The sequence below is a fragment of the Miniopterus schreibersii genome (assembly GCF_964146895.1).
Source record: "Miniopterus schreibersii genome assembly, chromosome: 2".
Lineage (NCBI taxonomy): Eukaryota > Metazoa > Chordata > Mammalia > Chiroptera > Miniopteridae > Miniopterus > Miniopterus schreibersii.
The window spans coordinates 143,508,670-143,571,068 of NC_138102.1; the positions used below are offsets into that span (position 1 = coordinate 143,508,670).

General features: G+C 44.9%; 4 protein-coding genes across 6 annotated transcripts in view; all 4 read left to right on the forward strand.

The window, feature by feature from the left end:
* The window catches only part of TUBA1A (tubulin alpha 1a), a 4,304-nt gene extending 1,189 nt beyond the window's left edge, over positions 1–3,115 (forward strand). The window contains exons 2-4 of the mRNA XM_081129947.1: positions 1,080–1,302; positions 1,445–1,593; positions 1,926–3,115. Of these exons, the coding sequence (XP_080986073.1) occupies positions 1,080–1,302; positions 1,445–1,593; positions 1,926–2,906 (1,353 nt within the window). The 3' untranslated portion in view covers positions 2,907–3,115. The remainder of the gene's footprint in view (positions 1–1,079; positions 1,303–1,444; positions 1,594–1,925) is intronic.
* A 24,318-nt stretch (positions 3,116–27,433) lies between these two features.
* LOC308553751 (tubulin alpha-1B chain) lies at positions 27,434–31,115 on the forward strand. Of its 2 annotated transcripts, none has more exons than XM_081129948.1 (4): positions 27,434–27,675; positions 29,069–29,291; positions 29,434–29,582; positions 29,950–31,115. In XM_081129948.1, the coding sequence occupies exons 1-4, from the start codon at positions 27,673–27,675 to the stop codon at positions 30,928–30,930; spliced, it is 1,356 nt and encodes a 451-aa protein (XP_080986074.1). In that variant the 5' UTR covers positions 27,434–27,672; the 3' UTR covers positions 30,931–31,115. The 2 variants fall into 2 exon arrangements, with proteins under 2 accessions (XP_080986074.1, XP_080986075.1); XM_081129949.1 differs by having other exon boundaries at positions 27,581–27,804.
* Positions 31,116–41,471: 10,356 nt separating this feature from the next.
* Positions 41,472–54,353, forward strand: LMBR1L (limb development membrane protein 1 like). Of its 2 annotated transcripts, XM_081127386.1 has the most exons (17): positions 41,472–41,878; positions 44,385–44,469; positions 45,749–45,782; positions 46,801–46,940; positions 47,119–47,222; positions 47,807–47,933; positions 48,460–48,528; positions 48,669–48,733; positions 49,072–49,144; positions 49,220–49,303; positions 49,400–49,476; positions 50,222–50,299; positions 50,441–50,514; positions 50,750–50,840; positions 50,942–51,008; positions 53,414–53,575; positions 53,768–54,353. In XM_081127386.1, exons 1-17 carry the CDS (start codon positions 41,807–41,809, stop codon positions 53,833–53,835), a joined length of 1,470 nt encoding a protein of 489 aa, XP_080983512.1. In that variant the 5' UTR covers positions 41,472–41,806; the 3' UTR covers positions 53,836–54,353. The 2 variants fall into 2 exon arrangements, with proteins under 2 accessions (XP_080983512.1, XP_080983511.1); XM_081127385.1 differs by having other exon boundaries at positions 41,715–41,878; positions 49,072–49,303.
* A 1,863-nt stretch (positions 54,354–56,216) lies between these two features.
* Positions 56,217–60,557, forward strand: DHH (desert hedgehog signaling molecule). The gene is made up of 3 exons (XM_081128478.1): positions 56,217–56,633; positions 59,322–59,583; positions 59,866–60,557. The coding sequence occupies exons 1-3, from the start codon at positions 56,331–56,333 to the stop codon at positions 60,489–60,491; spliced, it is 1,191 nt and encodes a 396-aa protein (XP_080984604.1). The 5' UTR covers positions 56,217–56,330; the 3' UTR covers positions 60,492–60,557.
* Positions 60,558–62,399: the final 1,842 nt, after the last annotated feature.

The window sequence follows — 62,399 nt, forward strand, 5'->3', positions numbered from 1 at the left end:
AGGGAAACACCCTTCCCTGCCCACCCCCCATATGCCAGTGAAGAGACAATAGACAGACAATGGAAGTTGTAGCCATAAAGACAATAAAGAAAAAAATATCTATTGAATGTGATGAGTGTGAACATTCTCTGGTGGGTAGAAAAATCTCAATGAAAATAGGTACTATTTTGTTATTTTAAATATATATATATATATTTCATTGTCCTTTCACTGGGCTTTTATCCTTTGTTTGGTAGCTTCTCCTGTGATATTTGTTTCTAATTTAGGAACTGTTGTTTTAAGCATACTCATAATTATTCAGTTTTTTACAGTGGAGAAGATTCTGGAGACACTTTTTAAAAAAGTAATAAAATTGCTACAAAGAAGAATTATACTGTGTCCAGCTGCCTTTTGTTCTAAAGCATCTTCATCAACTCATTGCAATTTAGGCATATGGTCCTAGCCTGGCTCAGAGGATGAAAACTGGCAGAATGGCACAATGAGATCATGTAGGCAGTTTCTGGAAATAGAGCTTGCTCTGTTAAATAATGTAGCAGACAGTACAGGCTAGCACCAGGCACAGCAAATGCAGCAATGCAGGAGTCAGCCCTTGTTGAGCTTCCAACCCCCTAGTACAGATGGATTCTGCAGATAGACTGCAGAGGGTGTGGCTTCTAGCCTCAGCTGCAGTACAGATGTCCATGTTGAAATACCAAGTCATTTAGAAGAAATTCTTATCTTTATTGAGAAGGGAAGGAGGTAGTAATATTCATTCCAATTAATTAATGATTTAATTTAACTTCATGTTATAAAATCTGTGCTTGGAATATTTTTTAAATATGGAAAATCTATTCAAGCATGCCTCTGGAACAATGGGCTGGCACCATGTGCTCAACAGTGCAACATTATTATTATTCAGGCCACACCCATCTGCAGCATTTGTAGCAGGTGCTTTTTCTTAATCATTTCTATCCTGTTAGGGATATGACCTCAGATAAATTTGAAGACTATCTGTATATTTCTTATTTTTAGAAATCTACTGAAAATTCAAAATGCTAACACAACCTAATTTTACATTTTTTCTCGTTTCCTTCTAACAGCGTGAGTGCATCTCCATCCATGTTGGCCAGGCTGGTGTCCAGATCGGCAATGCCTGCTGGGAGCTCTACTGCCTGGAGCATGGCATCCAGCCCGATGGCCAGATGCCAAGTGACAAGACCATTGGGGGGGGGGATGATTCCTTCAACACCTTCTTCAGTGAGACAGGCGCTGGCAAGCATGTGCCCAGGGCAGTGTTTGTAGACCTGGAACCCACAGTCATTGGTGAGTTGACCTCAGTAATCTGAGTAAGATCCCAGGGGTCTGGGACAGGAGGTGTGTCCTGGGGGCTCTGTTGAGGCCCTGGGGCTGAGCAGGCTTGTGCAGGTTGTTAGTGATGGGTGGCTGCTTTGGTTGCCTTTTGCAGATGAAGTTCGCACTGGTACCTACCGCCAGCTCTTCCACCCTGAGCAGCTGATCACAGGCAAGGAAGATGCTGCCAATAACTATGCCCGTGGACACTACACCATTGGCAAGGAGATCATTGACCTTGTCCTGGACCGAATTCGAAAACTGGTACGTTTGTTCTCAAGAATAAATTAATGAGCCTAAGGAAGACATTTAAAATATGCTTTTTTTTTTTCAAACATGGAATTAAAATGTAATAAAGAGTGAGATGAATTATTCCTTTATAGTTTGTTAAAATTTCAAAACATGAGCTATTTGAAATCATTTCATAAATTTTAATTAAGAAATGTTGAGTTATTCCAGGAAGGCCTACATTTTTTAAAGTGTTTCCTGTCAAAATAAGATCTATATCCTTGGATTGTATGAAAAGTGAAAATATATTTACCAATTGTATCACAAAAAGCAATGACTGTGTTTTCTCTATTCTTCTTTTCTAACAGGCCGACCAATGCACAGGTCTTCAGGGCTTCTTGGTTTTCCACAGCTTTGGTGGGGGAACTGGCTCTGGGTTCACCTCCCTGCTGATGGAACGTCTCTCTGTCGATTATGGCAAGAAGTCCAAGCTGGAGTTCTCCATTTACCCGGCCCCCCAGGTTTCCACAGCTGTAGTTGAGCCCTACAACTCCATCCTCACCACCCACACCACCCTGGAGCACTCTGATTGTGCCTTCATGGTTGACAATGAGGCCATCTATGACATCTGTCGTAGAAACCTCGATATTGAGCGTCCAACCTACACTAACCTGAATAGATTGATAGGTCAAATTGTGTCCTCCATCACTGCTTCCCTCAGGTTTGATGGAGCCCTGAATGTTGATCTGACTGAATTCCAGACCAACCTGGTGCCCTATCCCCGCATCCACTTCCCTCTGGCCACATATGCCCCTGTCATCTCTGCTGAGAAAGCCTACCATGAACAGCTTTCTGTAGCAGAGATCACCAATGCATGCTTTGAGCCAGCCAACCAGATGGTGAAGTGTGACCCTCGCCATGGTAAATACATGGCTTGCTGCCTGTTGTACCGTGGTGATGTGGTCCCCAAAGATGTCAATGCTGCCATTGCCACCATCAAGACCAAGCGTACCATTCAGTTTGTAGACTGGTGCCCCACTGGCTTCAAAGTTGGCATTAATTACCAGCCTCCCACTGTGGTACCTGGTGGGGACCTGGCCAAGGTACAGCGAGCTGTGTGCATGCTGAGCAACACCACAGCTATTGCTGAGGCCTGGGCTCGCCTGGACCACAAGTTTGACCTGATGTATGCCAAGCGTGCCTTTGTCCACTGGTATGTGGGTGAGGGCATGGAGGAAGGAGAGTTTTCTGAAGCTCGTGAGGACATGGCTGCCCTTGAGAAAGATTATGAGGAGGTTGGTGTGGATTCTGTTGAAGGAGAGGGTGAGGAAGAAGGAGAGGAATACTAAAGTTAAAATGTCACAACGGTGCTGCTTTTACAGGGAAGCTTATTCTGTTTAAAACATTGAAAAGTTGTGGTCTGATCAGTTAATTTGTATGTAGCAGTGTATACTCTCACATACAATTACTGGCCTATGCTTTAAAACAATGCTCTGTTACAGACCAACCTGTCCATTTCTCTGATGGGTTTGAATAAAGTATTCCCTGTCTTAAATGAGTTCAGAGTTGTGTTTTCTATTTGGGTGTCTAAAAATGTTTGTATTTAGTACATTGAGTAGAAAGGATAACTGTTGACTGGTATATACATGTATTATGAAGTGACTTTATGTTAAATTATCTTAGTATATTATAAAACATCATAAAATGTATATCTAAATATAATTAAATAACATCCATGCTATTCTTAAGTTTTGACTCCATTCTAATAGTTATTTAAAATGCTAGTACTTTTTACAATTGATATTTGCTAATACACAGCCAAAGGTCTGATTGGCTGCTGAGTCTCATACAACTAACATAAAATGGTGTTATGAGGCCAAATGTAATGTCCAAATGTATCATCAGGTCTTACAAGCTATTTTCATACCCCCTCATCTTGGCATGTGTCTAGTGCCATCATGCTTCCTCTGCCAGGGTTTTCAAAAGGAGTTTGCTCTCCAGGCAGTTTTCCCCTAGTCCTTTACCTTTTTCCCAAACTTATTTTCAGCTGAATGTGACAGTGGAGAATCTTGATAAATTTATAATCTAATGTGTTAATTATATATCTGAATTTTAACTCTCCAAAGATATTCTTACTTTAATACGGGTCAGTCACTTCAAGAACAAAACTCTAATAGTGTAATTATAGGCATCAGCACCAAGATGGTAAGAGAAACAGTTTTAGACAAACAATTTCTTCAACAATAGAGTTCACCTACTAGTCCAACTGACCAAAAGGGGCTAAGGATCCACTAATAACAAATTGTCTTGTGCTATCATGTTACCTTTTTCTGGTAAAATATATAGTGGTAATGAATTTTTTATTTTTTTTTTATTTTTATATCAATAGCTTATTTATCTTTCCTTTGACACTGCCAACTAAGGGGTGTAATATTATTGTAGTTACTGGAATCTGAGTTTAATGTAAGTTAATGGAAATACAGTCAATGACAGCACCACATAACATATCAGTCAATGACAGACTGCATATAAGACTGTGGTCCCATACATAATGAAGCTGAAAAATTCCTATCACCCAGTGATGTAGCCATTGTAACATTTTAGTGCACCACATTACTCATGTTTGTAGTGATACTGGTGTAAACCTACTGTGCTGCCAACTGTAAAAAGTATAGCACTCACAATAGTGGAGTCCAGAATTCTTGATAATAAGCAACCATGTTACTAGTTTATGTATTTACTATACATTTTTTTTCATCCTGACCTGAGGATTTTTTTAATTGATTTGAGAGAGGAACATCAATTGGTTAAATACTTTCCCCTATGCACCCCAACTGGGGATTAAACCCCCCACCTAGGTCTGTGCCCCGATAGGGAATCAAACGGGCAAACCTTTGGTGTATGGGATGATGCTCCAACCAACTGAGCCGCCTGGCCAGGGCTATTTACTAAACTTTTTCATTTATTTATTTATTTTTAAAATATATCTTTATTGACTTCAGAGAGAGGAAAGGAGAGGGAAAGAGAGACACAGAAACATCAATGATGAGAGAGTCACTGATCGGCTGCAGCCCACAACCAGGGCATGTGCCCTGACCGGGAATCGAACCCCGATCACCTGGATCCTAGGTCGACGCTCAACTGCTGAGCCACGCCCGGCCGGGCTATTTACTATACTTTTTTAAATCATTATTTTAGAGTATAATCTTTCTACTTAAAAAAAGTTTGTTGTAAAACAGTATATCATGTTATGCCAGCAGCAGCTTCACACATGTGTTTACTGCATCTCTTGACTAATTTTCTCTTGTGCTTAATTTAATCTCATGTTTTTTTGTATACTAATATGGCCTGTAGTCTAGAAGCAATAGGCTATATCATATAGTCTAGATGTGTAGTAGGCTGTTTGAACATCAACACAATTGCCTAACGAACAGAACAGATCCCCTTTGAATGACTAAATGCAAAATAAGAAATAAGCTGAGATCAACTGAAAGCCAGTCCAATACTGCTCAGCAGTTTTTTTATTTTTTGTTTTTAATTTTATTTTTTAAAAAATATATCTTTATTGATTTCAGAGAGAGGAAATGAGAGGGACAGAGAGAGACAGAAACCTCAATGATGAGAGAGTCATTGATCGGCTGCAGCCCGCAACCTGGGCATGTGCCCTGACCAGGAATCTAACCCCAATCTCCGGGATCCTAGGTTGATGCTCAACCGCTGAGCCACACCCAGCCGGGCTTATTTTTGTTTTTTAATCCTCACCCAAGGATATCTTTTTATTGATTTGAGAGAGAGAGAGAGAAAGAAAGAAACATCGATATGAGAGAAAAACATTGATCGGTTGCCTCCCATATGTGCCCCAACTGGGAATCAAAACCGAAACCTAGGTATGTGCCCTGATGGAGAACAGACCAAATGAATTACGTGCCAGAGCTCATGGGTTTCAATCATGCTGTTAGCCAGGGCTACAGTCTAATATGCAAATAATAGCAGCTCCAGAAGAAAAAAGAGAACAGAAGAAGAAAAGGCAATATTTTGAAAACGAATATAGCCCTAGCCAGTTTGCTCAGTGGTTACAGCATCAGCCCACGGATTGAAGGGTCCTGGGTTTGATTTCAGCTAAAGGCACGTACCTCAGCTGCAGGCTCGATTCCCGGCCCCTTCAGGAGGCAACCATGTTTCTCTCTCTCTCTCTCTCTCTCTCTCTCTCTCTCTCTCCCCCCCCCCCTCCACTCTCTCTGAAAACTAATGGAAAAAATGTCCTCAGGTGAGGATTAAAAAGTAAAATAAAATAAAATAAAATAAAATAAAATAAATAATATAGATTGCTGGATACAAAAATACAGAAAAATCAACTGCATTTTTATATATGAAAAATAATTAGAAATTTTAACTTAAAAATTCATAATAGTATCAAAAAACATATATAAAGTGCCTCGGGATAAAACTGTGTAAGACATAGGGATAAAAATGGGCAAGATGTATTTTAATAAAACTTTATTGGAAAAGCACTCCTAAATAAATGGAATTATTATACTTAGTCCATGGGTTGGAAGAGTAACTGTATAAAAATTCAGTTCTCCTCAAATTGATCTGTAGAGTCAATGCAATTCCAATCGAAATCACAAAAGACTGTGTGTGTGCATGTGCACATGCCATCTAAGCATGCACTTGACAAGAGCATATATCATAGATGACACCATACCAGAAGATTTCTTTAAAAATACAGAATGAACAAAGTCCCTGTGGACCGCTTTATATAACACAGGGAATAGTGGCATCATGGGACAAAGTGCTTGGCGTGTCAGCTGTTCTAGAGCAAGACTCATCCTTCTAAGGCTTCAGTAGGTATCACTTACATAGGCACTTTGTTTACTTAGATATTATGCTACAAATTGACTTTCTCTGTCCTGATAAGAAAGCTGAAAGATAAGAATATTTACTACTCAGGAAGCTAAATATGGATCCTTTTTATCTGGCCAATCAGGCTAAGATGAAGGACTTAAGTAAGATTAAATTTGATTATGTCCGTTTTCTATGCTAAGTTTCAGATTCTCTGTTACTCTTTACAGCTCATGTAAAGAGATAAGGACTCTTTTTTGTCAAACTGTTATGCTACAGAGTCTGTCTTTACCATTCTGGAATGTAGCCCCTTAACTGCAAGACTTGGGCTAACTGCAAAATACTTATACTGTAATATGATTTAGAGAATTAAAAAGAATCATAAATACATCTATTAATGAATTTTTGTTAGTTCACAAATTGTGTCTGTATTAATCAAATAAGCTATTAAGATGATCTTACTAGCTTTATATTAATTTAACCAATAACCATATACGTTGTACAGATTCTCTAATTAGTTAGAAAAACCACAGATCTTGGACCTAGTTTTCTCTTTGCAGACTTACAAACTATAAATAAAACAAATGCCTTTAAAACATTCATAACCAAATATAATGCCAAGTCTTGTTTTTCTGCAATATATATATCTATTTACATAAAATTATATATGTATATGCAGAGAGAGATATCTAAAAGGATCTTTAACAGTATTTTTACTAATGATGGGATTTCAGGTAAATTTTACTTTCATTATAACTTCTTAAGTTGCCTGAATTTTCTAGAATGAATATGTAAAACAAAGGAAATGGTAAATATTTTTTTTAAAAAAAGGAATTTCTCTGGTTTCAACTTAAAAGCCTATTTATCCTGGCTATATAGGCTGGGTGTCAAAAAAAATCCAGGATAAGCCTAACCGGTTTGGCTCGATGGTTAGAGCATCAGCCTAAGAACTGAAGGGCCCCGGGTTCTATTCTGGCCAAGGGCATGTACCTCAGTTTCAGGCTCTATCCCTCGTCAGGGTAAGTGCAGGAGGCAATCAAATCAATGTGTCTCTCTCACACCGATCTCCCCCCCCCCTTTCTTTCCCTCTTCCCTCTCTTTCCTCTTTTCTTTCTCCCCCTACCCTTTCTTTCCTTCCCTCCCTCCCTCCCTCTCTCTCTGAAAAGCAATGGAGCCTGGATGGCATGGCTCAGCGGTTGAGCATTGACCTATGATCCAGGAGGTCCAGGTTCGAATCCCAATCAGAGCACACGCCCAGGTTTCAGGCTCAATCCTCAGTAGGGGGTGTGCAGGAGGCAGCCGATCAATGACTCATGATTGATGTTTCTATCTTTCCCCCTCTTTCTGCCTCTCTCTGAAATCAATAAAGACATTTAAAAAAGAAAAGCAATGGACAAAATATCCTCTGTGAGAATTAAAAAAGAAAAGAAAATCCAGGACATTCCTTAATGATATATTCTATTAGTTTTACAAGTCTATTTATAGCTGATGCTATCATGCTGTAGATGGCACTTGTAATTAAGAACCTCCCGAAATCACTGTTTTATGAATCACTTTGTGGCAATGAGTCAGGGAACAATTTCCAAAAAAGAATGCATTAAAGGTGCTAAGCAAATGTCTCACCTGCAACCTTGAACCTGAGCGATTCTCATTCTTTCCTTTTTTTTCGTAAAGAGCAAAAAATCTTAATTTTATCAAGAGTGTATGACTTAGGCAATGTAGTCTAAGAGCACCTACTTTAGGAATGCTTCAATGTAATTTAAATTTTCTTTTGATGACTTCTCACATTTTTATTCAACACTTCACTTTCTGGTACTGGCCACGCTCAACCCTTATCCATACCCTCCTATATCCCATTTTGTTTCTTTACCCAAAGCTTTAATTTCTACCAATATTCTATTAGTATCTGTAAAAATACTAGTTGATTACTTAAGATGTCATCTTTCCCTAAAGTATTGGTATTTTATACAGGGAAGTTTTAGAAACTAAAGATTGAGCTTTTTTAAGGGTATCATCAGGAAAAGACTATTTCAAGCACCATCTAAGGCAAAGCAGATGATATTGATGGGTAGCTAGTTTAAGTATTCTGAGCCATTAAAATAAGAGTACACAGTGGTAGACTAATAGCCACTCTTCCTACCCCAAGGCTAACCCTGCCTCTCACACTTTATCTCGTTTTTATTTCTAATATAACATCTGTTTTGAAATGTAATTCACATATTATACAATTCAGCCATTTAAAGTGTACATATCAATGGTGTTTAGTATATTCACAGAGTTGTGCAACCATCATCACAATCAATTTTAGAACATCTCTTCCCCTCCAAAAGAAACTGTAACATAGGCAACCACTAGCCCTACGCAACCACTAATCTATTTTCTGTCTCAATGGATTTGCCTATTCTGGATGTTTCATGTAAATGGAATCATACAATATACAGCTTCTTTCACTTAACATAATGTTTTTTTAAGTTTCATCTATGTTGTACCTATATCAGTATTTCATTTCTCTTTATTACCAAATAATATTCCATTGTATGAACATACAATATTTTCTTTATCCATTCATCAGTTGATGGACTTTGGAGTTGTTTCCATTTTTTAGCTATTATGAATAATGCTGTGAAGGATAAAAGAATTTGCCACCCCAAAACATGCCTCTTTGGATTATTCTGAACTGAACTGAAGGCAATTGAGAAGAAGCAGATAAAAAAATAAAATAAAAAGCTCTCTGCCCTCCCCCTATTTGCCTAACAGTGGGATATAGATTTGTACATAAGTTAATCACCAACAAGTCTAAACCTTTATCAGCCCAGAGACAACACCAGAGGACTTCACATAGCAAAGTTGACTATCCATTATCTTCCATTAGTCCCCCCACGTATTTGCCTTCCTACAATATGCCTCCCTTAGACATTCAAGGTCCTTTCCTTTCCTTTGTCACTTCTCTAAAAATATATTGTTCCTTTGCTAAAATGATATATATGCCCAAGTTTTAACCAAACCTTTGAATTACTATACTGAGTTTCTCTCATATATATGAGATATACATATTCATAAACTTCTATTTGTTTTTCTCTTGTTAATCTGTCTTTGTTAGAGCCCCTCTCCCCAAGAACCTAGAAGGGCAGAAGGAAAAATATTTACACACACACACAAAATGCAGCAATGAACATTTGTGTATCAGTTTTTGTGTGGTTATATGTTTTCATTTCTCTTGCATATATACCTGGGTTATAGGGTAGCTAGCTCTATGCTTAATATTTTGTGGAACTGCCAAACTGATTTTCAAAGTGGTTGCACCATTTACATTCCTTCTAGTAGTGCATGAGAATTCCAAATTTTCCACATTCTGACCAACATTTGTTATTATATGTCTTTTTGATAGTAGCCATCCTAGTGGGTGTGATGTAATATCTCATTAGGGTTTTGATTTGCATTTCCCTGATGGCTAAGGATGTTGAGGACCTTTTCAGGTGCTTATTGGCCATCCATATATCTTCTCTGGAGAAGTATATATTCAGAAACTTTGCCCATTATAAATTAGATTATTTATCTTTTATTATTGAGTTGTAAGAGTTCTTTATATGTTCTAGATACAATTATCTTATAATACTTATAATTTGAAAGTATTTTCTCCCATTTTGTGGGTTGTCTTTTTACTTTCTTGATGGAGTCTTTTGATACACAGAAGTTTTAAATTTTGATAAAGCCCAATGTATTTTTTTCTTTTATTGTTTATGCCTTGGGTGTCATATTTGAGAAGGCTTTGCCTAACCCAAGGTCATTAAGATTTACCTCTATATTTTCTTCCAAGAATTTTATAGTTTTATCTATTCCATTAGGTCTATGATCCATTTTGAGTTAATTTTTGTGTATGTGTGAGGAAAGGATTCAATTTTATTCTTTTGAATATATATATCCAGTTGTCCCAGTACTATATGTTGAAAAGACTATTCTTTCCTCATTGATTTATCTTGGCACCCTCTTCAAAAAATCAATTGACCATACCTGTGAAAGTTTATTTCTGAACTCTCAATTTATTCCATTAATCTGTTATACCCATACTTATGCCAGCACCACAGTCTTAATTACTGTAGCTTTGCAAAAAAAAATTTTAAATCATGAAGTGTGAGTCCTCTAACTTTGTTCTTCTTTTTCAAGACTATTTGGCTATTCTAGGTCCCTTGAATTTTCATGTGAATTTTAGGATCAGTTTGTTAATTTTTACAAAAAAGTCACCTGGGGTTTTGATAGGATTTGTCTTGCAGCTGCATATCAACTTGGGAAATATTATCTTCTTAACAATATTAAGTCTTCCAATCCTTAAACATGAAATATCTTTCCATTTATTTACATTGCCTTTAATTTTTTTCAACAGTGATTTGTAGTTATTCCATGATTTTAACAGCAATTACTATCAACTGTTAGGAAAAAAGTAGTAATTATAATTCAGGTCTCTCAGTTCTTTTTCAAGATTTTGAAGAGAGATTTATTTGTCATATGGAAACTCAAAAACTTTTTGATCCTTGGTGGGTCCTCAATTTTCATTTTCTAGCCCACCCCTATATTTTTTCATTTCAGGACCACTAAATCTCTACCCTGTAATGGTAGGTTAGGTTTCTTATTTTTGCTTAGTCTTAACTTCCCCAAAGAAACACTATTGTGCTATATAACATATTCTCTATATTCATCAGGGGTCCAATGCACTTGCTATATGTTCCCCTGGGATGGATTTTTACATCTGTGATAAAATGCAGGGATTTTTTCTATAAAATGCAGGTTTATTATTAAGTAGAACATCTTATTCTGCAGCTGCAATAGAAAACAGCATTAACACGCCTTCTGTAGATGTGTTAAATGGAGTAAGGTAAGTTTCTAATTTGTTACAAAGAGAAGAGTTAATTTTTAAAGAATCCTTATTTAATATTCTGAACCTGAAGTTCTGCCAGATGGGAAATTTAAATGCAGCACAATTTTCTTCCTAATGTTGTGTGTGTGTGTGTGTGTGTGTCTGTGTCTGTGTATAAGCAGATTATCTATCTGCTTCCCCTATAGAATTATAAATTGGTTGGTTGAACATATGCCAACATTCTTCATAACTCACATGGCTTCAGCTGTACACATTTTGTGTCTCCCAATTTATACTGTTTAGGGGTATTGAAGCTAATACAGTCAGGGGGATATAAATTTCATTAATTTTTTAACATTTTTATTTATTGATTTTTTAGAGAAAGAGAGGAAGAGAGAGAAACACCAATTTGTTGTTTCACTTATTTATGCATTCATTGGTTTTCTTGTATGTGCCCTGACTGGGTGGGGATCGAACACTCAACCTTGGTGTATTGGAACAACACTCTACTCAACTAAGCTACCCAGTCAGGGCTTGAGACTTCATTAATTTTTTGTTTGTTTGTTTGTTTTTGTTGTTGTTAATCCTCACCTGGAGATATTTTTTCCATTGATTTTTAGAAAGTGGAAGGGAGGAGGGAGGCGGAAAGGGAAAAAGAGAAAGACAGAGACAGAGAAACATGGATGTGAGGGTGACACATCAGCTGGTTGCTCTCCCCCTTGCCCCTGCACATGCCTGATGGGGCTAGGGATCCAACCCGCAACCCAGGTACCTGCCCTTGACCCTTTGGTGCACAGGCCAACACTCTAACCACTAAGCCCCACTGGCCAGGGCAAGACCTCATCAATTTTTTTAAAAGACCTTTCTTTAGATAATCTCCCCCTCAAAAAAAAAAAAAAAAAACCTATACAGAACTAAACATTATCCTCCATCATATATAACATACATAGTTTTAAAATTTTATTAATGGCAATTTAACTCAAATAAGTACTTCAAAATTACTAGTTTCTCTTCCATTTTTAATAGCTTGTCCTCCCTTCAAAAACACCACCGGTAAAATCTGCATTCTTTATTACCAATCCAACATAATTGCTATTCTTTCTGAGTTACTAAGGCTGGTTGATATTTTTACTGGTTTGTTTTCTTTTTAAATTCTTTGTTTTCTCTATCATGCAGAAATTAGTACTGTTGGACAGTACACATGAGTAGTAGTTCTTTTTTTTCCCTTTGTGCACTAAGGCAATGTATTAATACTTTTTTTTTTTTTTTTTTTTTTTAAGAATTAGCTCTTGAACCTGGATTGTGCTAAAGATGAATCAGTTTATATAATATTTTCTGTGGGAGCAAAGTGTTTATATTATAGGCAAGAAAAGTGGCCCCAGGGCAATTGAATTAATATAGAAGGCAAAAAAACAAAAATACTACAAAGTGAATCTAAACTCTAAAAATCTAAAAAGTAATTTGTTATTTGATCTTTAAATTTCTCATGGGGAAGGCTTTCAGTAGAGCCATTCTCCTTACTGTTAGAACTTAAAGATGGAGACCTGAGAGAGTCATTTGAGATGCGGAAGACTGAGAACCTGGGTTGCTATCTCAAAGCTCAACAGACTGAAAAGGGACCAGTCCTTACTTTATGCAAAATGTAATCTTCCCATACAAAAGGAAATAATCAAGTACATGAGTGATATTATATCCATACACTCATCTATTTAATATCTTTTCAATACCAAATATAATAACAGCCCTATGGTAGGCATTTAAGGATACACATTCATACATTCAATTCATATTCAACACATATTTATTCACCATCTACCCGGGCTAAGGCAGTGAACAAAACAGACAAGATACTCCCCTTTGGGAACTTATGTTCTAGTGAGGAGACAGAAAATAAGCAAATAAATAATAAATGTGATAAGATGGGGGGGAAAGAAGGTTAAGGGGGAAAGGGAAGGGATGGAAGGTGCTATTTTAAAAAGAAAGGTCAAGGCCTGGCAGGTGTTGCTAAGTGGTTGAGCATCGACCTATGATCCAGGAGATCACAGTTCGATTCCTGGTCAAGGCACATGCCCAGACTGTGGGCTCGATCCCCAGAAGGTGGCATGCAGGAGGCAGCCAATCAATGGCTCTCTCATCATTGATGTTTCTGTCTCTCTTTCTCCTTCTCCCTTCCTCTCTCTGAAATCAATAAAGACATATTTTTTAAAAAGAAAGAAAGAAAGGGAGGGAGGGAGGGAGGGAGGGAGGGAGGGAGGGAGGGAGGGAGGGAGGGAGGGAGGGAGGGAGGGAGGATTATACAACACAAGGAAATAAGGCATCAACCAGAATAAACAACATTAAACAGAAATAGGTCAGCAAGGGCTTTGGATATTGGAATTATCAGATCCAAATTATTGTACATATTGTATTTCAAAAAAGAAAAGAAAAGCTTGAATATATCTGTAAAAAAGAAGAAATAAAAGATGACTAAACATTTGAAAAAGAACAAAGTGGAAATTATAGAGGTAAAAAATTAAAATAATTGTATAAGTCTCCTGGAGCTGCCATAACAAATTACCACAAATCATCTCAATAACAAACCTACAAAAAAATTAAAGATATAAAACATTTGAATATCCTGGTGGACAAATTTGACCTAATGGATTTATAGAGAACACTGTACTCAATTATTGCAAAATATAGTTTTTTTACAAGTGCATGGGAATTATTGCCATAAATGTATATATAGAAAAGAATAAAAGATCAACAATAAAGAGCTAAGTACTGTTAGCCTAAAAAAATAAAATAAAATAAAATTTAAAATCGCTGAAGTGAGAAGCAACAAGCGTTTATTTGGAATCAAATAATTGTAATTTGAGGGCACAAATTCAGGCAGACACCCAAATTGTGTTCCAATTACAGGGTGAAAGCAAGGAGCTTTTATGAGAAAAGGAAGGGAAATAATTGCATGAATAGAAGGAAGGAATTTCTTTTGGTGTTAACTGCTTATACATGGCTGGTTACTGATTCTATTTTCAGAGAGACTATAATCAACAGTCCTTGTGGTCAGATGTCTGTTTTCCTGTTAGTTTTACAAACAGTTGTTTGTAAGACAATGTTGGTTTGGCCCAGTCCAAAGGCTATTTTGCCCAGTTCAAACCTTCCAAAGGTTCAAGGAGCAAAACATGTGAGCAGTTCCTTTGGAATGTCTGCTCTGGCTTTATTTTAAAATAGCTCCACTTGCCCAGCTGGTGTGGCTCAGCGGTTGAGCATCAACCTCTGATTCAGGAGATCGAGCTCCATTCCCAGTCAGGGCACATGCCTGGGTTGTGGGCTCAATCCCCAGTGGGGGAGGTGTGCAGGAGGCAGCCGATCAATGATTCTCTCATCATTGATGTTTCTATCTCTCTCTCTCTCCCTCTCCCTTCCTCTCTCTGAAATCAAAATATATTTTTTTTCAAAATGGCTCCACTTATGTCAACTTTTCACAGTACTCATCTTAAAACATTAGAAAAAGGAGAATAAAAGAAAATTTAAAATTAGAAGAAAATAATCAAGATAAGAACTAAATTTATAAGATAGAAAATAAACCTACATAAACAGTAAAGCCATGAATACACCAAGATGAAGGGTCATACAAGCATGTACTCAAGTCTCAAAATAAATTGGGCAGCAGATCCCAGTGCCTGACATGGTCAAGAATCTCAGTAAATATCCACTGAATATAGCAAAAACAACAAAAATAAAAACACCAAACAAACAAAAAGAGTAAAGCCAAAAGTTGATCCCTTGAAAATAATGATGTAATTGATATAGACTGTGATAAAAACTAGTTAAGAAAAAAATAGTTGGTACAAATAATCAATATCAGAAATGAAAAAGGAGTCATCACCACAGAAGTCACATGCACTAAAAAGATAACCTAGGATATTATGAAGAATTGAATTCTAGTAGATTTGTAAATAAAGATGAAGAAAAAAACTTCAAGAAGAAATAAAAACTCTGAATAATCATATAACAACTAAAAATAGTGATTAGAAGTAAAAAAAAATAAATAAGAGAGGAAAAACAAGATGGCGGCGTAGGTAACAGCTGCACCCACCGCCTCTCACAACCACATCAAAATTACAACTGAAATACAGAACCACCATGACTCAGAGCCTCCTGAGATCTGGCTTCTGAACAGAAGCCCCACAACCAGGGAACTGAAGAAGCATTGAGACCGGGAGGAGGGGTGGAGACTCAGGAGGATCGGGGCTGAATCACAGAGACGAGGCCTCGGGCCCACACCCGGTGCCAAGGTTGAAACCCGGGAGGGAATCTCAGCGGAGTTTTCCCAGAGGAGGGAGGGGGTCCCAGCCCCACAGCAGGCCCCCAGCCCAGGGCTCCAGGCTGGGAAGAGACACCCCCACAACTCCGGGCTGTGAAACCAGCGGGGACTGTGGCTGAGGGTCGGGGAGGCTGTGAGAGCCCCAGCAGCTCCTCTCAAAGGGCCCGCGCACGGACTCACTCGGATGCTCCCTCTGAGCCCAGCGCCCGGCAGCAGCTGGAAAGGACCTGGGACAGTCGGGGAGGAACTAACCTGCCTGAAGTCCAGGCGAGAGGTGGAGGGGCAACTTCCTCCCAGACAGAAGAGCTGGCAGAGGCCATTCCTTCTTTGGCAGTCCTCCCCGCACACAGCCAGCAGGCAGGCGCCATGTTTGAATCGCCAGCACCTGACTCACCCCGTTGGCCCCGCCCCGTGATTCCCGGAGGCCCCGCCCCTCCCCACCTGCAGCTCATCCAGGCCATTTCCAGGGGCTTTTCTATGCAAGTGGCCTCTCAAGCCTCATGCTTAGGACTTTCCTAAAATCTCTCAAACAAGCAGCAGCATGCCCCATACAGCTTGATAAGCGACCCCAGGCCACACACTAGCGGCAGCCTCCATTGGCTCACAGCTTGGTCTCTCCTGGACACCTCCAAGCCCAGCACAAGTAGCAGCCAACTACGGTTTGCTGTGCGGCTCATGCTGGGTGGCCCTAGGCAAGGCACTGGCAGAGGCTGACTTTGCACCTCCCGGGAGGTTCCAGAGACAGTGCACCTGGTGGTCAGACTCCACCACGCTGGATTACAACCCTACCACATCCACGAGTGACACACTCAAGGGGCGCACTTGGTGAACACCAAAGCTCCACTGAAGTAAATCCTGCTCCATAGGAGTGTCTCCAGCACAGCAGCTCTTTGGCTGTAGTTGCAGCTGGTCCTCACAGCTGATTGGCCTGGGGGTCAGTTCCTCCCAGGGACGCCAACAGCAACCAAGGCTCAACTACAATAGGACAGTGCACACAGCCCACACAGGGGAGCACCTAGAAGGCCCAGCTCAGGTGACTGGGGAGGCTGAGCCACTGGACCCTACAGAACACCTACTACACAAAGCCACTCTATAAATTCCAGGAGACATAGCAGCTCTACCTAATACATAGAAACAAACACCTGGAAGCAGCCAAAATGTGGAGGCAAAGAAACATGTCACAAAGGAAAGAACAGAAGAAATCTCTAGAAGAGGAACAAAATGAAATAGATCCAAGCAAGCTAACAGATAGAGAGTTCAGAATTTTGGTTATAAGGATGTTTAAGCACATGGTTAGGGAAATAACTGAGAAAATTGATAACATAATAAAGTACCAATTTGAAATGAAGGCTACAGGAACTGAAATGAAGAATAATTTACAGGGAATCAACAGTAGAGTAGAGGATGCTGAGAATCAAATCAGCAATTTGGAACATGAGGAAACAAAAAACACCCAACCAGAAGAGCAAAAAGAAAAAAGAATCCAGAAATATGAAAATAGTATAAGAAGCCTCTGGGACAACTTCAAGAGGCCCAACAATCGTATTATTGGGGTGCCAGAAGAGGCAGAAAGAGACCAAGGAATTGAAAACCTATTTGAAAAAATAATTACAGAAAACTTCCCCTACCTGGGGAAAGAAATAGACTTACAAGTCCAGGAAGCACAGAGGGTCCCAAACAAGAGGAACCCAAAGAGGCCCACAGCAAGACACATCAGCATTAAAATGCCAGAGGTTAAAGACAAAGAGGGACTCTTAAAAGCAGCAAGAGAAAAGCAATTAGTTACCTACAGGGGAGCACCCATACGACTGTCAGCTGATTTCTCAACAGAAACCTTGCAGGCCAGAAGGGAGTGGCAAGAAATATTCAAAGTGATGAAAAACATGGAACTACAACCAAGATTGCTCTACCCTGCAAAGCTATCATTTAGAATTGAAGGTCAAATAAAGAGCTTCACAGATAAGAAAAAGCTAAAGGAGTTCATCACCACCAGACCAGCACTACAGTAAATGTTGAAGGGTCTTCTTTAAGAAGAAGCTAATGAACAAAAGAATCTGATGAACTAAATAGATCCAGAGACATTGACACATGCAACAGACGATCATATTTCAGAGGAGAGAGGGAAGGGGGGTGGAGGGTGGGAAGAGATTAACCAAAGAAGTTATATGCATATATGCATAACCCATGGACACAGTCAATAATGGGGTGAAGGCCTGGGGAGGGGGTGGGAACGAAGTGGAGGGAGTCAGTTGCGGGGGGAAATGGTTTACCTGTAATACTCTCAACAATAAAGATAAATTTTAAAAGTAAAAAAAATAAAAATTAAAAATAAAAATAAATAAATAAATAAATAATCTTCCCATAATACTACTACCACTACCATCTAGGCTTAGAGTGCTCTACTAGCAAGTTCCACCAAATTTCAAGGAAAAAATAATTCCAATAGTATACCAATTCTTCCAGAGAATTGAAAAATGTTTACTCCTTTATGAATCTATCAAACCCTTATACCAAAAATTGAAGAAAAGCCTTGATGATATGGCTCAGTTGGTTGAATGTCATCCCATGCACCAGGAGGTGCCCGGTTCAATTCCCAGTCAGGGCACATGCCTCAGTTTCGGGCTTGATCTCCAGTAGGGGGCTTGCCGGCGGCAGCCTCTGATCAGTGTTTCTCTCTCATCGATATTTCTATCTCTCTCACTCTCCCTTCCTCTCTCTGAAATCAATAAAAATATATTTTTGTTAAAAACAAAAAGAAAAAAAAGTACAAGAAAGGAAAATTACAGACCAATTTCACATTTATGTAAATATCCATGAAAATAATAGTAAACTGAATCTAGTAATATACTCTAAAATATGATACATTATGACTTAGTTTGATTTACCACAGCAATTCAAAATTATTTTAATTTTAGGAAATAAATCAGTATAACTTGGCACATTAGCAGAGTAAAAGAGAAAAATCAAAGGAGGATCTTAGTAGATGCAAAGAAAAGCATTTGCTAAACTTCAACATTTATTCATGATAAAACTTTCATCAGTCCTAGCTGGTTTGGCTCAGGGCTTAGAGTGTGAGCCCGCAGACTGAAGGGTCTTGGGTTCGATTCCAGTCAAGGGCACATACCTTGGTTGCAGGCTTAATCCCCTGCCCCTGTCTGGGGCGCGCTCAGGAGGCAACATGAAAAGGCACTTAACAACATTAGCCATCAGGGAAATGCAAATCAAAATACAAAGAGAATCACGGCCAGGTGTGTTCAGTTGGTTGAGCATCATCCCATGCACCGAAAGGTTGCTGGTTATATTCCTGGTCAAGGCACATGCCCAGGTTGCGGGCTTGATCCCTGATAGGGGGCATGCAGGAGGCAGCTGTCAATGTTTCTCTCTCTCATTGATGTTTCTCTCTCCCTCTCCCTTCCTCTCTCTCTAAAAAAAAGAAAAAGAATACCAAAGAGATACCACCGCACTTTCAGTATCAAAAAGACAAAAAATAACAAGGATAAGTGTGGATGTAGAAAAACTGGAATACTCATACATTGCTGGTGGGATTGTATATGGCGCACCCACCTTGGAAAATAGTTTAACAGTGCCTCAAAATGTTAAACATAGAGCTACCATATGACCCAGAAATTCCACTCTTAGATCCATAGCCAAGAAAAATAAAAACATATGGACACACAAAAACTTGTACATAAATGTTCATAACTACATTATTCATAATAGCCAAAATGTGGAAACAATCCAAATGTCCATCAACTGATGAATGGATAAAGAAAATGTGGTATATCCATACAATGAAATATTATTTGGCAATAAAAAGAAATGAAGCACTAATATATGCTACAACATAGATGAACCTTGACAATATTATGCTAGAGTAAAAGAAGCCACATATTTATGATTCTGTTTATATGAATGGTCCAGAATAGGCAAATCCAGGGAAACAGAAAGTAGATGAGTGGTTGCTAGGGGCATGGGGAGGGGTGAGTGAGGAGTAATTGCTAATGGGTACCAAGTTTATTTTAGGGTGATAAAAATGTTCTGGAATTAGAGACTGGTGATTGTTGCACAATTCTATAAATATGCTAAAAAAAACGCTGAATTGTACACTTTAAAAGGATGGATTCTATAAAATGTAATATCTCAAAGTTGTTGTTTACAAAGTAGGTAAAGGTGAAAAACAAATACTTCTATTTCTTAGAGCCTTAACCCACTATTTCACTTTATATTGAACTTTTTATATTAATTCTAATTATAAAAAATAATATATCTGGATTAAAGAAACTTTGTTAAATATAGAAAAGAAGAAAAAAGATTTCTATAAATCACCACAAATCTTACTGTTCAATATTGAGATTTTTTTTTTTTTACAGAGTAAACATCAGCCTATTAAGTATTTCCCTTTGTAACTGCTGTAGGAATTATTTGATCTCTCATTTTTAAAATATTTTCTAAATCTGTGCTCCTTTCCTATAGAATAAAGTTCATATACATAAATTCAGATCATGGTAAATCTCTACTGAAAATCTCCTTAATCCTTTTTAGTCATTATTCATATTTTATTTTCTTTACTTTTAAAGTGCCGTGTCACAAGTTCTCATTTAATCTGAGGAAACTGAGCCTTCCTTTCTTCTTCACTGTATAGAAACTTTAAGTACTCAAGTCTCTAGATGTGCACTGTCCAATATGGTAGCCACCACATGTGACTACTTAAATTTAAATTAACTAAAATTTACCAAAAATAAAATATTCAGTTCTTCAGTCAGACTAGGCACATTTCAAGTGTTGAACAGCCACATGTAGATAGAGGTTAGCATATTGGCCAGGCACTCATCCAGATTTTAGTACAACTTTCAAAAGTAATATTACCAAAAGCACTTTATCTCTCCTGATATCTTAACTCATTATTATAGTAGTCCCCCCCTTACCTATAAGGGATAGCCTCCAAGACCCCCAGTGGATGCCTGAAACCACAGATAATACAAAACCCTATATATACTATTTTCCCCCTATACCTATGATAAAAGTTTAATTTATAAAGTAGGCACTAAGAGATTAACAACGATAGCTAATAATAAAATAGAACAATTATAACAATATACTGTAATAAAAGTTAGGTGAACATGGTTTCTCTCTCTCTCAAAATATCTTATTCTACTGTACTCACCTTTTCCCATGTGGCAATGTCTTGACAGCAGATAACTGAAACTGCAGAAAGCAAAACTGCAGATAAGGGGGGGACTAATGAATTAATTTTAAGTATTTATCAAAGAATGTATGTTCTGCCCAGCTGGGCGTGGCTCAGCGGTTGAGCGTCGACCTAGGATCCAGGCAATTGGGGTTCGATTCCCGGTCAGGGCGCATGCCCGGGTTGCGGGCTCGATCCCCAGTCGGGGGCGTGCAGGAGGCAGCTGATCAATGACTCTCTCATCATTGATGTTTCTCTCTCTCCCTCTCCCTTCCTCTCTCTGAAGTCAATAAAGAGATATTTAAAAAAAAGAATGTATGTTCTACTTAAATGTCTAACACACCACACCTCGCACTTAACATGTCCAAACTGATCTTTTGATTCCCTCCATTCCCTATACCTGTTCTTCCTTCAGTATTCCCCAGTATTGCTCAGGCCCAAAACCTTGGGGTCATGATTGACTCCTCTCTTTGTTTCTCGCCCTATGTCCAATGCATTAATAAACCCCGTAAACACTACCTTCAAAATATATCCAGAAACCTACCAGTTTTTACCATCTCCAACACTCGTCCACCCTGCTCCAAATAACTATCACCTCTTATCTCTACATTATTGCAATTCCCTTCCAACTCATATTCCTTATTCCACTTCTAACCTCCTATGATTTATTCACACAGCAGCCAGAACAATCTTTCTAAAATCTAAAATAGACATATTTGCTCAAAACTATGTAATGGCTTGACATGACTTTTAGATTAAAACATAGTCTTTCTGTGGCTAATAAAACCGTTACATGATCTAGACATTGGCTACTTCTCTGATCTAACTGCAAAACACTCTTCCCCTCATTTACTCCGCTCTGGTCTCACTGACCTTATTGATATTGCTTTAAAAAGATGCACAACCTCAACCTCAGAGCTCCTGTACTTTATGTTCCCTCTGAAATGCCCACTCACTTCATTCAGGTTTTTGTTCAAATAACTCTCCTCAGATGGGCCTTCCCAGATCATTCTGTCTAAAATAGCATCCTTCTAGCCCTAGTCAGTCTGGCTCAGTGGTTGGAGCGTCAGCCCGAGGACTGAAGGGTCCTGGGTTCAATTTCGGACAGGGGCATGTACCTTGGTTGCAGGCTTGGCCCCAGTTGGGGCACATGCGGGAGGCAGCCAATCTATGTGTCTCTCTCATATTGATGTTTTTCTTTGTCTCTCCCTTCCACTCTCTCAGAAGAGCAGTGGAGGGAATGTCCTCAGGGAGGGAGGGAGGGAGGGAGGGAGGGAGGGAGGGAAGGAAGGAAGGAAGGAAGGAAGGAAGGAAGGAAGGAAGGAAGGAAGGAAGGAAGGAAGGAAGGAAGGAAGGAAGGAAGGAAGGAAATAGCAACCCTCTGTAACTTTAATCTCCTTTCCAGATTTTATTTTTCTTCATAGCACCTATTAGCACCTGACATTATATTTCATACCTCTTTGCTATATGTTGATTTTCTTCTTCTTCTTTTTTTTTTTTAAGGTTTTTATTGATTTTAGAGAGAGGAAGGGAGAGGGAGAGAGAGAGAAACCTCAATGATGAGAGCCATTGATCGGCTGCCTCCTGCACGCCCCCTGCTGGGGATCAAGCCTGAAACCCAGGCATGTGCCCTTACCCTGAATCGAACCGGGATCTCCTGGATCCTAGGTCCATGCTCAATCGCTGAGCCACGCCCGGCCGGGCGATTTTCTTCTTCTTTACTAGAATATAAACTCCATGAGGGCAAGGACATTTTTTAAATCTTTTTTTAAATAATTTTTTTAAATGTTTTTATTGATTTCAGAGAGAGGAAGGGAGAGACAGATAAAAACATCAATGATGAGTGTCATTGATCGGCTGCCTCCTGCATGCCCCCGACTGGAGACTGAGCCTAAAACCCAGGCACGTGCCCTGAATGGGAATCGTACCGTGACCTACTGGTTCATAGGTCGATGCTCAACCACTGAGCCACGACAGCTGGGCAAGGACATTTTGTTCACTGTTATATCTACCCAACACTTAAAAGAAGTGCCTGGCATGGTAGGCTCTCAATAAATATTTATCTAATAAATAAATAAATATAGAAGCCATATTGTTTTCTATATACAATGGACACTTTCCAATCTTTACCCTACTTAACCTCTCTGTAGCATTTGACATTGTAACACTTATCTTTCTTGAAACTCTGTCTTTACTTGGATTGTGAAATCCCCAGTTGTCCTCTCTGATCATTTCTTCTCAGACTCCTTTTATAGGCTCCATTTCTCTACTTTAAATTTGATCATTCTTTAGATTCTCTACTAAGGCCAAGTACTCTACTTAGGCCAGCACTCTCCTAAGCTCTACATGTTCCTGCTGAGTAGTCTTATTTGTCCCCATAGTATAATTATCATCTTAAATCTCAAAGACTCTCAAATCTGTATCTTTTTCCTCTCTCCATATCTGCATATAAAATTGACTAATGGACATCTCCAGATATGTACTACGAAAACTTAAACTCAAAACATGTCAAAAGCTCAACTATTAGCTTCTCCTGTGTCCCTTCTTCAATTTCCATCCACTTTTTTTTAATTTAATATATCTTTTTTTATTTCAGAGAGAGGAAGGGAGAAGGAGAGAAATAGAAACATCAATGATGACAGAGAGTCATCATTGATCAGCTGCCTCCCGCAAGCCGCCAACTGGGGATTGAGCCCACAGCCCAGGCATGTGCCCTGACAGGGAATCAAACCGTGATCTCCTGGATCCTAGGTCGATGCTCAACTGCTGAGCCACACCCAGCGGAGCCCCATCCACTTCTTCCTTTAATATTCTGATCTTAGTGAAAAACATCACTATTCACCCAAGTATTTAAACCAAAAACCTAAAACTTAACCTCCATTCTTCAGTCTCTCTCACACCCTATGTCCAATCAATCATCAAGTTTAACATTCAACAACAAATTACATATACAGCACCTACTATGTAATATTATATCTGAAGATAGGTGGTTTTAATGTTAGCTCAGCAGCTTCAGTATGAGAGCACTAAATTGGAATTTCTTTTACTCTCTTTACATCAAGACCCTCAAGGTCTTAAGTCGGCTCCAGGCATCATACCTTCACAGGACATTTCCAAAAGCAAAAGGGAGAGGAGTGAAACAAAAGGGCTTAGCTCAAGGATGCAATCTCTTTTGATCAAGGAGGAAAACAATTCCCAGAAACACCCTACTCGACCTCCTTTTATGTTCCATTGGCCAGAACTGGGTCCAAGTAAGAAGAGAGAGCAAGTATCTGGCAAAGGGAGACAGGGTTGCCTTGATTTGTCTCCTGGGAATGAGCACATAACTACCCTGAAAGAAGGAAAGAAAGAAAGAAGAGAGAGAGAGGGAGGGAGGGACGGAGGGGGAAGGGGAGGGGGAAGGGGGAAGGGGGAAGGGGGAAGGGAGGAAGGGAGGAAGGGAGGAAGGGAGGAAGGGAGGAAGGGAGGGAGGAAAGAAAGAAAGAAAGAGAGAGAGAGAGAGAGAGAGAAAGAGAAAGAGAGAGAGAGAGAGAGAGAGAGAGAGAGAGAGAAAGAAAGAAAGAAAGAAAGAAAGAAAGAAAGAAAGAAAGAAAGAAAGAAAGAAAGAAAGAGAGAGAAAGAAAGAGAGGGAGAGAGAGAGAAAGAATCCCTGGCTGGTGTGGCTCAGTTGGAGCATTGTCCCATGCACTGGAAGGCCCAGGGTTCGATTCCTGGCCAGGGCACATACCTAGATTGTGGGTTTGATCCCTGGTGGGGGCACAGATGGGAGGCAACAGATCCATGTCTCTCTGTCTCTGTCTCTCTGTCTCTCCCTTTCTCCCTCTCTAAAATCAATAATAATAATAAAAGAGTTCTCTTGGGAGCGCAACCAAGATTGACTTCCACAAAAACAGACATGGAGCTTGCATTCTAATTAGGGGAAAAATTTAAACAAGTAAGTAAATATATGAATAAGGTATTCCAGATACTATAAATGCTATGAAATAAGGTGATGTGACCAAAAAATAAAAAGTGATGGGCATTTTTAAGATAAAGCTGATAGAATTTACTTATGCGATTGTATGTGTCAGTATGAGAATAAGATGATTTCAAGCTAATATTGATTCCTATTCATAAATTAAGCTCAAGAAAGATAATTAAGAATCTAAAGTCATACCACTGTTAACTGACAGAATAGTACTATCTAAAATTAAAGCCCATTTTCTTTCCCCAATACCATCTGTGGAAAAACAGACCACAAAATAGCATATAAAAATTCATAACACTATAACAAATAAAAATAAAAGGCCAAATGTTTGAAAATCAGTGATGCTTGGTAAGTTGTTACTATTTGTTATTTATATCTTTCCTTGTAGAGCTGGTTAAATGCACAAAATATTATGTGAACTTTTGTGTCTAAATCCCAATATGAACCTCTCAACAAATGTTACTGACTGCTTATAACAGTAGCAAATGGCCATGATATTAAGTAGCAAAGATGGGAGTGGCTCAAATAGCAACACCTCTCTCACTATATCAAAGACTCAAAGCAAATAGTTACAGGCCCTAAAACAGTCCAACAAAAGAAAGACCTATATAAATCAATTAAAATGTAAAGATGCTGGATAATACTGTGTTTATGTTTCAGCAATTTAACAACTACTATTTAGTTGTTAAATATAGACGAAGTGTTTACATCCATGTATAATATAAACAAATAGACTCATGTAAATTTAATATGGGTAAAAAAGAAAAAAATCTCAGCCTTTCCTCTCAAGTACTACAGAGGTAGCAAAATTAATTAACTTAGCATTATTCAATATTTTTCTGGCATAAAGATACCAAACTAGGTTATATTTAAAAGTCCTTTTGACTCTCCTATTTTCTGAAACCTGAGGTATCATGGGGAACCTAAAAAAAAAACACAAAAAAACCCTCAAATACTTCCTTGTTCACAACAGGGGAATTCACAGATAACAAGGCTAGCAAAGCTAATAGTTTTAGGAAGGTATCTGGGGAGACATACAGGCCCACAGGAGCAAATCACTGCAGTGAAAGCTCTGAAGTTCTGCAGAGAGCTAGGAGGAAGGAGGTGCCTGCTTTCAAATGGCTTTCATCCAGAGCAGACAGCAAAATGGAGTTCAGCTAGGTTGTTTCCTAACATTCATACTTCTAGTTAAGACAAGCTAATGACAAGCATTCCTCATAGATATTGTAAATTCGGTTCCAGACCACTGCAATAAAGCTAGTCATGATCTTTTTGCTGGTGGAGAGCCTGGACTTAAATGTAAAAAATGCAGTATCTGTGAAGCAAAATAAAGCAAAGCACAATAAAATGTATGCCTGTATTTTCCATCTCCTTTTAAGAATAAGTGGTACAAATAAATTTTCAAAAAAATATATAAATGAGACAACCTGAAACTAACAAGATATTGTATGTCAAGAATAAGTGAGACAGTATTCAAATATATTCCTGTCCCTTATATCCCAGTTTGGAAAATATGTGAAAATTTGGGTTTTAAGTCAAAAACCTTTTAACAGGACTACAAAAAATATTTATGAGAAATGAGAATTTCCTTGTTTGCATTCCAGGTTCATATGAATATAAGTGAAAAATATATAGACATTGTTACAAACTGCACACACATATTAACAATGTAAATTTTTATTTGTCTAATATGAAGGGTGAAGGCTTTACCAAATCTGAATCAGGTAATAACTGAATGTGAACTATGAATTTTTACTGTCTTATGTTTACCTTTTTTGTTACTAATACACTATCACTAGGAGAATATTTTGAATAATGTAATAACAATAACAGGTTTCTGCTATAACCATTTAAAAGCCACACTTTAACCCTAACTAACCTCCTTATGCATTTCCAAGGGTTAACAACGGTGTTGTAATATTCTCCTTAAGAAGGGGGGGGAGTCTACTCACTATAATCTGGGCCTCCTATCACTAAGCTATAACCAACTAATCTATCTTGACACAACAAAACACATTTATTTATTATATAAAGAGTTTTACAAGACTAACATAAGGAATCCCTACTTTCTAATATACTTCCCTGTCGATTTCGTCCTACCCTATTTGTCTTCACTTCAATTCAGCTACCAAAGTGTCTTTAAATCTCCCTTTTGTAAAAGCCCCTAGGGCTACTCCATGAAGTTGCTGGTTGAGGTCCAAAAATGGGGCCCTTTTAACAGTTTGGATGTTAAATGCTTAGGTACCACTCTTTGAATGAATGTTGTTTTGCTTTCAACGTCTGGTACCTTTAGTTTAAAGAACATGTCATTACAGTAAACCAAATACTACAACTATTCTGTTTTCTAAACCTCGCGTACTCCACATTATCAGGGAAGTACGGAATGCACCGCCTTTAAAGGAACTGAGAAAAGGAAAAGGCAAAACTCACTGAAAAATTGTGGCAACATGAAAATAATCAGCTGAGCTATCCGGCCCAGAAGTTTCTGCATTTCATAGTGCTTCCTCTTTAAAATTGTATAGACTTCTTAAGTCTTAGCGTTCTTTCAAATTAAGGTAAGCTTCCTCTCGCATTCCCAGGACGGCTCGTTTCCGAGCCCAGCCCTGCCCGCCCTCCACCCAGGCCCCGGCAGCCATGCGCCACAGACTGCAGCACCCCAGCTCGAGGCCCGCAGGCGCGGAGGACCCCGCCCCGCTGGGCGGGCGCGGGGAGGGGGCTCTGGGCCTGGAGCCCGCCTCTGCGGCGGCCGAGCTGAGCACCGAGTGGGCGCCCGGGACCGGGGGTGGGGCCCGCGGCTGTGGCACCGCCTGTGCCGGTCCGCCCCACCCCGAACCGCTACTTAAGTGACTCCGGCACCTCCCCCGCCTCAGTGCGTTACTTACCTCGACTCTTAGCTTGTCGGGAACAGTAACCAGGACCCGGTGTCTACTCCTGTCGCCTGCGCTTGCAAACCCGCAGCCATGGTGAGTGGGCCGCGTGCGGCGCCGCCCTCGCTGGGGAAAACGGGGAAAAACAAGCCGGGGGGTCGCGGAGGGCCTCTAACTAGAGAGGGCTGAGACCAACGCTGTCCATTTGCAGGGCAAAAAAATGAGGTAAGAGCCAACGGTGGGAATGGATCGACTCCGGTTTGTGGAGAAAAGCTGGGGCGGGGAAAGGGAGGCCCCCTCCTTTTCTTCTTGGACTCTATAAGGGTTGTCGGCGCGCCAGCTCCCTCCACGGTGATTAAGGCTCTTATTTAGCCCTTGGCCCCAGGGCGCGGCTCCCCTAGACTCTACGGTCTTTTCCCGCGCGTTCCCATCCCCCCTTTACTTCCCCCGCCTTTGGCTGGAGCGCGCGCGGCTCCCCCCCACTTCCTCCTCGGCGCGAAAAGCGGAGGCGGGAAGGAACCTGACACAAAAGCGCACGCGCAACCGTTACCTTCCCGCCCGGGAACGGCGGGAGACCGCCACTGCAGTCTGCGCGTGCGCGCTGGGCCGCTGCGGCTTTATGGCAGGAGGGTGTGTCTCCTGTTACCCTGAATTTTTGTGTGGGGGGGTTTTTGTTTTTTTTTTCTGAAGGCAATAAGATGAATGTAAAGTAAGGCTCCTTGTCGGTGTGCTGCACTATGCCTGTGTATTAGGAAAATTACCTCCCAACAGCCAGTAGAGGCCATCTGCCCCTCTGGCCTCTGTGCTACGTCAGGAATGCTTGTGGGAACAGGTGGTGGTGGTGAGGGATTTTTGAGGGAACGGAAATCCCATCTTGGTCCAGATATGTGCCGCGGATAATCCCCTGATGTGCCCTGACAGATGTGAAGGTTTTGGGTTGAGCCCAACGCCTGTGGGGCGCTGAGGATGGTTGGCCAGGGCTGCCCTCTAGCCTACGTGGCTGTGGCTGTTTGTGCCTCCGCAGCTGCGCGGCCCCGCAGGCCACAGCAGGCGCGCACACCCGAAATTGCTCATTCATCCCCTGCCGCAGAGCCTTGCCCCTAGGGCCAGACATTTCCTCTTCTCAGCTCTGGCCACGTGCTTCCTGTACTGGAAGCTGCCCGGAAATCTGGTCACCTAGCCTAAAATGGTACTCTGGGGCCTGAGAGCTGGAGGAATGTCCTCTTGCCCATCTTGATCCTTCAAAGGAGGAAGCTGTGGCGAGTCTCCCTGGTTTGGAAAGAGGCCTTCCCAAATAAGAGGGGGAAAGGAAATTCATTAAAAGCAATGTAGATTAAAAAAATACAGCGATTGTCCCCTAGAAATGTTTTACATTTTAATTTGTTTTAAAAGAAGCAATTAGTAAGGTTAAGATTTCTATACATGTATTGTTCTGCTTCACAGTTAATACTAGGTTGGTTTCATCCTGATTTTTTTCTCTCTTCCACAGCGTGAGTGCATCTCCATCCATGTTGGCCAGGCTGGTGTCCAGATCGGCAATGCCTGCTGGGAGCTCTACTGCCTGGAGCACGGCATCCAGCCCGATGGCCAGATGCCAAGTGACAAGACCATTGGGGGGGGGGATGATTCCTTCAACACCTTCTTCAGTGAGACAGGCGCTGGCAAGCATGTGCCCAGGGCAGTGTTTGTAGACCTGGAACCCACAGTCATTGGTGAGTTGACCTCAGTAATCTGAGTAAGATCCCAGGGGTCTGGGACAGGAGGTGTGTCCTGGGGGCTCTGTTGAGGCCCTGGGGCTGAGCAGGCTTGTGCAGGTTGTTAGTGATGGGTGGCTGCTTTGGTTGCCTTTTGCAGATGAAGTTCGCACTGGTACCTACCGCCAGCTCTTCCACCCTGAGCAGCTGATCACAGGCAAGGAAGATGCTGCCAATAACTATGCCCGTGGACACTACACCATTGGCAAGGAGATCATTGACCTTGTCCTGGACCGAATTCGGAAACTGGTAAGTACCGGATTTAAATAGATGTTTATGAGAACCAATGTCACCCTAATAAATTTTTAAAAAGATGCCAAAATACACAAGTTAAAATGATAATGAGTAAAAGCAATCAATAAATATTTAATATGGGTTGGCGGGGTTCCATTGCAAATTTAGTGGAGACACCAAAAAATAGCATTCTTTGATGCATGTCAAAATGTGGATATACTGCTCGCTATGTTATTGGAATTCCCTAAGTTTCAGGGGACAGTTTTGCCACTCCTCATGCTTATATCAATCTGATATGTTCATTATTTAAAGAAATAGAAATTCAAGTAAGAAAATGTATCCTGGCATTAAAGAATTACCTTTTCTTTTTCTTCACCTACAGGCTGACCAGTGCACAGGTCTTCAGGGCTTCTTGGTTTTCCACAGCTTTGGTGGGGGAACTGGCTCTGGGTTCACCTCCCTGCTGATGGAACGTCTCTCTGTCGATTATGGCAAGAAGTCCAAGCTGGAGTTCTCCATTTACCCGGCCCCCCAGGTTTCCACAGCTGTAGTTGAGCCCTACAACTCCATCCTCACCACCCACACCACCCTGGAGCACTCTGATTGTGCCTTCATGGTTGACAATGAGGCCATCTATGACATCTGTCGTAGAAACCTCGATATTGAGCGTCCAACCTACACTAACCTTAACCGCCTTATTAGCCAGATTGTGTCCTCTATCACTGCTTCCCTCAGGTTTGATGGAGCCCTGAATGTTGATCTGACTGAATTCCAGACCAACCTGGTGCCCTATCCCCGCATCCACTTCCCTCTGGCCACATATGCCCCTGTCATCTCTGCTGAGAAAGCCTACCATGAACAGCTTTCTGTAGCAGAGATCACCAATGCATGCTTTGAGCCAGCCAACCAGATGGTGAAGTGTGACCCTCGCCATGGTAAATACATGGCTTGCTGCCTGTTGTACCGTGGTGATGTGGTCCCCAAAGATGTCAATGCTGCCATTGCCACCATCAAGACCAAGCGCAGCATCCAGTTTGTAGACTGGTGCCCCACTGGCTTCAAAGTTGGCATTAATTACCAGCCTCCCACTGTGGTACCTGGTGGGGACCTGGCCAAGGTACAGCGAGCTGTGTGCATGCTGAGCAACACCACAGCTATTGCTGAGGCCTGGGCTCGCCTGGACCACAAGTTTGACCTGATGTATGCCAAGCGTGCCTTTGTCCACTGGTACGTGGGTGAGGGCATGGAGGAAGGAGAGTTTTCTGAAGCTCGTGAGGACATGGCTGCCCTTGAGAAAGATTATGAGGAGGTTGGTGTGGATTCTGTTGAAGGAGAGGGTGAGGAAGAAGGAGAGGAATACTAATTACCATTCCTTTCAGCCCTGTAACATGTCATAGTCAGATCTTCAGGTTCAACAACTGACCGGCGCTTAAAGCTTTCTGGCTAGATTTTCTTTGCTTTCGCCTGTGATCATGTCTGTCTTTTTCATGTATACCTATATAAGATTTCCCCCTCATGTTTAAAAGTAAAGGCATTGAGAAAGTTTGACTTCTGTCCTTTTTCTAAGTTGATTTCTCTACACTTGGAGGATAGAGGTGGCAACAGCGTGGTAATATTAAGAAATCTACTTCTGTCTAGCTACCTCTGGAGAAAGAGGAGGACACTGGGAAGCAAAGCTTGATTCTGATGTGCTGAAAGTCATTCCCCTAATCTACTTTTTGAAATTATTGGGTGATTACTAATGAGTTAGGAATAACAAGTACAGGTATACCTGGTTTTACTGCACTTCAGATACTTTTTTTTTTTTTTTTAACCAATTGAATGCAAGACCCTCCAGCAAAAGACTGCAACTATTGTGATGATACTTGATTGCAATCTGGAACCAAGCCCACAATATCCAAGATATATATGCCCATAAAATCAACTTGAATCTCTTGCAAACATGTGACTTGTTAAAAAGTTACGCATTTGTGGGAGAGCTCTGCTTTGCTACAGGGGATGAAGTGGCAACATTTGTAAATGTTGAGAGCTTACACTGTCAAGTATATAATTTGGCTACATCTAAAGGAATCTAGAGATAAGCAAATAGAGAATTTAACCTAGGAAAAAATAAGGCGTTTCAAATTCAGAAAGCATAGAGGCAATTAAGACATGCTGAAAATGTTGGCTGTCTTAACTGGTTTAAGACCAAAAAGGGTTCAGGTTTTTTCCTAGTCCATAAATACTGTATATAGGGTGGGGCAAAAGTAGGTTTACAGTTTGTATAGAAAATAATACAAGAATAAGCTTGTGTACTCACAACTGTAAATCTACTTTTGTCCCACCCTGTATCTACAAAACAGTTATTCCTAGCTTCTGAAAGAAAATATGATTTGGCAGACATTTGCAAAAGAGCTCTGGTGGGCAGCACATCAGGCCTAGCATAGCAACCCAAGTGGGGTCACCACAGTCCCCAGGGAGAGGCAAATGCCCGGGCTTTAAGTTGGGTTAATAACCAAATGGAAATTAAGGTTTTGAGTTAATTCGGAGGGAAGATATCTTGAGATGTTTGAAGACCCTTTGAAATGTTCCTCTGTTCTTTCTGCAAAATGAGGGGAAGGTTGGTAGGCCAAAGTCTAGAAAGCAGCAAACCAATGCAGAGAAGAGCTTGCTTTTCAGGCAAGCAATACTCTAGAATGTGCCATGATGCCTTTTCAGAGTTCTGAGGCACAAGGCAGGATTAAGAAGCCAATGTTTCAACTAACATTTTATTTTGGGGTGGGAGACCATTGCTTTTTTTTTGTATGTTTTTACTGATTTCAGAGAGAGGAAGGAAGAGATAGAAATATCAGTGATGAGAGTGGATCTGCCTCTTGCATGCCCCCTACTGGGGATAGAGCCAGAAACCCAGGCATGTGCCTTGACTGGAATTGAACAGCGATCTGGTTCATGAGTTGATGTTCAACCACTGAGCCACAGTCGCAGGGGGTTTTTTTGGTTTTTTTTAATCCTCAACAGATATTTTGTCTTGTTTTTCAGAGAGAGTGGAAGGGGGAGAGAGAGAGAGAGACATTGATCTGAGAGACACTGGTTACCTCTAGCACAAGCCCCAACCAGGGCCAGGGATCAAGCCTGCAACCGAGATACATACCCTTGGCTGGAATCCAAGCGGGGACCCTTCAGTTCTCGGGCCAACGCTCTAACCATTGAACCAAACTAGCTAGGGCTCAACTATCTGTAGTAAGGGAAATGTTAAGATGACTAGTTTTGGTGGTAAGTGCATAAGTTTGTGATTTATTATCTGTCACTGCACAGCCAACTGCCCCAAAACACTGTGGCTTGAAACAATATATGTGTATTGCCTCATGCAATTTCCAAGGGCCAGTAATTCAGGAGCAGCTTTAGTGGATGAACTGTCTTGGGGTTTCTCAATAAGGATGCAGTCATCTGATGCTTAACAGGCTGAGGGATTCACTTCCAAGGTGGATCACTCACATGCCTGACAAGTTAGTGCTGGTTGTTGGCTAGTGGCCTTCATTCTTCACATTGACCTCTCCATAGGGTTCCTTGAGTATCTACAACATGGCAGCAGGCTTCCTCTAGAGTGAGTGATCCAAGAGAGGGCAAGTTAGGAACCATAGTGTCTTCCCATTTTCTACAGTTCAAACTCATATTTCAGTATTTTTTATTGCCTTTTAAGTTGTCCTTTAGAACAGACACCTATCTACACTCCTAAACTATCCCCTTTATACCTTAATTATTTGGTTATTGATCCGACTTGCTGCTAAAATTCAGTATTACTTCTGTCCCTTCTGTTCCCAGTCATATGTCAAGATGATGACTAGCCCTAACTGGGAAGCTCGGTTGGTTGGAGCATCACTCGCAATACACAAAGGTTGTGGTTTCCATCCCTGGTCAGGGCACATACAAGAATCAACAAATGAATGCATAAATAAGTGGAACAACAAATCCATCTCCCTTCTCTCTAAAATCAAATTTTTTTTAAAAATGGTTATTTTTTAAAAAGACAACTAGTGGTTGACTTGTAGTAATCAAAGCCTTTGGTGACATGAAATACCAAGTGTGTGACATGGCAGGGATGGGTATAATGAAATGCTACCAAGCATTCTTTTAGGGGAGCACTGGGGTCTTATCTACATCTCTGCTCCAGGGGCAAGTACAGTGCCTGGTAATGCTTATGACCCACAGAATGCTCCAAGGGAAGTAAAAATGATTATTTCCTTCTTAGGCCAGATTCTTTATTGTTCTATTCAATATAAACATTTAACCCTAGGGTTTTATAAAACATATTTACCCTCTTTCCAGGCCCAGGTCTCTTTAAGCACCTATTGAGGTGAGTCTCACAGTGGAGAGGCCTAGGGAACAGAGAGAGACAGTTGACTTGTCCTGTCACGAGGCAGATTCTCGACCTTCTGACCCTATTTTCCCTTTTGCACTACATATTTCCACCTTTCCCTTCTCAGAAGGAGCTGGCAAGAAGGGCAATCAAGTCTTGAAGGACTTGTAAGAGAGATTCATGTCCAACCTTGGGAGATGAGAAGCAGGGCACCCAAGCCAAGACATGGCAGCTCTGCTCAGTGGGACACCAGAGCCACTGCCAAGGAAGAATGAGCCATTTACTCAGAAAAGAAAGAAATAGAAGTAAAAGCCTAACAAAGGCTTACTTAGAGATGGAGAGGATATTAATAATGATAATTAACCGTAACATCAACACCTTCAATTTACTACCCACCCAATTTCTATTATTTTTAATCCTCACCTAAGAATATTTTTTCCATTGCTTTCCAGAGAATGTGAAAGGGAGGCAGAGAGAGAGAGAGCGACAAAAACATCAATGTGAGAGAGACACATCAATTGGTTGCCTCCCACAGGAGCCCCGATTAGGGCTGGGGATCCAGCTTGCAACCAAGGTAGGTGCCCTTGTCTGGAATCAAACCAGGGAACCCTTCAGTCCTCAGGCCGACACTCTAACCACTGAGCCAAACAGGCTAGCGCCCACTTTGTTTTTTAATCCTCACCTGAAGATATGTTTTTATTGATTTTAGAGAGAAGAAAAAATCCATCGGGCCCTGCTGGGCGTTGCTCAGTGGTTGAGCATTGGCATAGGATCCAGGAGATCAGAGTTCGATTCCCGGTCAAAGCACATGCCCAGGTTGCAGGCTCGTTCCCCAGCAGGGGGCCTGCAGGAGGCAGCCGATCAATGACTCATCATTGATGTTTCTATCTCTCTCTCTTCCTTCCTCTCTCTGAAATCAATAAAGATATATTTAAAAAAAACCACATTGATCAGTTGTCTCCTGTTCACGCCTGACCAGAGACCAAACTTGCAACCTAGGTATGTGCCCGGACTGGGAATCAAACATGCAACATTTTTGTTTAGAATGACGTTCCAAACAAGTCACCCAGCCGGGGCCCACCCACTTTTTTTTTTTTTTTTTTAACACCAGAATGCTTAAATACCTTCACAACCCTGCATTCTTGGCCTCATTTTTTAAAAATTTTATTTATTGATTGATTTTTGAGAGAGAGAGAGACAGCAATTTGTTGTTCCACTTATTTATGCATTCACTGGTTGATTCTTATATGTGCCCTGATCGGGGATTGAACTTGGAACCCTGGCATATAGGGGCGATGCTACAACCAGCTGAGCTACCTGGCCAGGGCTTGGTGTCATTTTTTTGCAGATGACAGAATTGGGAGGGAAGAAGGGAAGTGATACCACAGTCCAGTGTCCTGCCTTGCAGGACCAGGTGCCTTAAATATTGCCTGCCACAAGATTGGAGGCAATAAGGGTCCTTCAGCTCTGTGAAGGACCAGGACTGTAATTTAGTGGCATACTCATTACGCGGCTTAAGGGAGAGAGGAAAGAGATGCCATTTCCCCTCCCAATCCCATCAAATTCCTGGCAAATTCCTTAATGCCCTGCAGATGGCACCACTGACAAGGAGTTCTCTGCCCAGAAGTGCTGAGCTCGGATTTGTGAACTCTGCCCTGGCTGTCACCTGAGTGCTGAGCCTAAAAGATATACAACAAACAGGAAGTGACTGATCTGGCATCCTTTGCATTCATAGGCTTGTCAGTTTTTGTTCTGTCCGTTCCTGGAGCCAGCTGGACCTCGTGCTAGGTCATTGTGAATCAGGCAGCCACAGCAAGCCCCACACCCAAGGAGCTCTTGCCTCTAAGGTGCTTCCCAGGGTGGGATGGGTACAAAATCATGGCATTGGAGTCAACAAGGGGTAATGAAGGAGTGTATTGCCAGATTAATCTGAGCTTAATATTGATACAAAGTCAATAACCACCTAATGATGTGGACATAATCATGTAGATACTGATATCATTGTGTTGTGAGGGCCAGGTTTTTCCTCTCCACCATCTGGTCCATAAACTGGAATAAATTCCCTACCCTACCTGTCCCTCAACTGTCTAGTGCAGCTCCTGACAGTCTGTTGTATGTTACTGTGTCCAACTGTGATGAAATCAACCTCACCTCAATCCTGCCTAGGGCCTTCAAACACTATTCTCTCTGCTTATATGTAATACCTTTCCTAACCAAAACTGATCCCTCCCCTTTGCCCAGTTAACTCATACTCTTCCTTCGATGATGAAAACCCAAGTGTCACCTCATCAAGGATTTGAAGACAAGGTCAAACTGGATCATATTTTCTAGTATATCTTTTTATAAAATCATCTACTTTTCTCTTAAAGTATTTATTGTAATTTATAATTATATATTTATTTATGTGATTATTTAGTTAATATATTTAAGGTGCACAGAACTGGATAACACAGATTTTATAAGCTCCATGTCTATTAGGCTTATCATTGTATCACCAGTACCTAGCTTGGTGCTTCCTTAGTACATGATTGACACTTAATAGATATTCCAAGAATTAATTTTAGGCAAGAGCATAGATTCAAACTTTTAACTCTGAAAGCTAGCAAAGGCTGCCCCTCCACTGCCTTCTCCTTCCCCTACTTTCCAGTCCCAAAGGTTTAAGATGCCTCAGGAAGACACTACAGGGTAGACAGTGACATCAAATGGAAGCAGAAGGTAAAATTGCTCCTCTGTTCTAACGATTCTTCTTAAATAAGAAGAAACCTCTTGCCCTGGTCAGTGTGGCTCAGTTGGTTGAGTGTTATCCTGTGCACCTAAAGGTCACTGGTTCGATTCCTGGTCAGGACACATGCCCAAGTTGCAGGCTCGATCCCTTGATGTTTCTCTCTCCCTCTCCCTTCCTGTCTCTCTAAAAATCAATAAAAACAGATTTTTTTTAAAAAGAAGAAGAAATCTCTCAGCCTCTCTCTGGTCCAACTCTAGTATCTCACAACATTAGCATGTAGAAACTTCTGCTGTCTCACACTGACCAAATGAATGGGTGCTATGAGACAGGTGTGACCCAGCTGCCAGAACAAGCTGTCATCTTAGACATTCCTTCTATATAACAGTGTGCAAAGCTAGGTAGATAAGTGTTCCCACCATCCTCTTTACTCACCACCCTACTATGCAAACTGTTATCCAGTTCTGTGCACCTTAAGAAGGATACAGACAGGCAAGAGAGTTTCCTGGGTAAGGCGTCCTGGGTACAGCAACTCAGAAAGCTGAGATTGTTTAGATTAGAAAAGAGTAATCTGGTGAAGAGCTCCTGTCCAGAAATGGCAGCAGATTCATTTCTCAAAACCTCGAAGGGCACAGCAAAGGATGGGTAAGAACATTGCAGCTTATTTTCTAGTAATTAGCTAGGACCCACAATGGCATGATTATGGCATCCATGTTGTGAAAGGCAAGCAGGTAGAACTGAAGACTTCTAAGATCCCTCTCCATTCTCAGAGTCTAGGATTTCCAAAATGTCTTGCTATCTCAAGCCAATCTTTCATTATGACTATTCTCTCCAATAATTTTGGAGAGGCCAGAAATAGATAGAGGACAAAGGAACAGAATCTCTCAAAGCATGTTTCTTAAACCCTTTCCCTCCACTCCTGCCAACAACAACAACAACAAAAAGTTCTCAGACCCAGGGAGGCCTTGCCTAATGGGAATCTCTGGTTTCCCTAGAATCCTAGACAAGAGGGCAATTCCAAAGTTGCTGGCTCATTTCTAGAAACTGGTTCCATTTCTACCAGAGAGAAGGAAAAAGGTTTACAGCCTTAGTCTGTGCTGGTATAACAAAATACCATAGACTACATGGCTTAAACAACAAACATTTATTCTCACAGTTCTGGAGGCTGGGAGATCTAAGATGAAAGAGCTGGCAGATTCAGTCTGGTGAGAGCCCTCTTCCTGGCTTGCAAATGGCCCACCACCTTCTTGCTGTGTCCTCATATGGCTGAGAGAGAAAGCTCTAGTCTCTTTCTCTTCTTACATGAACATTAATCCTATGATGGGGTCTATACCTCATGAGCTCATCTAAACTTAATTACCTCCCAAAGGCCCCACCTCATATTACCATCACATTTGGGGTTAGGGTTTTAACATGAATTTGGGGGAGACACAAACATTCAGTCCATAGCACAGCCTGTAGTATTTTCACTTTAGAGTTGGATGAGTTCTTTCTGAAGATCCAGGAAGTCCTGGAGATAAAACCACCCAAAAGCTACTAGTCTTACTTAGAGTGAGCAGGAATTTTTCTGTACTTCTTATGTTTTCTGTGGGAAAATTGGGAATGTAGATAATCAAAGAGAAAATGAAAATAACCCATAATCTGAATGTAAAGTTTCTGAAATCTTTGTATTAAAAAAGGGTAATTTTTCCTAATCCCCTCTCTACCCCTCTCACCTCTGGGAGTGGGTGACTCTGGGTCTTCTGTCTGCTCCTCTCAAGGCGCTATTCAGCAATAAGTCAACATTTGAAAGCTCACAGGAAGAAGCAGAACAGCGAACCTTTTAGACACAGATGTAGGGTGCCAGGACTCTTCAAGTTTTACCTTTCTGTTACACTTAGTATCTAAACAGTTTAGTAATGAGAGAAATACAGAAATGAGGAGATATACTGGGAAAAGGGAAGCTTCCAAGTCAGACAGGTCAAGTTCAAATCCCAGCTCCACCACTTACTATTGTAGCTCCTTGCACAAGTTAATCTCTTTGAACTGATTCCTCATCTATTAAAAGTTAATATGCCTGCCCGGCCAGGCATGGCTCAGCGGTTGAGCGTTGACCTAGGATCCAGGCGATCTGCGTTCCGATTCCCGGTCAGGGCACATGCCCGGATTGCGGGCTCGATCAATGACTCTCTCATCATTGATGTTTCTATCTCTGTCTCTCCCTCTCCCTTCCTCTCTCTGAAATCAATAAAGATATATTTAAAAAAAAAAAAAAAAGTTAATATGCCTGAGGCATGACTACCCACCATGACCTGCCCAGTTAAGCAAGTCCTGTCCATTGTTTTTGTGCATCTAAGTTAAAATACCTTTAAAAAAATTCTTTTTTATTTTGAGAGTATGTTTATTAAAGCTGGGGCCAGTGAAACAAGGACGGGCTTAGGATAGAAGCAACCAGAGAGCGCCTAGGTGGGGCTGCTTTGGCTCTCTTGAAAGTCAGAGAAAAGGGGGTCTTGGAGACAAGTTCAGGGGGTTAACCGGGGACAAGCTGCTGCTGCCTATTGTTCCCCTGGTTGCAAGTCTTGTAGGGTCCCTTAGAGTTTAGGAGATGCATGCCTGTGGGGGATGAAGAGGGGGAAGGGAAAGGCAAGGGCATAAGGGGGGGAAGAGTGAGCTAGGTTAACATACTTTTGAAATAAGTTTAACTGTCTTCAGAAAACACGTAATCTTATTAACTACCTATAATCCGATCCCACCTTGCTTTCTCTCACCCTCATGTAATCTGCCTTATGTTCCCTCCTTAATTTCAAATGCATGAAAGAAACTGCGAAACTGTCATCAGTTTTGGCTCAAATAAACTCTTATAAAATTCTCTACAGGTTTGGATGTGCTTATGTTGACAAATACAATTCTTTTACTTTAGGAGCCTAAATGGAGATAAACAAACAAATGCAAACTAAGTCAAGGCAACCTGTAATAAACACGACAAAAATAGGTTGCTTTAGATAAGGTAGTAAGGGGTGGGGGAGACTCCTGAGCAGATAACATTTAAGCTCAAACCTAAAGAAAACAGAAGGGAGCCAGCTAAAAATGAATTGGGAAGGAGGAGAAGTGGGAAGAGCTCTTTCAGGTGGAGGAAACGGCAAGTGCAGAGTCCTGAAAAAGGAAAGAGCTTGGCAGGGTCCACCAGAAATGGATCAAAGGCCAGAATGAAGATGGAGCCAACCTGAAGCAGTAGAGAGGGGATAGCTCACAGGTCACAAACTCAAATGCACAGTTGGGCTGACAATGCAAATGGAAAAACTGGTGAGGTATAAGTGCTTACCCGAGTAATAGGAGCTGTGGAAGACTAATACATCCCTTCCATCTACAGAGCCACAGGTCCTGGTTGCCCAGCTCTGCCAGATCCTCTATTTAAGAGATATCTGAATTTTTAAGGTGTCATCTTCTGATTTTTAAATGCTTATTCAAATTTGTTTAAAAAAACACTATGAGCCCAACAAAACACAGCATGCCTAACGTAGTCCAAAGGCCACCATTTCGCAACCTCTGAAAGCCTTGTAGGCTTACTTTAAGGCAGGTGAATTTTTAAGTGCAAGTGGGTTGATTTTGAGAGGTTTGGAGCTGAGACAAGATCTGGTTTGTATTTCTGTAAGATCATTAAAACACGTAGGCTTGAAATTAAGATCTGAGAGGTGTTAAGCTCCAGGGCAACCTCTCCCTTACAAGCTGTAAGTTCCTCCAGGGTGGGGCCTTGACCCATTCATGTTTGTTCCTACAACACACTCAGTAGACCGAAGCCACCTCTGTCCTCTCCTTTCCTTGCAGCAGAGCCAAGGATCCAGCCAGGTTATCTTCTCCTCTTTGTAACTGTGTTGGCTCTCTCTCCCTGTTGAGTTTATTTCCCAAGGTTCTGTTGCAAATGACTGGAGAAACAGAAAAGAGATCAAAATAAGTTGCTCCAAGAAATTACAAGGGTATAGAATTCAGTTGTTAATTTTGGCTCCAGAGAGTAACTGGATGCAGTCTAAGGCCTTTAGAATTGGGCTCTTATTCTTCAATGGGAGGCTTTGCAAAACTCAGCCCTTCTTTTGAGCTTCTCTGCACTGTTCCTCCAATTTAGAGGAAGGATTTAGCTCCACAAAAGTGGGACTCTTCAAACAGTACTTCTACCAAGATCTCATGAAGGTTAACTTGCATTTTTTATGTGACCTTGGGCACGTGACCACCTCTCACCTTTTTCTAATCTCTAAAATGCTAACCACAACATGCTCCTCTTAAAGATTGTGATATTAAAATGAGATAAAGTCTGTAAAGTGAGAGGCACATAGGTAGGCTAATGTTTGATTTAGCCCCACTCAACAATGTTCCCCTGTGGGCATTTCCTCACAAAGTTCTAGAAGAGTATTTCTGTAGTTCACTATTCAGCTTTCTTTAGTGTTTACTCTAGCACACACTTGGTCATCCCAAAAGTGACTGAGTGAAAACTCCTGGCCGCGAAGGGGGCCCCACTCCAACATAAATACACTTTGAGAAAATGGTGCTATGGGCCTTGGATTCCTGGCCAGCGGTACCTTTCAGAACCCCCATGGAACTCTCACATCCTCCCTGGCTGGTCTGCTCCAAATGGTTCATTTAACCACGGCCAAACTAAAATTTTAGTCGCTACTGAAATGCAGGAATTCTCCCTTCTCAACAGCCGGAGGCAGGCAGTTGGTTAGTTTTAGAACGGGCACCGATTGGCCTCAAAAATCCCGCCTCCTTTCACGGGGAAAGCCTATCAACGTTACTCTAGTGATGATCGGCAGCTTAGAAAGCCAATGAGTTCCGCTCTCTGAAAGAAGCCCGCCCATCCCTTGTGTCGTCACTCGGTCTCCAGTAAAGTAGAAAGAGGACCAACGCTTCCTCGTAGCGAGCCGGGAGTCGGGTGTTTATGTTGAAACTTGACCGAGGCCCGACCTTAAAGGGGAGGGAACAGAGAGGGGCAGGGGCCCTTTAAAGCGAAGCGCGCTGGTGCCTGCCCCTTTAAGGGCGGGGCGTCCGGACGACTGAATCTGGACCCCAGATTACCTACCCAGAATTTCCGTCGCAGACTGCGAGGAAAGGCTCCTCGGCTGGGTCCGGGTGCTTGGCGGCGGCGGCTTTATCCCCGCTCGTCCTCCCCGGGCCCGGAGACACCCCCGCCTCAGTCATGCTGAGCAGAGTATGGAAGCTGCTGACTACGAAGTGCTATCCGTGCGAGAGCAGCTATTCCACGAGAAGGTCCGCGAATGCATTGTGAGTGCGGGACCTGGGCAGGAAGGTTAGGAACAAAGTGGGGAGAAGCACGGGGGGTCGCAGGAGAGGGAGAGGTTCGGGTCGGAGTACGACCGCCTGGGCTCAGAGCGCCCTCAGACCCTGCCTGGGCCAGGGGCGAGCAACCAAAGGCCCCGGGCCGACCGAAGGACCGGTGCCCCAGCTGGTGAACCTCTAGGTCGGATCCTCTGGGGGGTTGTGCGATAAACAAAGCCGGTCGGTTTCCGTTCCTCCCCTCTACACGCCCCTCCCCCGCCCTCCCGTCTGTCCCCCACCGTTGTTCTGGGCGTGGGTCCCCCTGTGTCATGAGTCTGGTGAGTCTGCTCATCTTAGTCCGAGAGGATGGGTTTGATTAGGGGAGGGTTTATTTGCATTTACCTCCACAAATCAAACTGATGTTGTTGAAGGAGGACTTTGGTGGGTCTCCCACTTTGGAAGAAGGGACTCTTGCTGGAGTGGATTGTACTAGGTAGAGATGAAGAACAGCTAAGCTTCCCCTCCCTCCAATTGGTGTTTGTTAGGAACCCAGCATATTTCCCCTGTGAGTGGTTCCCCTCAGTGCTCTAGAGGGCACCTGGCTGCCTTCCTTACTCCCTCACTGCCACCTAGAGCGTCAGCTGAACCTGCCACAGCAAAGGACTCCTCACTTCTGGGCGGGGGTGGGGGGAGAGTGGAGGGGCACCCAGAGGTGCTTAAGAAGTCAAATCTTCCTCAGGCCTGCTTTGAACTCTCATCACTCTCCTTTCTCCTGAGTCTTCTTCCTCAGAGCTCCCCAGGACAGCCCTCTCTTCCATATACTAAATGGAAAGGCAAAGAGAAAGGTTTGAAAAAAATAGAAGTGTTAATGAGTAGGCTCATCGTTCATTTTCCTCGGCCTGGGCTCTAGTCTACCCTGGGCAGCCTCAGATTGGAGGAGGGATAAAGTAAGCCACAAGTTAACTGAGTCTGTCCTTATTTGTGAGGACTGAAAAGTAGGAAGTGTATTAGTCCATGTGTAGAATGCCAGATCTGCTTTCAGGAAGCCTTCCTTGTGTGTCCCTGAGTGGATAGTCCCACGTGGTGGGGTTGAGCATGTTGTTGAGTTGTGCCCAGGCCTTGAGACAGTGTATGGCCAGAAGCCCACATTCCTAGAGCATGGGGTGGGATGAGACCTTGGACAGAGAAGCAGCCTCCTAGATCTCTTCCCCATCCTTTAGTCCCATTAGCTAAGGACATCAGTGCTGGCCAAGGGCAGCCTGAAGGCTTCTGGTAGCTCCCCCACCCTGTTCCCATGCCCTGCTCTAGAGAATGACCTAGCCTCTGCTGGAACTGCGTGGAACTCCAGCCTGACCTTTTGAGCCCTCCCACCTTCCTGGCTATTACGCAAGCCCAGGGCGGAGCACTAGGCTGTACAAATTCTGCAGTTCCAATCTCAGTAGCTCATTCTACCCTGCCTTCCTAATGTCAAAAGCTACAACTAGACCCATGGCTCTTGTGGGGTCTCTATGCTTCTTTCCTCTTTGTATGGATAGCTGTATGCAGATTTCCTACGGTGTTAGCTCCTCTTGGGGACTGGAGGACCCACAAGACTGATCCCCCCTTCTTGGAATGCAATAATATGTCTCCTCAAGACTCCCTGATTATGGAGCCAAACTGAGCAGTGCCTCTTCCCCTGAGCAATAGCAGATTGCTTGGGGTAGGGTAGGGATGTGCAGAGTAACCTGGCTAAGTCCTGCCTTAACTGTCCATTGGAGGTCTAGTCACCCAGAGGCATAGGACAGCCCTGAGAGTCCCAGTACTAGAGTTGGGAAGTCACTTGCGGTAGGGACCAGGGATTTGACAGCCTTTTAAAGGGACTGATGCTGACTCTAGAAACTTTGTAGATATTGGGCCCCAACTAAGTCTTACTCTTAGGGGCAGAGGATTAAATGAGGCTCTGGTTTGGCCCAGAGCAGACCTGATCTTTCAGGGCCCTTTGAATAAACACAGTAGAAGTTCTGACTTGATCTAGAGACATGATTCCTACATTCTCTCCTGGAGCTTGGGTCAAGATGGCAGGAGGGGAGAAGGTGAACGGAGGGGGGTTGAAGTGCCAGGGCAATGCATACATCCCCTTCTTCCCCTCAAACTTGCTTCCCCTTCCAATAATGTGCTAGGAGTAAATTTCTTCTGGTTCTGTGGCCCGTCTCAGGTGTGTGTACATGTGCATCTCTAGTTTTCTCTGCCTGTTTGCCAACTAGTGTTTGGCCATTGCTATGCTCTCCCAAGAAAACCCTTGTAGGGTTGGACATGGTGCTATTTCCCCAGGTGTGTGGGCCAGCCCCTGTCTGCTGCTTCTTAGAGGCTACTGAGGCCCTGCCTGAAGGAAATAACAGGGAGAAAGATGGGACCCCTAGAAGTATGGAGCCTTGTTTTGGGGAAGTGACCCTATGGAATTAACAGAGAGGCCATTGGGGCTACAGAATGTGCTAGGGATTAGTTTCTCATTCCAGTTCTTGCTCTGCCACAGATCTCAACACTTCTGTTTGCGACACTCTACATCCTCTGCCACATCACCCTGACCCACTTCAAGAAGTCTGCTGAGTTCACCACAGGTACCTCTAACTTCCCTCCCTTCTGCCTGCCCTCTGCCAGTGTTCCTGTTGCCATGGGGCCAGCCTCTGGAGAATGGGCCTATGGTGCCTCCTGGGAAAGGAGAGGTGGCTGTTATGGAGCCTTTGCCTCTTCTGCCTCCCTACCTCCACAGACTGGGACAGTGTGGTATAGTGGAAAGTCTAGATAGAAGTGTCCACAACTAATAAAGCCACTAGGCAAGTCCTATAACTTTTCTGGCCCTCAACAAAATGGGCCTAACAATCTCTACCTAGTCTGTCGTTATTATGTGGACCAAATGAGATGTTTAATATAAAAGCCCTCTGTAAACCTAAAGTGGGCAACTGCAAGGTGAATGCTATCATGGGCATAAGCTCTGTCACCTCCTCTCCTAGTGCTCCCACACTCAGGACCAGAGACTTCCATGACCACTGGGATACCAGGACCTGGTGATGGTGGCCTCTTTTTTTTTTTTTAATATATGTTTATTGATTTCAGAGAAAGGAAGAGAGAGAGAGATAGAAACATCAATGATGAGAGAGTCGTTGATCCCCTGCCTCCTGCATGCCCCCCGCAACCTAGGGCATGTGCCCTGACCGGGAATCGAATCTTGATCTCCTGGATCATAGGTTGATGCTCAACTGCTGAGCCACGCTGGCTGGGCAGTGGCCTTCCTCTTTATAGAGAGCCTAAGTGTGCTCAGATTGGAAGTTTCCTTCCTGTAGGCATTGGGTGGCTGGGGATGGGGGGTCATCACACACTTGCCCAAGTTCCTAGCCCCGGCCTGTCCAGATTCCTGTCCTGGCCCTAGCTTTTCTTCCCCTCCAGATAGATTCACAATCCCCCATCCAAGAAGGCAGTTACTCCTCAGTGTAATTCTCCTGGGGACTTTCTCTGTGAATCTCCCCTCCCCCCCACTCCCTGCATTTCTCTTTGCTGCACCCAGTCACTGATGTAACCAACCTCACAGACCAGTTGTTTATCATATTTTGAGCTTACAAAGAGGCACCTGTGTTGGGAGACATCATGGGGAGAGAGGGAAGTGAGGGAGTTTCTGGCTTGTACCCTCTCTACCTGGGACCACTGCCACCTTGGGCAGAGAACAGGTTGTGGGGTTCACTACATGAGCTCTCCCAGAGCCTCCTGTCCAGCTCTGCCTCTATGGGTGCAGACCCTCTTTCAGGGGGCAGGGAGGAGGCAGGAAGGCACACTGCAACACAGATGGTTCCCAGAGGTACCCACTGATGTTCTGCTTCTTCCCCATGCCTCTGTCTCTTGTAGTGGATGATGAAGATGCCACAGTCAACAAGATTGCGTAAGTGTTGCTGCCTGAGCACCTGGCACCAATAGCCCTTAGAAGCTGAGATCTAGTGAGGCCCTGGAGCTGGCGGAGAGAGTGGGGTGTCACAAAGTGAAGAGAGAGCTTCTGCTTCCACCCCACTTCAGGCTTCTTCCGGCTTTACCCCACCCTGGGGACGCTTGGAAAAGCTGCTCTTCCTGTCTCCCTGGTTAGGCCAGGAGTTTCTGGGATCCTTGTGGCCAGGAACTATCAGCTGGGGCGTGAGCCACCAGAAATGGCTTCAGCTTGGCTTCAGTTCCCAGCAGTCATTGAGAAGGGCGTAGGGTAGGATGCAGACTAATGAAAACATCAGGGCATGGGGAAGGTAGGACCCCCCGAAGGAGAGATATGCTTGATTCTAAGGATGGCCCTTATTCCAGGCTGCTATTTACTAGCAAGTATAGAGAAAAATATAGAGATGACCCCTCTGGGTCAACACATTATAAGAAGGCAACCCTGTCCCCTTGATGGGCCAAATAAATAAAAGTGTACCTTCTTTTCGATTGATGCAGCCCAGGACACAGGCCTTGGCTATGAAGTTGGATTTTAGCTCCCTTTCCCCCCTTTGCCCTAGTACTCCGTGCAGGGGGTGGCCTTGCTCTTATGTGGGCTCAAGAAGGCAAGCTCAGAAATCCACATCTCTGATCAGAGAAGCCAAGCCTCTTAGGTTGGCATTATGCCTGGTGCACCCTACAGGCATGTGTGGGAGGATCGCATTCCTGGGGACAGTCTGGGCAAGTGACCTGGCAGGTGACCAGGTTCCCATAAATGCCTGAGATGTGCCCATCCCATGTGCCAAGGCTTCCCTGAAGGTAAGGACTAGGGCTGGGGGACAGTGGGTAGAACCCCAGCTGATGGCTCCTTCCTTAGGACTGTCACTACTACAGTTGGTTCCAGGAGAAACCACAGGTGCCCACAGGGATGAGTGGGACTTCTTGGGACCAGGGAAGTGAGTTCCTGAGCTAAGCAAGAACACTGCCTCTTCTCTGCCCAGGCTCGAGCTCTGCACCTTTACCCTGGCAGTTGCCCTGGGTGCTGTCCTGCTCCTGCCCTTCTCCATCATCAGCAATGAGGTGTTGCTTTCACTGCCTCGGAACTACTATATCCAGTGGCTCAATGGTTCCCTCATCCATGGTGAGTGGCTCCTGGTTGCAGCTTGGGGTAGTGATAGGAACCAGAAAGGGTCAGGCAGATATGCCTTGGACTCATCAGTCATAATTGCCTCATCCCCAGCTTCCCAATCACATGATCAATCCCCAATGGGTTGGGTCCCGCTTTCCTGACCACCTCTGCCTTTCCTTTTTCGCTCTAGGCCTCTGGAACCTCGTTTTTCTCTTCTCCAACCTGTCTCTCATCTTCCTCATGCCCTTCGCATATTTCTTCACTGAGTCTGAGGGCTTTGCTGGCTCCAGAAAGGTGAGTGAGGGATGTATCAATCAATCCAGGTGGGAAACAGAATTCCACTCAGATGTTTCAACTAAAGAGATTTTAACAAAGATTATTTATAGAGGTATAGTCAGAGTTCAGGAGACCAACAAGGAGTTTGAGGTGTTAGTGACAACAGAAAGTCATTACCACCCTAGGCTTGTGGGAACAAAGGGAAAAAGTATCTTCTGAAACCCACTGATAGCTGAAGCTGGCAGTCGCCCAGCAGAGGAGCTGCTGGTCCTTCCCATTGGGCAAGCTGTACAGGAAACCCAAGGGCAAAGGGCTTGTGTGATGCAGACCTCAGGGGTTAGCCTCCAAGGGCAAGACAAGGACGTGGAAAGGACCTGGGGAGGGGGGGATACAAATGAAGACTATCCAGGATAGGGGATGGCCCGATTGTGGGTTAGGAGGGCAGAGTGATTTAGCAAAATAAGAGGGAAACGCTTTCCCCTTTCTCCTGAATCCAGTCCTCTGGTTCCCCTAGCCAGGCTGCCATCCTCAGTATTTCCTTCCTCACACTGCCCTGATGTTGGGATTTCTCTCCACCCCTCACCTATTGCCTTCTTCCGTAGGGTGTCCTGGGCCGAGTCTATGAGACGGTGGTAATGTTGATACTCCTCACTCTGCTGGTGCTGGGCATGGTGTGGGTGGCATCAGCCATTGTGGACAACAACAAGACCAGCAGGGAGTCACTCTATGGTGAGAGAGCCATTTTCTTCCCACCCTCCAGGCTGAGTGGCTCTTCAGTTGGCAGATGTTCCCCTGCCTGGATCAACTGTATCCCTCTGAGGTGGAAAAGGTTGGGATCATCTCAACCGTTAGGCTGAAGTTTCGAAATGTTGGACTTCAGGCCAAATTCAACCTGCAGAAATGTTCCATTGGGCTCATGCAATAATTTAAAAATATATATGAGTCAGTTGCTATATACATGTTAAAGTTGGGAGGTTTCACATTAATATCCAGACCTCTGGCTTTGCTTGACAAGGTTGAGGATCTGGCCACACTAGTCCCTGGTGACTGGGGCTGAATAGCGGTTGTGCACTTTAGGTAGGGCTTAGGATCTCCAGTTTGCTATAGTCCTGCCACTCCCTTCTGCTGAGACGGACCAGCTTTCCTGATTTGCATTACTTGCCTCACTCCTGTAGGTTTTGTGTTGTCTCTGAGGCCTGTCGGTCCCAGTAAGCAGGAAAGAGATGGGCCAACTGTACCTCTTTTTTACCCTTAGACTTCTGGGAGTACTACCTCCCCTACCTCTACTCCTGCATTTCCTTCCTTGGGGTCCTGCTACTCCTAGGTGAGTGTTCAGGGTCTGGGAGAGAGTGGGTAAGGTCCTTGGGTCAGAGCCACCAGGGTGGAAGGAGAGCATATGGAGGGGTGGGTAGGGGGAATGATGGAGAGAAGGGTCTGGCAGGTGACTGGCTTCTGTCTCCACAGTGTGTACTCCTCTAGGTCTCGCCCGCATGTTCTCAGTTACTGGGAAGCTGCTGGTCAAGCCCCGGGTATGTAATGCTCCTTTTGATCTGGTGGGATGAGCTTCTTGCCAAGCTAGAGCCAAATAATGAAGCAACCCAATAGTTGCATGGTGCACACCTTGCAGAGGGCCACAGCCTTTGTTGGCTCCTGTATCCTTCACCCCCACTATCTAGAGCTGGTTACCTATACAAAGCAGAATACAAGGCAGTCAGGAGGGGTGGCTAAAGTTGCTGACCACATGGTGGTGAATGAGGAGCAGGGGAAGGAATGGGATGATAAAGCTCTGGGATGAACAGGGTGCTCCTGGGGCCCTTGGGATCTGGGAGCCCCTGACTGTTACTCCCTCCCTTTCGCCTGCCCCCAGCTGCTAGAAGACCTGGAAGAGCAGCTATACTGCTCAGCCTTTGAGGAAGCAGCTTTGACTCGCAGGATTTGCAGTGAGTTGCAATTCTTCCCAGGTGGGATGGTGGGCGTGTCTTGGGCAGGGACAGCAACATCTACTCTGCCCTCAGATCCCACTTCCTGCTGGCTGCCTTTGGACATGGAGCTGCTGCACAGACAGGTCCTGGCTCTGCAGACACAGAGGGTCCTGCTGGGTATGTGGGTTGGTAGGGATGGGAATACCTGGCTTTCCCCAAGAAGAGTAGCCCCTTGTTTCAAGCCCTTGCTAACTGCTTCCCATCCCTACACAGAGAAGCGGCGGAAGGCTTCAGCCTGGCAGAGGAACCTGGGCTATCCCCTGGCCATGCTGTGCTTGCTAGTATTGACGGTGGGTAAACCAGCTTTGGTGGGGCTGGGGATAGTAGGCCCTTGAGTACTTCAGGCCTTCTCAGGGAAGAGGGAGGAGATTCAGGGACCTGGTTATCCTGGTTATAGTAGTTGTCTCTCACTGAGTGTGTACTTTGTGTCCTGCCCTGTGCTAGCCACATCAATCCTCATTTTGTAAGTAAAGAGAAGAGAAGTTTGTCCAAGGCCACATAGGGCCACTGAGTAGTTACTAAGGTTCTGGGGTGAAAATAAGGGTTGAAATCCAGTCTATTCCCCAACTTGCCACAGCCTGGACTTGGGAATAAGTCTTATCAGTCTGGTGGAAGAGGCCCATTTTTCTATTTGGCTTTTTTGCAATCCTTCCACCTGGATAGGGTACATCTTATAAAACCCTCAAAGGTGCTCTGTTGCTAGCACCAGCCTTGAGGTCCCATATAGCTACTCGAAACTGAAAATGTTGGATTAAGAGTATTTGCTTTTTTTTAAAAAAAAAAATAATTTTTTTAATTGATTGATTTTAGAGAGAGGAAGGTAGAGAGAGAGAGAAACATTGATTTGTTCTACTTATTTATGCATTTAGTGATTGATTCTTGTATGTGCCCTGATCGGGGATCATGGGATATCAAGATGATGCTCTAACCAACTGAGCTACCCGGACAGGGCAGAGTGTCTGCTTTTAACATTCAACTCTGGATACCGCTGTGGGCTGAGACAGGGATGGGAATCTGTGACTTTGCCTCACACAGGGCCTATCTGTTCTAATTGTGGCCATCCACATCCTGGAGCTGCTCATTGATGAGGCTGCCATGCCCCGGGGCATGCAGGTACGGGGCTGCCCTCCCACCATATCTTTTGGGGAGGGCTTAAGAAAGGCTGGGGTGAGGGGGCAGAAACTGAGGTCAGAGGGAAGCGGGGTGGTACTGATGGTGGAGAATGCCCCACTGTGATACTGTTCCATCTCTCAGGGTGCCTCCCTGGGCCAGGTCTCCTTCTCCAAGCTGGGCTCCTTTGGTGCTGTCATTCAGGTTGTACTCATCTTGTATCCTTCTGGAAACCCACTATTGCTTCTGTCCACTGAATATGTCTCCTTTGGTGCTCTGGGCAGACCTGCAGTAAGACTGATGGGAAGGGGGCAAGTCTTAACCAACCTGAGGTTCAGAAATGAGGAAAAGACTTGATTTTGAAAGGAGGGCTGGGGGAAAGGGATCTGTTCTTTTAGAGATGAGGCATTAATCCTTGGGAGCTGGCCAGTTCTTCCCTAACCCCAGTGGCAGTTACCTGATGGTGTCCTCAGTCGTGGGATTCTACAGTTCTCCACTCTTCCGGGGCCTGCGGCCCAGATGGCATGACACAGCCATGACACAGGTAGTTGGGTAGGAGTAGAGGAGGTATCCCTGGTGGCATGCATGGGGACTAAGTACAGACAGCGCTGCTACTTCACCTCCCCTTTCCTTACTCCAACCCAGATAATCGGGAACTGTGTCTGTCTTCTGGTCCTAAGTTCAGCACTTCCTGTCTTCTCTCGAACCCTGGGTAAGTAGCAAAAGGAGATAAGGGAATTGGATTTTTTTGAGTACCTGCTGGTGCTAAGCAGGAACTTTATGTTTGTTCTCCCTAATTCCCACAACAAACTTATGAGAAGGTATTATCCCCATGATATAGATCGAGAAACTGAGGCTCTGTGAAATGTTTATGCTGAGTTTCAGAGTAGTGTTGCTTTAAAGCTCGTACTTTTTCCATTTGCTACATCACATAGCCTTGTCCACTTCTGTTTTTTTGGTGGAAAAGTACCATTTTCCCCTAAATCTTCCTTTGGGCTGGATTATCTAATAAACATTCTTGTTTTATTTTTATTTTTTTTAATTATTGATTTTAGAGAGGGAGGAAGGCGTGGGGAGAGAGAGAGACATTGATTTGTTGTTCCACTTATTTATGCATTCATTGGTTGATTCTTGTATGTGCCCTGACTGGGATCGAACCCACAACCTTGGCGTATCAGGATGACACTAACCAACTGAGCTACTCAGCCAGGGCTAATATTCTCATTTTAAAGATGAACAGAGAAACTAGTAATACAACTAGTTATACAACTAGTTTAAGTTAAGGCCAAGTTATACCCAGTTATACAACTAGTTTAAAGCAAGGCCAAGTCAGGCTATCGAACGCTTGTCTCCTAAATTCCAGTGCTTTTTGTACACACTAGGGCATCAAGTAATGTACTCAGTCCTTCTCCCATCTTTAGAGCTATGATTTAGAATTACCTGGTAAAAATGTTTTAAAATGTAACTAATTCACTCCAGGGTAGTATGAGAGTTGCATAGGTAACCCCCGCCACACACATACTACATCATTATACATATGTCATACATGATTTAGTATTTAAATTAGTTCCCTTTGGGCCCACTCTCTCTCTCTCTCGAGCATGCCTGCGCCCCTTTCCCAGGCATGTACTTTTGCTTTCTCCTAAGCTCCAAGGGTCCCCATGAGACTTGCAACCAGGGGAGCAGTGAACAGAGGCAGCTTGTCGCAGACTAACCCCTTGAATCTGTCTCCAAGGACTCTCCTTTTGCCTCTGTAACATCCTTTCCTGAGTCCATGCAGCCCAGCATGGCTCACTTCCATTACTTTGATTTCCTTTCCTGAGTCTAGGCAGCCCATTCTAGGCTTACTCCTGTTGCTGTGATCTTGCCCCTTCTATATTAAACCTTTCCTTTGTTTCACTGTCCCCAGCATTTTTTTTACATTGTATATGATGTTTATTTTATTTATTGAATTTATGGGGGTGACATTGGTTAATCAAATTAAATAGATTTCAGGTGTATAATTCTATAATCATATGTATATCATATTATGTGTTCACCACCCCAAGTCAAGTCTCCTTCCATCACCATTTATCCCCCTATACCCTCTTCTACCTCCCCCCAACCCCTGACTGCCCCCAACTTTAATAAGTGTACTCTCAAAATAAAAAATCAAAAAAATAAATTCTATTTGGTTCTTAAGTCCATACTCTTTCCCCTGTACCATTTATATTTAAACCATGAGGATTTAGTAGTACACTCAACTTGTAGGTCCATCAGTTAGTTCCTTTAGGTTGGATCCAGGTAGGAATTTTTTTTAAGTGGAGGAGGGCCCCAGAAATCTTATTTGTGATGATATTAAATTATTATTAAGGGCTCGGTGTTAAAATATACCTGGCATATACAGTACTTTATTGTGTTGTCTCATTTAATTCTTACAGTCCCATTATTTCCTCTACTTTATAGTTGAGAAAACTGAGGCACAGGTGTTTAAGGAATTTGCCCCAGATCACACAATTAGTTGAAGTGGAGTTTGGATATGAATCAAAGCAGTCCGATCAGAGTAAGAGCTCTTAGCCTCCACACAGCTCTACCTACTTAAAAAATACTTGATGACTAGTTTATAGGTTCCTGACCCAGGAACAACTGGCAGGCCCAGGGAGCTCCAGGAACACCTAGAAACAGAGGGGACCCCATTGGAAAACATGGGAATTTGGAGCAAGCCTATCTGCTGACACTTTTTTAAAAAACAAACAAACACGTTGTTACTGATTTCAGAGAGAGGAAGGGAGAAGGGATAGTGAGATAAAAACATCCATCAGCTGCCTCCTGCACGCCCCCTACTGGGGATCTAGCCTGCAACCCTGGCCTACGCCCTAACCAGGAATCAAACTGTAACCTCCTGCTGCATGGGTCAGTGCTTAAACACTGAGCCACCCTGGCTGGGCTGCAAACGCTTATTCACAGCCCTGAACTGACCCTGAGACAGCTTGGGAGGTAGGAATAATTTAATGATAGGAGAGACCAACCTATCAGTTACAATGTTGAGATGTCACCACCAGGAGGCAGCAGAAAGCTGGACTCTGAACCAGGGAGGGGCTGGGGTGCCCACCTCCCATCCTGGTTTTTGTACTTCAGGACTCACTCGCTTTGACCTACTGGGTGATTTTGGACGCTTCAACTGGCTGGGCAATTTCTACATTGTGTTCCTGTACAATGCAACCTTTGCGGGCCTCACCACTCTCTGTCTGGTGAAGACCTTCACCGCAGCTGTGAGGGCAGAGCTGATCCGGGCTTTCGGTGAGAGGGAGTGGCGGGGGTGCAGGCTGATGGGGTGGAGCCCTCTGGAACAGTGGTCATCCCAGCAGGGAAGATGGCAGCCTTTCTGCTTTATTTGTAACCTTCATCCGTCTATTTTGTGGTTTGGTTTTCTTATCACAGAGGTCTGGACATATGTCCTACTTTTGACTTCCCACCTTCCCTTCTTTCCAGGGCTGGACAGACTGCCATTGCCCGTCTCTGGTTTCCCCAGGGCATCTAGGAAGACCCAGCACCAGTGACCTACAGTTGGGGGTGGGAAGGGAAAAACTGGATACTGCCATCTGCTACCCAGGCCTGGAGCAACACCAGGAGTGGGTGGACCTTAGGACCTGGAATCTGAGAGGGGTGGGTGGCAGAGGGGAGCTGAGCCATCTGCACTGTTGCATAATCTGAGCCAGAGTTTGGGACCAGGCCCCCTGCTTTTCCAGATTTCACTGTGGGTCTTAGCATGGGGTGGGGCTGGGTGACTGGGTCTGGCTTCTGGTCCCAAATCCGTTTACACGTCAATCTGCCTCACTGCTATTCCGGGCCATGCCCGTAGCCATGTTTACATGATTTGATGTGCAATAGGGTAGGGTGGGGACAGGGGAGGGACTGAGCAGAGGCAGACTTGGGAGGCAGATTGTCTCCCTTTGCCTCTGGCCCAGAAGAACCTAAGCACTGTGCTATCCTGGAGGGGCTTTAGACCACCAGAGAGGTGAGGGCATGGGAAAGAAGAGGCCACAACCATCAGCAATAAAGTTGATCTCAAGGTTTGCTTTGGTTTTTTAAAGAGTTTGTCTCTGTGTCTGTTTGAATAGCCTTGCTCCCCCATGACCTGAGTCTTATCCCCCATGAACTGAGAGAAATAGAAGGGTACTGTCCACCATCCTTTCCCTTCCTCTCCATTTGCATTCTTAGTGTCATTTGGGGACTTGGGTCCGGTGTTAGGCCACACAATTAGGCAGTTGGACTCTCCTCTCCCTGAGCCTTGCCTAAAGCTGGCTGGTCCCCTAACTCTTCCTTACACCCGTGGCTTTGTTTCTGTGCCTTGGTTATGGGGGTAGGTAGGCATGGACCTAGGAATAGGATCACCTCCCCCTGTGCACACCCCCCCTCAGCCCTGTCTTCCTGATTTGACTATTGGATGTGGAGTAAAAGAAGTAGCTGACTAACAAGGGTTTGTGATCTACCTCAAAGAACCTAACTTCATCTTCCCAGAGGCTAACAGTGCCTTAAATACTCTGCAGGCCCCCTGCTATGTGGGGTTAGGGACAAAGTTTCTGCTCAGGATTATGCAGATTGTGCATTGTATAACTTTTAGGGTCACCATTCACCTCAGTCTTATGTATAGTTACTATAACTATTCTCTTGCAAATGGCAGGTGTGTTGAGAAAGGGGTGCTTTTTTCTGAATGTACACAAAGATGCTAGAGTGCTACCTATGGAGCTGAGGGGTAAATGTTATACAAAAAAGAAAAGTGCAGGTGCCGTGAATATTTGCTGAGTTCTCTACTGTAGGCCAGGCACTTAGCCATGGGGTTACATGATAAGTTTCGTGCTTAACTGCTTTGTCTAGTAAGGGTGACAGGTAATTCTAACACCGAACCACAATGGATGGCAGTTAATTACTGGTTCTCAAGGAAACAGGTGGGCAGTGTCAGGACATCAGAGAAGGCTTCTTAGAGAAAGTGATTCCTAAAAGATAGTAGATTGGTGAGTAAAGTGTAGCAGGCTCAAAGTCTCTGAGCTAAACCTAAGTGGAAGCAGAGCCCAGGGGTGTCCAGAGAGGGAGATGGCTAGATGAGACATAAAAGGAAGTGATCATTATTAACCTGTTAGAGACTTGAAGTACATACTGTGCTCCAATTGACAAGTTATTCATTTTAAAAAAAGTTGAGTATCTGGCAAGGACAAAAGAGGGGCCAAATTTTGAATCCCCAAACCAAACTATATGAGGCTCTGTTCCTGATTCTGGGGGAAGCTCCCAGCAGAAGGCTGCAAAGCTACTAGGGAAAACAGTCTTCTGGTACCCACCCTTTCCAGTCCTGGTTGCTGCTGAAGAAGAGAGATGGGAATGGCAGAGGTTTGGGGAGGACCACGGACAGATGAGGGAGGCTGTGGTTGTATGCCCAAAGAGTTTGGCTGACCTTGGGCAGGAACTGGAACCAATGCTTCTGGAGGTGGCCTTTGGGAGAGCAAAGATCCAATTTAAGTATCAGAGGAGGGTGGTTTGGTGCCAGACTTAGACTGGGAGGTAGAAGGATGCTTATCCAGACAGCCAAGGACTGTAAAGCTGCTAGGATTTCCTAGGCAGGTAACTGCTTGGTTTCCAGGATGGGACACACTTCAGGCCACCGAACTGGACCAGTGGTGACCGGCTAGAGCCCCCGCCCTGGTGGGAGGGGGCGGGCCAGTCCTGGGGCGGGGGGGGGGGGGACAGGGGCGGAGCCAGGGGCCACTTAAGGCGGAGCCCGGGCATTGTGGCAGCACCGGAGCCTGGCGACAGAGCCAGGCTGAGCTGGCACCCACGACCCCCCTTCCCTGCTATGATGGCCCATCAGTAGCAGGTTACAGAACCCCCGGGGGCATGTGGGCAGAGCTAGCGGCAGCCAGGTGCGTAGAGCCACAAGAGCTCTAGGGCACTCTGGGGGCAGTTCTGCCTGCTGCGCTCTCTGGTGCCGCGGGAATGCCCAACTGCCGGGCGAGCTGGTAAGGACAAGAACGTTCCCTTTTGGCCCGACTCTGCTGTATCCATGGCGCTGCTGGCCAGTCTGGTGCTCCTGTGCTGCTTGGCACTTCTGGCGCTGCCAGCCCAGAGCTGCGGGCCGGGCCGGGGGCCGGTTGGCCGGCGCCGCTATGTGCGCAAGCAGCTTGTGCCGCTGCTCTACAAGCAATTTGTGCCCAGCGTGCCCGAACGGACTCTGGGCGCCAGTGGGCCGGCCGAGGGGAGGGTTGTAAGGGGCTCAGAGCGCTTCCGGGACCTGGTGCCTAACTACAACCCTGACATCATCTTCAAAGATGAGGAGAACAGTGGCGCAGACCGCCTGATGACCGAGGTAAGGTGGGCGTCTCCTCACCTGTGCCAGGGCACGGCCAACTTCTCTACTTTCCTATAGCAGCCCAGGAGGGTGAGCTGGGCTTCATCTATAGAGACCTTAATCTCAAAGACCTTTCCCCACCCCACTCCCCCCCAAAATAAAACTGCTGGCTGGACTGAGTGATCAGGAGAGATCCGAACTGGGAGAGGCTGGGATGGGGAGAGGGAGGAGGGACTAGTGAGAGTGAAGCTGGGAGAGACTTCGAGGGCGAGGGCGGGGAAAGGGGGATGGCGGCAGGCGAGACGGGAAATGGCTGAGGCGTGGACCGGGGGTCAGCTACCGAGCCAGGCAGGAAGGGCTGGGGTGAGCTGGGGGCCAGGAGCTGGCTAGGCAGCAGAGAGAAAGCTATGCCCTTAGACTGGCTTCTGACCTGATTGTGGAAAATCTCTGTGAGCCAAAGAGACTGAAGGACGCTGGGAAGGGGTGGCCAAGAGTCAGGTCACTGGGCCATCTACCTGAGGAAGGGCTGGGCAGGAATTGTCTCTGGCATAAGGGAGACATCCTAGAACCAGGGCAAGGTTATTCTAGGGTCTAAAGGACTGTCCAGGTGAAAAGCAGTACTTAATGGGAAGAACAGATGCGCCCACCTGAGAATCAAAGGGTTGCTGTGTCCCTCAAGCTCAGTTTAGTTCAGGGGCTTTCGGTGGAATTAAAAAAAAATAAAATTCAACTATGTATTGAGCATCTGCTGCAGACCAGAACCTAACCAACCTAGGGTGAGGTGAGCAATGCTTTGGGATCACCTCTGGTCAGTGATCTCAAATGTTGGAACTGAAAGGAAACTTGGAGGTCACATTCTTCTACCATCACCCCACCCCGTTTTACAGTGAGAGTTAGGCCTCGGGAGGAAAATCGATTTAATCATAGTCTTAAAACTAATTAGTGACATGGCTGGAACTAGAATTCAGGACTCCTGATTCTAAGTCCTATACACTTTCCATTACACCACCTAATTGTGTATGGAGTGGGGAGGTGGGGGGAGAGGGAGGGGTACGGATTTCCTCTTATTAATTGCCATAGTTTTCCAGGTTACTTTGTTAGGAAAACCTGTCTAGGGGAGAAAGAATCCCTTTTTTGCTCCTGCCCTGAAGCCTTCCTCCTACCCAGAAATTGGGAAGGAGATACTCCATCCCTCCTTGGTCATGGAATGTTATGGTCCTTTCCTCTGGCTGCCACCTGCAACAGAGTTGGGCAGAACAAGGCACAGGCCCCAGGAGGGGCTCTGACAGGCTTGGGAACCCTTTGGGTCCTGCTTATCTCCCACACCCTGGCTGCAAAAGGCCTCCATTGAGTTGGTTCTGCACTGGGCTGCTGCCCCCGCAGGTCAAGGCCTCAAGGCCTCCTTACGGGACAAAACGACAAAAAGTTGGAAGGAGTTACCACTTTCTCTGTCTTTCCCCTCCCCTCCTCTCCAACCCTGCGGAGGTGTAGAAGACTCGGGGAGAAGGGCAGGGGGAAATTGTCCCTCCAGCAGTTAGGAGAAAACCAAGTCCAAGGTGAGAGGTCGGAGAGAGAAGAAAAGGAAGCTGTCTTCTGCGCCTCCTCCCGCCCCGTCTGTGCTATGGTGCGCGCCAAGGTCTCCGGCTCCTTGGCAAAGATAACCGCAGTCTCACTCCCCCGGGCGCAGGCTTCCAGCCACTGCTGCTTTTCCTCTTCTCCACTCCCACCCTGCAGGGGGCCCCCCAGATCCGCACTAGGGCAGCTCCGACTTTTCTCAGGTGCTGCTCCCACGCTTCTCTGGGCTGCATCTGGACCAGAGATGGAGAGATGGCAGCTCTCAGGACTGGCAGAGCCCGAGCTGGAACGGGGAGGGCTGGCCGCGCTGGGGGAGGGGGCCGGCCGGCCGTGGCGAGGATGGGGGGCGCGGCTTTCTGCCCTTTCGTCTCTCTGAGCCGAGGCGGCTGAAAAGCGCCTTTGTGGATGGAGCTGCTGAGTCCGCTTCTCCCAGCGCGTCCCCGGCCTCGGCCCGGGATTCTCGCTTGGTTAAGTCATCCCGGAGAATGGCCATTGTACTTCGTGCAGCCCCCGCCACCCCAACCCTTGTTCCAGCGGCCTTGATCCCGCAAGGCTCCCCAATGGCACCTCCGTGGGGGGCAGTGGCCCTACGAAGGGGTTAATGCTAGGGGCCGACAGGCGGAGGAGGAAGGAAGGAAGGAAGGAAGCGATGCCCGCTGCCAGGGAAGGCCACGAAACAAAAGAGGAATCGGGTGGAGGGCGGGCAGCGGGGGCTCGCGGTGCGGGCCAAGCGCAAACAGGGGCTCCTCTCGGGGAGCCAGGCTGCTCAGCCCCTCCCTGACCAAGCTCCCACCCGCCCTCCCAACCCTTGCCCTCTCCGAGGTTGAGCTGAGGCCCCAGAACGAATTGGGGTGAGAAGCCCGCATTAAAAATAGGGAAAGAGCGAGGTACAGGAGGCCCCCGCTCTCAGTCTCAGACGTGACCCCACAAGCTCTCCAACGACGCTTTGAAAAGGGAATGCGGACTGGCGAATACACCTGTGCAGGTTCTCACTTCCCCGGGGCACTCAAAAGCTGGAAGGGAGTGGACTGGGGACTAGAAGCCGAAGAGGCGACCCTCCCGTTGAGGTCCCTTTTGCGCCCACGGTGGTGGTGGTGGGAGTGAGGGGACCGCCTCCTTTCTTCCCGACAGCGCTGTAAGGAGCGGGTGAACGCGCTGGCCATCGCCGTGATGAACATGTGGCCCGGGGTGCGCCTACGGGTGACCGAGGGCTGGGACGAAGACGGCCACCACGCCCAGGACTCCCTCCACTACGAAGGCCGCGCCCTGGACATCACGACGTCCGACCGCGACCGCAATAAGTATGGGTTGCTGGCGCGCCTGGCAGTGGAAGCTGGCTTCGACTGGGTCTACTACGAGTCCCGCAACCACGTCCACGTGTCGGTCAAAGCCGGTACAGTAGGGGATGGGTGGTGAGGTCCGCCCCAAGGTGCTCTCTCCGGGAAACTGAGGCTGTACAGTCCTGTTGCGACTCTAGGGGAGACCAAGGTGGGCGTTAGTGTTATAAACTACCCTTCCATTTCTGCCCAGGTTGGGGCCAGAGCCCTGGGAAACTTCAGTTGTCCCTGGACTGCTGAGGTCTGCTCTGGGCTTGACCCACACCTTTCAGAATCTGTACTAACATTCTGGAACCACTGGTCTTCATCTAATCCTCTCTACGCTTGTTCCCCTGCAGATAATTCACTGGCAGTCAGGGCAGGCGGCTGCTTTCCGGGAAATGCCACCGTGCGCCTGCGGAGTGGCGAGCGGAAGGGGCTGCGGGAACTGCACCGCGGGGATTGGGTGCTGGCGGCGGACTCCGCAGGCCGCGTGGTGCCCACGCCGGTGCTGCTCTTCCTGGACCGGGACTTGCAGCGCCGGGCCTCTTTCGTGGCAGTGGAGACCGAGCGGCCCCCGCGCAAGCTGTTGCTCACACCCTGGCACCTGGTGTTCGCGGCTCGAGGGCCCGCGCCCGCGCCGGCGGACTTTGCACCGGTGTTCGCGCGCCGGCTGCGCGCAGGGGACTCGGTGCTGGCGCCCGGCGGGGACGCGCTGCGGCCGGCGCGCGTGGCCCGTGTGGCTCGCGAGGAAGCTGTGGGCGTGTTCGCGCCGCTTACGGCGCATGGGACGCTGCTGGTCAACGACGTCCTGGCCTCATGCTACGCGGTTCTGGAGAGTCACCAGTGGGCGCACCGGGCCTTTGCTCCTTTGCGCCTGCTGCACGCGCTGGGGGCTCTGCTGCCCGGAGGGGCGGTGCAGCCGACGGGCATGCATTGGTACTCCAGGTTCCTCTATCGGCTGGCGGAGGAGCTGCTGGGCTGAGCACTCTGAGCCTAGTAACCTCGAGGAGCCCGCCGAAAAGAGGGCTTGGGGGCTGAGATCTAGACGTGTGGGCAGCGGATGTTGTAGATTGGGAGGGAGGGAGGGAGGGAGGGAGGGAGGGAGGGAGGGAGGGAGGGAGGGAGGGAGGGAGGGAGGGAGGGATAGAGAGAAAAACGGAGGCGATACGGGGCTGCCTAGTTTAGGGGCACCCTCCAACTGAAGAGGTGGCCCCAGGTCCTAGGTAGGTGGGGTTGATAGTGGGTACTCCTTGACAAAGACTATTTCGCCTCCTCTTACCCAGTGCCTCAGCCCCACCCGATTATTTTATTTTATTTTCTATTTATAAATCATAATATAATGATCTGCTTGCCCAGCCTGGCAAAATGAGGGCCTGGGGGACGGCGTTAACATTGTCTTACACAGCCAGCCAATCTGACGTCTGACATTATCCTACAGGTGGGCTAATAAAGGAAAAGCTTCCGGGAGATTATTGGAAAATATCTCTATTTCGAGAGTGACTCACCTCCAGAGTGGGGAGAAAGGGGACACACCCAGAGGGGACGTCCTAATGGATCAGCAAGAGACCAAGATGTCCTGCCCTTTTCTAGGGTGCTTGGTCCCTTCTCCCACCCAGAGAGGACAGCATTCCGCCGGTATGGTTGCATGCCAGCTGTTGCAGGGCCTAGCGCTGTCCAAGGAGCACGTGGGCCTGAGCTCATCCCTTATCTGTTCATAGGGGCTCGGTGGGGCTGAGGCCATTGTGGGTACTGATACTCAAAGAATTCTGGCCCCCTATTGTTAGGCTGTAGTCCTGGTCCCTCCCTCAAGGCCATGCATCAGCCTGGCCCCCTCCTACCCTGGTGGGGGGTCTGGATGGAACCAAAGTTTGTTTCTGGGGTATCTTTGGACCAAGTGGTCACCCGTGGGAATTCCTAGCTGAGTCATAACTGATAGCCTCCACACACTCGGGGTCAAGACAAAGAATCCCAGCAGAAGAAAGCTGAAACCTATTCCTTCTAAAGGGCTGCAAGGGTCAGGGCGGAGACCACATTGGCCCTGGTGTATGGGGGGAAATAGGCGCCCCAAACAAGGACATATGAGTATTATTACCCAAGCGCCCTTCCTGCTCTTCTGTCCTGGTTGTTTCTACTGGCTTCCTCCACCAGTTCTCTCTCTCCCTTCTTCCATTATTGCTGAAGTGTTTCTGTAACTTTTGGCTTTCAACACAGCAGACACCCTGGAATGCGTGCAGGCAGGTGCCCTTGAGTTAGCAATGGAAGCTCTGAGAAAGTTGAACTGAACTGGAAGGGTAATGTCTAGGGTCTGGGGGGGGGATGGTCCGGGTGGGTGGTACCCGGGGGAGCCGACCCTTCTCTCCGTAGCAGCTGTGCCCTCCCAGAAGCCAGGCCCTTGCTGCACACCGCCCTCTGGTGGTCTTCAGGACCAGTTCCCTTCTAGACCAAAGGAAAGGACTGACCCTTGAATCAATGCCAGCATTAGGAGTGCTGACCTCCGGCGCAGTCGGAAATTACCCCTGCACCCCTGGAATGGGTGAACTAGACCTGCGCAAAGGAGCCTTTTTGCAGGAGGCGAGAGATGGTACCTGAGGCTTGGGGTTTGTTAAGCTGCCAGGGCTGAGTCACAGGTGTCAGGGGCTGGCGAGGAGCCCACCTGCCTGTCTTTGAGAATGACCTTCCAAACTGCTACATTAAAGCATCTCTCATGCCTGATTTAGCTCTGTGGCTCATGGAAGTTACAGGTATAGTTGTAGCCTGTAGCAGTACAGGTTTCCATGCGCATCCAAGTTGCCCCTTCATCTCCTTCAACCTTGTGACCCTTGAGTCAATGTCTGGAGGTGAAAGCATACTTAGGTTTGCAGGTGGTGCTTGATAAAGGCAACATTTAGAA

Coding starts and splice junctions, on each gene's coding strand:
- LOC308553751 (XM_081129948.1), top strand. Junction 29,292..29,433: donor CCTGGAACCCACAGTCATTG/GTGAGTTGACCT, acceptor TGCCTTTTGCAG/ATGAAGTTCGCACTGGTACC. Junction 29,583..29,949: donor TGGACCGAATTCGGAAACTG/GTAAGTACCGGA, acceptor CTTCACCTACAG/GCTGACCAGTGCACAGGTCT.
- LMBR1L (XM_081127385.1), top strand. CDS start 41,807: ATGGAAGCTGCTGACTACGAAGTGCTATCCGTGCGAGAGCAGCTATTC. Junction 48,529..48,668: donor TGGGGTCCTGCTACTCCTAG/GTGAGTGTTCAG, acceptor CTGTCTCCACAG/TGTGTACTCCTCTAGGTCTC. Junction 48,734..49,071: donor AGCTGCTGGTCAAGCCCCGG/GTATGTAATGCT, acceptor GCCTGCCCCCAG/CTGCTAGAAGACCTGGAAGA.
- DHH (XM_081128478.1), top strand. CDS start 56,331: ATGGCGCTGCTGGCCAGTCTGGTGCTCCTGTGCTGCTTGGCACTTCTG. Junction 56,634..59,321: donor CAGACCGCCTGATGACCGAG/GTAAGGTGGGCG, acceptor TCTTCCCGACAG/CGCTGTAAGGAGCGGGTGAA. Junction 59,584..59,865: donor CCACGTGTCGGTCAAAGCCG/GTACAGTAGGGG, acceptor GTTCCCCTGCAG/ATAATTCACTGGCAGTCAGG.